This window comes from Pelecanus crispus, chromosome 2 (genome assembly GCF_030463565.1).
Source record: "Pelecanus crispus isolate bPelCri1 chromosome 2, bPelCri1.pri, whole genome shotgun sequence".
Classification (NCBI taxonomy): domain Eukaryota; kingdom Metazoa; phylum Chordata; class Aves; order Pelecaniformes; family Pelecanidae; genus Pelecanus; species Pelecanus crispus.
Genome location: NC_134644.1, coordinates 84,544,291 through 84,616,379, shown reverse-complemented (window position 1 = coordinate 84,616,379; position 72,089 = coordinate 84,544,291).

Below are 72,089 nucleotides of genomic sequence, written 5' to 3'. Positions count from 1 at the left end.
TAGGGCTTCTTATACGCTACTGTAAAGGGCATATAGTGATTGACAGATCTGCCTTGCGAAGATGTCCTAAGAATTGACTGACCCAGTAACAAGCATACAGTTGTCTGCTTCACGCTGAAGTGAGAGGAAAAATATATTTTACCTGGAGTATTATTTTAATGACTAAGTATAATTTTAGAAGGCTGGCACAAAATTCTTTTGCTTGATCGTGGTAATGAACATTACACATGATTTGGTAAGTTAAACAGCTTTTGCATTGTAGCATTCAGAGGAAGTGAATACCATAGTTAATATTAAGAACACACTCAAGCTATAAATTTCCAATCCTATTTTATGCCACTGAGCAAAGAAGGAAAAGCAAAAATAAAACAACAGAGTTGTGAATAAGTTGTTTATTTACAGCTGTATACAGAAAACATGTCCTGTCTCGCAAAATGCTTAAGGAAGTCTAAAAATTGTCAGGAAATAAAATAGTCAGTGATCTCATTTACATCCACTGCTAACACATGCATTTGCTAGTTTAGGAAAAAAGCTAAGTTTACTCAGTTTTGTCTAAAGTATTGCCTGTTTTTATGTACCCATTAAGTGCAGTATGGAAAAGGGAGCAAAGAAACAGTGACATACAGTAACTTTAATCACCAGAATGTTGTCCCTTCAGCTTGAAACTACCAAAAGTGCCTTTTCTGTTCTAAAACTCCAACTTCCATTTACAAACTTGCTTCAGTGAATGCACAGTATGGATTGAATTTTTTTTCAGTGAACACATCCATTATATCTGTGAAAGTGCGTGAGCACAGTGTTAAGAAGGGTTTGGTTTAGCTTTCACCGAGAAACTCACAATAGATATGCTTCTCAGGGTGCTCTCCTTCTCTCACCCCTGTATGACTGGTCTTCCAATTTCCACATCAGGGGACCTTTTGGACCATGACAACTGTATAAATTAACAATTATTTATTTTTAATGACATTTACATTTTTATACAGATACGTTAGTTGGGTACATTTGAAATTGTGACTGAGAGTTTTCATACTTCGTGCTGTCTTAAAAATATTAATTTAAGAACGTTGTATGCACTTTTTGGCAAATGAAGTTATGACAATATATAAGATAGTTATTGGTGCCTAGCTGGGAGCTACAAGCATTGGCACATTGCAGATTATAAGATAGAGAATAGAAATTCCTTAATTAGTAGTAGAGGACTCAAAATAGAGGGCATTCATCAAATATCTGAATTTGAAATGGCACACTTTCATAAATGCTCTGTCAAGAAACATCACCCATCCTTCCTGATCCTGAGGTTTGGGATCTTAGATACCTACCTGGTGCCCTAGATCTTGCCATTAGGAGATTAGGGAGTGTCAAGGAGGCCCTTATGGATGTGTGTTTCACCAAGATTGCTCTCCCCCTTACTACTATACTGCAAAGTCAGTGAATCAGATGGCAGGTGGAAGAAGTAGGAATCATCTTATACTGTACGTTGGGGTTTTTTGGTTTTTTTTTTTTTTTTGTGCAAAACAAACACATCAATGATATTTTAAACATTCTCCCTATTTTCTGTTTCAGGAGTAGAACTAATATACATCTTCAGTTCACGTAGTATTGTGTAACCTTGAGCAGCAATAATAAGGAAACTAATTGGAGACTGATGCTGAATATTTGATAATGTGCAGCCCTTATAACTCAAAGTATGATTTAAACAGAGTAGGATAAATACCAATTAGTAAACATCTGTCCCATTAGATTTTAAGTTAACAAAGTTAAGGTGAAGGCTTGCAATTTGGTTCCATTTAATGCATATTCCACAAACAATGCATATTAGGTCTCTACAATGCAGTAAATACCCAATGCTGTGTTTGTCCTTTATTTTTAGTTGGAAGCATAAAAATATGGAGTAGAAGGTGGTTTGATGCATAATCTTCTTTAAATAACTGCCAGGGAATTATTCATAATCATGCATATAGTAGATATGAAGTGGTATTTTTTATCTTATGTTTGTTGACTTTTGGAGTGCAGCTTAAAGCATTTGTGCTCAGACAGGCTCCCAGCTGAATATTTGATGGCTATGCTAGCTAATACAGCCAGCAATTCAAAGTGATCATCTTTGGATTACTTTATTTGGGGAACAGGAGAAGGGGGAATGTGTTTTGTTTAATTGCATGTTTTGAATTCATAGGACATAGCACATTCTTTGGTGAGGAATGTCAAACAGAAGTAGTTATTTGCTTAATTATGCTCCAAGGCCCTACATTTGTTCTCTTGGACAGCTTTAGAGAAAGCTTCTGCCTTCTGGCTTCTGGAGTTCCTGGTATTCAGAGAGAATATGAACATTGCTATGTCCTTTGCTACCTCAGAGACTGGCAGTTTTGTCTCATTGCTCTGTAAAGCTAACTCTCTATTGTGAGAGACTAACATTCACAGTGTATACAAAGATCATGGTACCGACTTTAAAACAATGCAGTTTAATTTTTATTTATTTGTTTAGTGTGGGTTTTCTTGGTTTTTTGGTTTTTACAATTTAGTTGTCAGGCCTGAGAATCTACCTTCTTTCCATGGCAATGAGACCAAGCCCCACACCTAGTACCTAATCTAGGTTTTATTTTAGAAACTCAGACCTCCAAAAATAACATACTCATAAATGCATTCGTTGCATGAGGTTGTGTTCAGTAGCAGTGAGGGATTAACTGGAGGTGCTTCACAAGCCTGACAGGACAATCACAATTCAGCTTGGAAAATGGGATGAGCTATTCTGCCTGATGACTATGTCTGATCAAAGGAAGAGACATACGCATACCTTCAGGGATGCCAAAATCCTCCTTTGAGCTATGTATCACTGTGTAGCTTGTGTTGGGTAGTGAGTCAGAAAGTCAGTGTGCCCCTTTACCAGACTTGGCCAGGGACAAATATGCCAGTTGTTTGTAGTTGTCATGGTTTAGCCCCAGCCAGCAACTAAGCACGATGCAGCCGCTCGCTCACTCCGCCTGCCCCGGTGGGATGGGGGACAGAATCGGAAGAGTAAGGGTGAGGAAACTCCTGGGCTGAGATAAGAACAGTTTAATAATTGAAATAAAATAAAGTAAAATAGTAGTAGTAATCATAACAATATAATAATAGTAATAATAATATACAAAGCAAGTGATGCACAAAGCAATTGCTCACCACCCGACGACCGATACCCAGACAGTCCCCGAGCAGCGATCGCTGCTCCCCGGCCAACCCCCCCCAGTTTATATACTGAGCATGACGTCATATGGTATGGAATAGCCCTTTGGTCAGTTTGGATCAACTATTCTGGCTGTGCCCCCTCCCAGTTTCTTGTGCACCTGGCAGAGCATGGGAAGCTGAAAAGTCCTTGACTAGCATAAGCAGTACTCAGCAACAACTAAAAACATCAGTGTGTTACCAACATTCTTCTCCTACTAAATCCAAAACACAGCACTGTGCCTGCTGCTAGGAAGAAAATTAACTCTATCCCAGTCGAAACCAGGACAGTAGTAAACCAGAAGAAACACACATGAATGTTCCTATACCACACCTCAACCTAATATGTAGGTTTGTGATTTTGCTTGATCCACCAGTAAAATAATGACTGTATTTAGCAACACTGATATATGTGCACAAAGCCTGGCTGGTGGTCTAACCCTTACACATGTGCTTCCATCTCAGGCTCAGCCCTGACTTGTTGCTGGAGGTCCCTGAATGGAGAGAGTTCCTCCTGCATGTCTGAGGGCTCCTGTTTTCACTATTTGTTGCTTTCTATATTAGATTGTTGATACAAGCCACCAATATAATTGCCTTTCTTCATATCTAAGGAAATAGGGAGACTGCCCGTATTTCTTTGACTTTCTCTGTATCTAGGATTGTCACTGGAATTTTTATCACCCTTTGGTGTCTTTTCTGAACCTTGTTATAAGGGTTTGAAGCTGACAACACTTATATAATAAAGTTCATTTGTTTGCTTCCTTGTTTTCCACTCCATACAGGATTAATTTAGTCAGAAATGGACATAGGTAGTTTAGGTTTCACTTATCTGAGCAGTGCTTTTGTGTGGGCTTCAACTTGTGACAAGAGCAATGAATGATGGTGCCAGTTACTTTCCAAGGAAGTTTATCTTTGATCTGTGAAATTTGGGCAAATGTTACTGCACCACATCAATCTTGTTCTTTACTTGCTAATGTCTTCTGCTGCTTTGCATTGTGTCTAAGAGAAGCCTGTCAAAAAGTAAGACACTTGCTTGAGTATTAGCATGAGGTACCAGTGATACCAGAACAATCACAAACTCAGTATTGTTTTCTCTGCTTCTGCCTTGCCCAGTCAGCTTGGCCCGTCCTTGGGTCCAGCTTTCAACTGAATGGTGCGAAAGGGGAGCCAAGGGGGAGAACTTGGAACAAATTAGGGAGCTTAATAAAAGCATGCAGGAAGAGTGAAGAGTTGCTATGCCTATAAAATAGCAAAAGATTTTGGCTAAGATTTGTGGCAGCAAGATAAACTTAAATTTCTGACCCCAAATTATCAGGCTTCTTGAATCCCATCTCATACACAAGAGTGAGGGATGCTGATGTGCACCCAGTTTCTGAGCAACGGATTTAGCTCTGAATAGTATATTTGGTATTGCTTGCCTAAGATAACACCCTAGATATTGAGAGAGGCTAAGATGTTTGGGACCATGGTTTGAATCCTTGCGATGAGTATAAATGACTTTCGTGTTGCTAAAGGGAGGGAAAAAGGAAGGTGTGATATTCTTTTAAGAACTGCTTACTCAGATAATCCCACATTTGGTTCACTTACCTGGACAATCACCAGGTCTGTTGTATTTCAAGAGCACCTTCAGGCTCTAACAGGTGTACTTGGGTACATCTCAGATTGGTGAGGCACCTTTGCCCTCCGCGGTATGCCTCCCCTTATGCTGGAGCAGGGGGTGGAAAGGAGCACCATTGCTGGTCTGCACTGGGTGGAGGTGAGCAGTGTCTGATCACACACTTCTGCCTGCTACTCCTGCTTTTTCAGGGGAGTAAGAGAAGCTTGTGGAGGAGAGGGGAGCCTGAATGAGTAGCTGTGAGGTGTGTGACTGCCGCTGATTATTTCCCTGTCCCTGCTCTCCTCACTACCTGTATTCGGAAACCTGAACAGGAAGTTTTTCTGGTTTAAGAAATAGGAGAAAGTTTGTTTCATACGCTCTTCTGCTATCCTCAGTTGGGCTTCTGTCATGTATGTAAAGCCAGCATAAACTTGAAAGCTGATAGTATGAAATGATTAGTGTAATTGAGTACAACTTCTAACATATTCTAAATATATCCCATCACAGTCATCTCTTTCCTACGCTGCTTTGTTATTAACACAGATATCCCATGTTATCTAGATTGCATGTATCAAAAGATGCAGAGTTCAAACTATGCTTTTAAACTGCTACTGGCCAAGCCGGTTTTACATTCTCTGTCACTGCAGTTTCTTTTATACTCGACAGAGGTAAGCTACGTGCTTTACCGACAATAGCATAGTGAAATGCATGTAACCTTTTTCTCAACCATTAGTCAACATTTAGCCAACAACTCACTGATATAGGTAAATATAGCCAAGTTGTTACATGAAGCTTTTCATGACAAATGTATTCCTAGTTCATTGTATCAATAAAAACTATAGTATTCATAACTTAGCTTATTAAAAATCTACGCCATACAGCTTTGCATGAATGAAATTTTAACCGCTACATTTCAGAGTATCAGAACTACTTACACAAAAAGATAAGGATATGAGTTGACAAATGTGTCCATGAATGTTTAGCAATTTGTGTTGACTGTCTGAATCTTACTGTTTAATGACTTAAGGACTTATTCTGGTGGGATATGCACATCATGTGTGCATAATTTGAACACAGATATGGTAGAATACCACTGTATAGGTTACATAAACCCCAAATACTGTCTCAACAGTTTATTTTTATTATCTGAAAACTCCATTAGAACCTGAGGGTGCAAGTTCAGTGGGGCAAAGGGAGCTTTTAGTGTCTATATGGAACTTTTCCAATGGCTAAAGTTGTACTTGTTTATCAGCATACTATTTAGAAATATTGCAAAATGTCATATAAGCCTGATATTCCTCAGTCTTTCATTCTTTTATTTGGAAACATCACGCAAATTAGTCAACCTCCTGTGCCAAAGTGTCTAGTGACATTTTTCAGAGGCTATTTTGGACACAGATATTTCCCTCATTTCAAAGAAGCTAACCTCATCAGCAGAAAGTCAGTGAAGATTTATCTGTACTGTCTGGATTCCCAAATGTGTTGGAAGTCTTTGACTCTGCTCATGCCAATGGCACCTACTGGAGATAATGAAAGAATCTATGGGAATAGATTGAGCATGAGGATGATGCATACACCACTGCCACAATATTATGACAAATTCCTGATTTATGCACGCTTGTTCAAATGATAATGCTTACAGTATTATTTTTTTCCTGGAACTCAATTATGTCTTGAAATCTGATGACAAATTAAGGTTGTTAAGAAGGTGACAGAAATGTCAGAAAGGTCAGGCCATGGAAAAATAAAAATAAAACATAGAGCCTTTCTTTACAAATGTCAATGATCTAAACAAAGCACAAATGAAATTTGTTTAGGAATGGTGACTCAAGCCTTATCTTTGGTATCTCAGATCCTGGCACTGCTCTGTGGACATCTACTCCTCATTGCATGTTCTCAAAATGACAACTTGAAATATCTTCATGGAGATGAAAAACCCCATCAGGCATAGATTGAAACAAAGCATCTCGGTGATGCTGGTTTACCACAGCTGTATGCAGCTTAGTGGACAAGTGATATTAAAGTTTTTGGTTTGTTTTTTTTTTTAAGCATTATTCTGTTGGGAATCTGCTTTCACACCATCACATTTTGCCCTGGCTATGTTAGCTCCTTTTTAATAGCTAAAGTCTGCTGGCAGGGTACAGCCCTAAGCAGATGTAACAGATCAAAGAATATGTCTCAAAAGCATCATTTTTCTGTGTCAATAGATTCACACACATGCACATATCTTCTGCAGCTCTGAAAGACCAGAATCCTGGACTTGGCACTGTAGAAACAAATTAGTGGGTTTCGCTGGCTGCAGAATGCCTCCCGTTGTAGAATTGGAGCAAGTTAAGGGTGAATGAGACTAGCATATATAGGCTCTCACATCCAAAACCAAGCAGAAAGAGCTAATGAGAAGGGCATAAACTAGTCTCTGTCCCCCGGTCTTTTACCCTGATGGTAGATGAGAGCCTGCAAAGTATCAAAATTTTTGTATACAGGCACCCAGTGCAGGCAACCTATTTTTCACGTTCTTTTTTAGGTTACTTAATCATCACAATCAGCTTCAGAATTAAAAAGAAAAAGAAAGTAATGGCTGAAAACTAAATAACCATTCCTGTAGTTTTTAAGCACATCATTTGAATTATCAGCTCTAGACATTTAAACTGAGACACATTAAACTGGTTAATGTGCAGAATGATAACTAAACATCTGACCACCTGGTTGATTAGCATTTAGAAAGAAATTGTACAGTTGAGAAATAGAAACCAATTATAGACCTTAAGACAGACTACGAAAGTCACATATCTTGTAAATATGAATCTGAGGAACTTAATAAAAATACATTTTTGCCAGCTGTTTCCAGATTTGCTAAATCAAAGTAAATGGCTTTTAAAAGCCATCTAGCAGATGGAAGTAAAATGTTCACATTTCCTAAAGTGTTAATGAAATTTAGTTATAGCAAAATTGGAAGAAACAAAGCATAGATACACAGATTTTAATGGTTATGTGAAACCAACAGCTGTCACAGCGAGGTACTGAAATATAAAAAATAAAAAGAGAAAGCAGATTACCTCTCCCCTTTTCTTAACAAAAAAGTGGCAAAAGAAAAAAAGAAAAATGTTGATTTTTCTTTTTCAGATCTGTATTAATGAGTGCCATTTTTTATTAGGCAGTGGTTATAATACAGTGCAACTAACTCAACTATAGTACAACTAAGGCTGGTAATGATTCAAATGATAGACATAAATCCACTCAAACTGATACTTAGGGCATTGATAAAGAAGGCCAACAGCCTGAAATGTTTCAAGTGTTCATTTCAAAAGTTTTAGCATAAAGAACTTTATTTCCCTACAGGGATCTTCATGCACTTAGAAGTTTTATGTACTTACCTGTAAGATTCAGACAATGAGGCAAAGAGACAACAGAACTTCTGTAGCAGAATTTAAAGTAGTAGTTGAGCTGCTTATTAAGGGGCTAAAGACTTTATTCCACTCATTATCCATAGAGATAAACACCCTAACAATAAAATTATTTTATTGTGCTAGGCAGAGGAAAAGTGGAGTAGTAAAAGACTTCTGTATTGGCATGAAGGCACACTAAACACTCTCCACTTCATGTTACCTATTAGAAAAAAAGAATAGCTGTAACATTAAATTAAAATGAAATGAAGCCCATACATCCTACAGGATAATAAGAGCTGTTTAAAATAGTATCAAACATTTTTTAATAAACTAAAAAGTAGAGACTTTTGATAATTTTATCATTTCATCTTGTTCACTTTGTTTGATCACCAGTTGTGCAACACATGGCAACAAATTTCTTATCTCTCTTTTCTGATCCCCTACTTTATGGATCGTTTGCCTTCCCTTCTGACTTTCTACTTCAAAACCTTTGATCTTCAGATTATGCTAGTCCTTTTGACTTCTTGTGTGCATATTTCTTGTGCTGTCACCAAATCTACCCAGCAAAGAGCAATTACTGTCTCCCAAGAACACTCATCATTATCTTACCTATATTTGTAGGGAAAAGTCCAAGGATGAAATATAAATAGACAGATAGAAAAAGACTGTTTTAAAGCATTGGTGAAAAATCAGAAATTATAGGTCTCTAATTACAATACACAGACATCTAGAAAGTCTCCTTTGCACTTTCCTCTCATTGCATCTCATTTTAAATAATGACTGTAAATTCTCTGAGTTGGGATATTGCTCCCATATAATTTGTAAGGTACCTTACATGTTTTTGAATCATGAGAAAAACTTGATAATTGCTCCAAAAAATTGGCATAGCTTGCTTTTTTTTTTTTTTGGACAAAACTACTTTTTACCATATAAAAATATTTCACAGAAAAATATTAATTATAACTAAAATTACAATTTGAATCTTCAAAATGCATTGTTTGGCTTGTTTCAACATTGCTGGAATTTTCCATTTTAATGAAAAATATTTTAGTTTTACACTATTTTTTAAATTTATTTTCAATTCTATAGTCTCCTAGCATAAATAAAATTGAATGGAACTGAATTATCTCTAAATTGTTGTTTTACACATATTGATATAATTCTAATGCAAATTTCTAAAGTTTCAGATTTTTCTTTGGAATCATAATGGAAGCAGCTTTTGAAATAGTGGAATTTCCTTTTGAATAGGAACTCTGGTTTCTGATATCTTTTGTTAATATGTTAACCTCTGTTAGGCAGTTCAAGGAAAGTTTAACATTATTTGAGAAGTACGCATTTGCTAATTTTCAACAAAATGTGTTACTTGATGGCAGAAAAACTTGATTCTGAGGAAACTGCCTTTACGATAGTTTCTTAGATAAGAAAAGGCATATCAGTATTATCACAAGCATGCTGGACAGTGTATTCATTTGAAATGTAGGTTCAATTTCTAGAAACTTGAACTTGGTCATCTGTCACTTCAAAGATGAGCTGTAAACACCAGTGTGTAAGCTGCTGGTATATATTTCTCTCTTCTGCTGAAAAAAACTTTGTAAGATGGTAGTTATATCACAAACAGACAAGCAGAGTAGCTTTTGAAATCACAGACGCTTCTGCCAGATGGATATTAAAAGACTTTTTGCTCAGCTCGACTTCTAAAGTAAGTGCCTGTGATCTGTTATTACCACTACAAATAAACATGTATCATTAAGGGGCTCCTTAAACTTCTATCATTCTTTTTGTGTTAGTTTTGAATTTTAAGATGTCATGAGGTTTCTTATTTAACTTTTTAAATTTTTATTTTAATTCATTAATACTAAGAAAAATTAGCAACAGCTTAGTATATAGACATAACATAGTGCTTCATTCATCTGAATATTATATGTTTTTCCCCATAAGTTTATGGAGGTTGGAGAATTCCCCTGACAGGGTTGCCAACTACAATATCCTTGCACTAAAAGAGGTCCTGAAGCATTAACAAAAAGTGTCATTTTTCTTGTGTTTATATCGGTAGCCACAGTTCTGAAAGGCTCAACTATTTTAGCAAAATTTGCAATCCATACTCAGCCTAATATCCACACAGGTTTTGAAAAAGGAGCTATTTTATGGCAGGAGTTGGAACAACTTTAGTGGAATCACTGATTCATTGTTACCCAGGGAGAGTTTACCTTTATTATCAATTCAGATTTGAATGAAACATTCTATACTTGTATTTCTATTGACCTTTTTAATTCTGCCTTACTGTCAAAGTGTCCACAACGGTAAGATAATAAAGGGTGTAATACCTTGTTCAGACTTCCTGTTCTTCTACAATTATATCTGGAATACTTTCCTTTCAGCATACTTGCAGAAATTGTTGGATTTCCTTCAGCCTTAAGATAGAGTTATGTAAGAATCTTGGTGCCAACAACACTTTAACACCCCCATCCTCCCCTCCACCTCCCCACCACTTTCTTAAATAACATTTTTTAAAAACACAGAATGTCTGCCTCACATTCAGGTTTTCCCTTCAGCTGTGCTAGAATTAAATTAGAACAAATGTTAATCTAGTTCTGGTGCAAATTAATGGTAAAGTTAAGGAGCTCCCAAGTCTTGCACTACACATTGGTACTGTGAAGGTATAATGTAAATATTAGCTTTCAGGAACATTTCTTTGATGATAAAGGCTTCAGATTATTTTATCCATTCCAATCTATATCCAGGAAAGTTAGTGAAATCAGTTCATTCTGATGCATTTAGTGCCATATAATGACAGGTATGTACTGTGAACATAATGTATGTGACTCTGGGGCAAGATTACTGCATTTATGACCCTCACGAACCAATTTCATGTCGAGTGTCTGTCAGTCAGCCAGGAAAGAGCTTTCCTCCACAGAAGGCCTCAGAACTGGACACTGCCTGTGGGAAGGAGCTGAGAAGTATTTTGATTACAGCATTTTGCAGTTATTTATGTACTTCAACCAAATCAAATCCAAAAACTACTATGCAAAAATTTAGGCCTCTGTGGGTCAGGAAAGAGTGAAACAAATGCACTTAGAAGTGTGCATAAGGTACTACTTAATAAAATCTGTAATATATTTCCATATCAGGAGATGATAAGTAAAGTGTATATGGACATGTGGTGGGTAGAATGGGAAGTATTGTACCTAACGCTGTAGCAGTATATCCAGCCTCAGTTTGAATGGAGCTGGGAGTAAGTAGTTGTATAGCTACTATGGTATCATTTTACCAGTGCCTGTGTTTCTCTCAAAAAAAACAAAATCACAAAGTTCTGACAGGCTGTTCATTCTGGCCAGACACAAACTACGTTTTTTTTCTGCTTCCAGTCTTTTAGTTCAGTTGCAAAAACATAACTTCCATTATTCGCCTGGTCCTGATGGCCACCCATATTAAAAGCATTTTTAGAAGAGGAGCCAGAAAGCTGTACTTACTGTGTCTTTCAAGCTGAATGCTCTTAAAAATGGAATCAATGGAGGCTTGTAGAAAAAAAAGTGTAAAAAGCATATTATGTCTTCTATAAGAGTATATAAGTATGTACTTTGGTAAGCCCAGGGTCCTCTATAATTGACTCTCTTTTGTTTCCTAGTAGCCACTGTTTTCATGTTTAGCAGGTATGTTTGCCAGTATGCTTATATGAATGGTATCATATAGAAATGGTAGCAACAGGTGTTGTTTTGTGCAGGCAGGCAAAAGTTTTTGACTTTAAGAGCAGTACCACCTCTGTTGATGCATAAAGTAGTACCTTAAAAATCCTGTGCTCAGGTATATACATGTACATGCATTTGTGTAATTCTTCTAGAAATGTCTACAAAATATTTCCAAGGCCATTACAGGGAGCAGACACACTTCAGCTGATGGCACTGAAGGCATCTCAGGTAGAGCCTCTTGGCAGGAGATCAAGATAGACTAAAGCTAGCTGCCAAGCTCATCAAAGGAAATAAAAAGAATAAAATCAGTTAAAAAAAAATAAAGAGAAAGCAGGTCCACTCTCTGGGTATATGAAGTCATGAAGCAGGTTGTAATGAATACAGTACCAAAGCTGAGGTTAAGGACAATAACATGAGTGAGGAACTAAATATTTCCAAGATAAAACTAGTATTTCTCAATCCAGCATGTCTTTTGAAATTAAAGAAAATGCTGGAATAATGTTCATATGACTTTCTAGGAAGAAATATGGTCCTTCCGTTCCAGAGAAAATCCAATTTATGCTATGGCTTTCTTTCCTAGTCTTCAGAAGTGTGTCATTAGAAGGTCTACAGTTGATCAGGAATCATTTGGTTATTACAAAATAACCTTTGACTGTCTGTTGATGTAGATGCTGTCTTTGAAAAACAGGAAATGTCTTTGTTCCTTCTGATGCGTTCCACTTGAATAAGTTGACTTCCCTTTTGTCCAATTTTTAGAAGATTCTGTGGCTCACCTGATGTTCAACATCATCATCTTAATCAGTGTGCGTGGATATTCTTCAGCCATGTTGAAAATTTACTGCATATATCTAAAGAAAAGTAATAAAAATATGGTAGCTACCTATACTATCAATTGCAATTAAGTTCCAGAAAGCTTATGTGTTACCTGTATCAGTCTTCATTCTTGCAAGACCTATTATAAAAAAGATCCTGATGACTATCTTACTTATTTTCCAGATTTTTTTTTAATGTGATAATGAAATTATTGTAAAACTGCTTTCAATTGAGTTTTTAATAGGCTTAACCTGTAGATTAAACTAGTGCTTAACTGGCAAGTAAGAGTTCCTTGTATCTTTTGCCTTTTTTTTCTGAAAGACCTATGAAGATGTCATTTCTATGATGAGTATTTTATATTAATTCCAGTCCTGCTGCAGGTTGGATGTCTGTACAGAATAGATTAACTTGGATTTAACTTGTTTTGTGCAAAAGAAGTCCAAGAAGAGCCAGCATAACTAACTTGTTTTTTACTTTTGTGTTTTTATATTTGGATGGTACTGTGAGTTACCTTGTATTCACAAAAAATGAAAGGTAAAAGGTGGAAAATCCAACCGAACTTTGGAAAGAAAAGAGAATAATGCATAGATTTTACTGCATTTATTGGAATTCTTTGGTGCTTATAGTTTATTCTGTTCACACTGTTCCCATCTGCAGCACCAGCTTGCTTTTCTTCCCTTAGGACTGCAGGGTGTTTTAATAATAGGCTTTCAAGACCCCCATAGCAACAAGAAGTCTGATAAAATAAAGAGAAAAAGGAGCTGAAGTGATCCCTAGAGAAGGAAAACATATTTTCCACTTTTCATTTCCATTTCAGAACAGAATGATGGGCTGAACTAATAAAAACCCATTGGCATTCCAACAAACCCAAACAGAGTTTGCCTGTTGGGTAGTAATTAGATGTTCCAAGTATTCACATACATAATTAAATAGTGTTCTGTTTCTTTAAATAAACATAATCACACAGAAGCCAAAATAGTCAAGTGATCTCCTCATTCTTATTTGGACTAGAGAATAATAAGAAAAGTTTTCCAGTAAAATTTGCTTTCCCTGCCTGTTCTCATTTCTAAGCTCAGTTGACTTACAGAAATTAATACAGTTGACATCAGTAATCCTAGGATATTAATCACTTCTGAAACACATTGTCATCATTTGGCCAGAGCTGAAAACCACGTCAGTTCCTACTAGCAGCCTCTATTCTAACTCTAACCAGCTCTTCTGAGTTTGGCTACAATCTGTTTAAGTTTTGCTTGCCATTAAGTGCATACATGTCAAATTGACAGAAATGCATTTGTGGACCTGTAAGAAATATCCTGCGTAACTCCCCGCCTCCCATTTGCCAACTGTCCCAGGATTTCCAAATGTTTTCCCTTTCCTGAGAGAGGTTTCTTTGCCAGCCAACCTTGTGTTGCTCTTTTAGGTCACCTGCACAGTGCATTGCCTTTTCCGTGACAACGTCGGATGCACAGAAGAGGCTGAGAGCCGCTGGCTGAACTGATCCTGATGGTAAGCTACACCGCAACAACCCTGGGACAGCAGTGTCACACCAAACAGGGAGGGCAATAAAAAAAATAGCTCTGTAAACATTCCTGGCACACATGAGAGCAAGTTTTCTAATTCTACAAAATTATCCAATAATTTGTTCATGCTTGTGCTATTAATATTGTCATTTCAGGAAGTAGATATAAGGTCATTTTTTGATCCAGTGAGGATATGTGGAGACATAATGTTTTGTAGGCTTGTGGCTACAAGTACTCTGAGAAGACTAGGGATGTCTCAGGCACTGTTACTGATTAGTTGTATTGGAACAACATTGTTGACTCCTGATCATACAGATTCAGTGCCATGTCATATGCCATTTACATATTTGAATACCCACCCTTCCTCCTTCTTACAGGCCTATTACCTCAGGTAGCTTTCAATGCAAGCAGAAAACAATAAAAAACAGGATAGGTGAAAGGATTTTTTTCCCCCCACATCAGTAATTCTGTATTCTGAGCATGTCAGCAATCTAATTATTGTCATTGTTTTTCTTGTACATCATAGCACAAGTGGGTTTACCAGTGGTACAGGAAGTTCTTTCTGGTGCAGCATAAGAAAAATACTGTTGGGTTTGGAAAGTGCCTGCTTAGAATATGACCACTTGGAAGTTGTGGTTTGGATACTAAAGGGGTGATAATACAGTTGCCAAGGCACACACGTTTATGGCTCTGGATATGTATGTGCAGGGCTAATTTTATTTGTCAAAGCTCCAGAAAAGGACAGTACCTTAACTGAGACATGGTATCACCGTGACCTGTAAAGAACTCCACCATAGTGGAGAGGCAGGAGAGAGAAATCATATCTCTAAGAGTTTTATGCAGAAAGATTTTCTGTTTCTACTCAGCATGTCTGCAGTGGTATGACTTCACACATGTTAATAAGATGGGGCTGGCTTAGAATTTGAAGACCCCCTCAGATGAACTCGAGGCAGCATAAGAAAATACAGTTAGTGATACAGAAGATAAAATAATTTGACATTAGTGTTCCTGAGTGAATCCAGAGCTGTACGCTACCTTTTGGTTTGTGAAGAAATCCTGTAATTAAAAACTATTCAAAAGCAGCACTGGGCCATGTTTTTAGCTGAGGAATCAGACAGACTTTTTAGAAGACTGTAATTGTTACTCAGTGTACTTTAAGAAGCTAAAAAGTATGCCTATTTCAGCAAAGGTGGTGTTTGTGAACTGCTTATTAATGATATTGTGATTTCAGAACGATTTCAAAGTTCTAATTAATCATCTAGGATTGGTCACCAAGACAATATAATACTGTGTCTTTCCTTGGCTATATCCCTTAAACAGGGAAAAGTAAAATGAAAAATTCAAGACAGTTAATCAGAAAGTGTGCTGTGTGTCTTTGTGCAGATCTGTAGTTACTATCCCCAAGGGCTTTGGTTTGTGTTCTGAAAATACTATCATGACAGCAGAATTCCTAGAAATAATTTTTTGTTAATACAAACAGAATTTGAAGATACTTTTGAAAATAAGATGTATTTCAGTTTTTTTATTTGATTTGAAGAAGTGGTTAAATACACTGTTCAAGTTTTTTATGAAATTCTCTTCTAGTGGCCTCTAGATCCACAGCATTTCTGAAAATTTACAATTAATATTAACCCAAATGAGAAGATGTGTAATAAATACCCATCTCCCTTTGCTTTCTTCAGAGGCTGTGTCTTTGTCACTACCCATTTTGATCAGGGGAGTGTCAGTAGATACTCTTTCAGGAGATCAAAAGTTGATTCAGATTTGTATTTTGGTTTTTGTCTTTCACAGTTGAAAATATAATGCAGATAACATGGAAAAGGGAGGAAGAAAGTTGGTGGCTGTCTTCAAAGGACTGCTCATCTTTTCTCTGTGTGTGTGATTAGTGGTTGTGGGAAAGAAAACTTGCACTTTTTTTTTAAAAAAAAAAAACCATGTCTGTCGGCATTGCATGACAGTCATATTAAACATTACTTGCCGGAGAAAGTATAGAGGAGAATGGTCCTACAGAAGTACCTCATTTCCCTGTTTTCCATCAACTCATAATGCTAGACATTTTTTGCCATGGATCCTTGTAGCTTCAATATTTTTATTTGTAATTATTTCTTTTTTAAAGTGTCAGGAGCAATTCCAGCCAAGAACTCTGGCTAGAACACTTCTAAGTTCATGACGAAAGTAATGATGTTATGACAAGTACTTTACTAGTAGCATAAAGGAATATCATTTGGCACATTCAACACTGAATCCTATGTGTGACTCCTTGTCTTTAAGAGAATATTCCTAGGGAAATGAACCCAAAGAGAGATGAAGAGATCTTCAGGTGACCATTTGAGAGAATCTCTGTTGCACAGATGACCTTCAAGAATCAGTGACATTAAGTTCATTATTATAATTTATTGGGGTCACATGCTTGAAAGGGGACATAAAACTGAAATTCTGAAACACTACTCTTGGTGCCTTCATGAAAGGAGAGTGTTAATATTGGACTTTGGACAAATTCCAAGTCAGGCAATTACATTTTACCTCTCTAGAAATTGTGGGAAATTTTATTAGATACATTATTCTAATTTTTAGAACTCAGCTGTTATGTTGTGCTCCTGCAGAACATAAAGGCAGTTATTTGTAGAGATTGGAAAAACAAATTATTTTGTTCAGGGAAAGAAGCAACATTTTTATGAAGAGGTGAAATTAGTTATTATGAATAATTATGTTCCACTTGAAATGTTAGTGGACAAAGTTGAAACTTCAGGATTAAGTCTTGCCAAAATTAATAAATGTGGGGTTGATGCCATGTGAAACCTGTAAGACTTTCCACTGCTCTTACTGAACAAGACCAGAGCCTAAAGACCAACAAAGCATAGGTAAAACCAACAGCCATTACAAGAGAACAATTAGCGTTATTGTGATTCTTTCCTTCATTAATAAGGGTTATATATACATATATATTGCTGTTTTCATGTATCTTCTCTTTTTGGGGTTTTATTCCAAAGCAGAAATGCTAATTATTCATGATAATTACAATCCTATTTTGCAGACCTAGGAGATGCCAAGGGAAATCAAATAATTATCTAGCCTATTGGCTGATTACCTGGAGTGTCACTGTTATGCATAAGTACTCATAGTTTGGGGTGGAGGGAGTGTTATACCTTCCTAGACATACACAAACGGAGGAATTGAACAGGAATTCCTATGTTTTTAATTTCCTTCTCTACACAGCAGTGTTCCACGTGAACACTGAAGTGGAAACTATACTTCAGGAATAAATTACCTGTTCACTCCCTTGAATAGACCAGCGGTTAGACCATGAAGCTGAAAGTTAAGACTTGGCTGCTGTTTCCCATTGTGCCATTTACTTGCTCCTTGACACTGCATGAAAGATGGACTTCTCTGTTTCAGTTTTCTCATTGTCACAATGTGGCTAATGAAATTTGCTCTTCTCTCAGATATGCTATGGAACTTAAAAATAGCGAAATGCACTCTGTACCAGCCTCAGTACAAATGCAAAGCATGATTTTAAGATGATTTGTTTATAACTGTGTACCTATGTCATTACTCTTTTATCATTACTCTGATTACTCTTTCAGGGCTTTTGAGAATATATGAAGATGCTAACAATCTACTGAGCTGTTATGACAGTGCTCGTTGCTTCATTCTAAAGAGCATCCTACTCTTACTTGGCTCTGTAATACATAGTGGGGACAAACACCTCAAGCTGGCTAAGCTGGAGCATTCAAACTGATATCCAGGAGGAGCATACAAAACCAGACAGCTGTTACTAAAATATCTGCTGTTGCAGTTGGCGCTGCTTCTGCTGTTGCTGCTCCCAATCTGTGGCCCCCGAGGTCTGAGCGACACTGATCAGGGTTTGCCTAAGCCAGGAAGATGAAGCCAATTTTTGTAATGAGAAAATTGAAGTGCTAGCGCAGAAGATTAGTACCCCCCTGCTGCTTACTGTAGGATGATGGGACCTTGGTGAAAGAACGCTTGGTACAACGACGCAGCATCAGTAAATGCAGCAGCTTCTGACTGCAATCAAAAACAATATTTTGGCATCTTGGCTAAGTGGCACCAGAATACTTTCAACATCTAATTAGATTACAGTTTAAATGAATGCACATTAAATGTGTGATGATATTGATCCAGCATCAGAAAATATAAGCAAAAGTGACCAGATGTTCCACTTTGACAGATTAATCATTTTTTTTCTCCTCTCTAATAAAATGTCCTGCTGTCTTGGTGATTTTGCTGGCTGAAATGTGACATGCTCCAATAACTGTTTATGTAAGAGCAGAGACCATGATCTACAGTTCTACTGTCCCAAGAGAGTTGTACATCCATTAGGCTAAAAGTCATATTATTTCTAGTTCTAGCTCTGTCTCCCTCTTTCCCTCCAAATATCTAATTATTCCACAGAATGTGGAACAGCTTCAATAACAAAAGTTAAATGACTTCTTGCCATCCTTTTTGCCAAACAGCACAGGCTATACTGTTGATTTGGGAACTTCCCTGAAAGGCAGGAAATGGGGACTTAAATCCCCATTCCAGGAAAGGGAAACTGTGACTTCTAGCACCCCATCTCTTGGTGGAGTATTGTAATCACTGAACTATTAAATACAGGAGGGCATCTACTCTTGCTGTATTCTGTTTCAGATATATTTTGAAAGAAACAAAAGGGTCTTCCTCACTTTTATAACAGAAGACCTAGTTGTCTAATTTTCCAGGAGGATTCAAGATGTTTCCAGTGCTAGTAGGAGGCTCTGCAGCCCTGGTAAAGTGTGCTTGAGTTAAAGAAGGGATAGGTTTCATTTCTTTCAGGTCACAACCCTGTCTGAAATGTTGCCTGTCCCCTGCTTTACCCACCCCTTTTTTCAGCATCTGGGATGCTGTGAATCCCCACTCTGAGGCCACTAATTCCTTTGTGACACTCTGACAGAACCTCTGCATTTTGCTGAAAACTCTTGAGCACGATGTGGTGCCCAGATGCCCAAAAACTTACCAGTGTGGTGCCTGAGTTTTAAGGCATAGACACATCTTTGCCAAGGCAGCTACATTAAGAGTACAACTGCTGTAATCTCTGTCGTTAGCCGATGTTTAAGCTGTGCTCTGGGAGCTCCTGTTTCTCTTTGCTGACACTAACAGCAGCCCTCAGCTACAGAACCCCTCAGCTAGAAACCCAAAATTAAGTGGGGTTGAATGTGGACCTTTGCTGCTGTACAAGCTCTCTTAGGATGTTTGTAGTGCAACTGGGATGCAGTCTCTGATGTCCCAACAGTTTTCTGGTTTCTGCTAACTGATTCTGTGTGCAAACTTTTCACAGCTCCTGAAGAGGAGTAGGACTGTGCATCAGAATGTGGCAATATGTTACAGGGTAACAGCATTGCAGTCAAGGGCTCATAAATGCCCTCGTGCTCTTGAGTGTCAGGCTTTACCTGTACCTGCAGCGTGCATCTGTGGTTTTTGGCACTGTACTATGTGTTTCATTGTGGGAGGCACATGCTATTGTAGCAAGGATTATTTAATGTGTAAATACTTTGTAGATGTCTTCTGCTCTCCCCTTTCCACCCTGTTCAAGCTCTGCTGATAACACACTGGCTTCTTACAATGTTATTCAATCTGTCAAAATCCTATTTTCCCCTGTATTTGTTGTTGCTAAATGCAGAAATAAAGAAAATCAGCTAGACAAAGATAAGTTAGTATAAAAGAAGGGCTATGCTAAATGCTGTCCAGTAATTGTCTTAAGTTCTGGTGACAGAATGTGGTCCATTTCACATTGCCAAGGATTATATACCCTTTGTGAAGTACAAGATTAAAAATAACTCTAGCAAGCATGCACTCTGACAGAGGAAGGCTTACGTGTCTGCCACATGGGAGTGCATCAGTATTTTAAAGAACATGAAAGTATAATTTGATAGAAAAGCTATCTAATTACAATAATCAATTGGTGAGCACTGATTGATTATCAGTAGAAAATTATCAAAGCCCAATTTCTACAGCCATTAACTTGCAGTTATGTCTTTTAATTGCAGTCTCAGCAGTGGTTTGTTGTGTAAACGACCTCTGGGATGACACTAAGTCAGAGGTCTAAGGTGTGTACAATACTTCCAAAATGTACAAAGCAAAGAAAGCTGACTCAGCTTCTAGCGTTTTGCACACTTGGGGATGTGACCGTCCAGTGAATGTTTGTCTTGATGATGTAACACTTTTAACTTTGTGTGGAGTAGCTGAAAAGATTGTCCCATGGTGAAGATTCATTCAACATGAAAAATAAGTCAAACAACTGCCCACACTTGATACTTCTACAAATAAATTTCAGACCCTATAAAAGCTGAATCTGGTGGTATTGAAAAAAGAAAGAAAAAATAAAAAAGCCTGAGGTAGTCAGTGAAGATAGCATTTTATTTGTTTCTTCTTACTCCACACACCTCTAATACTATATTCAGCTAATGAAGAGACGGAGGCTTTCTATCATTCTGCGGGCTTACACAATGCATGTGTTACAGTGCCCCTTTCACCTTTTCCTTCAGTAAGAGTGTTAATAGTCTGTCATTTTCCATTTCAAGTATCATAGTAATTTGTCATTTTTTATGTGTTTATTATACCCTTTGCATTTTATTTGCCTTTTTAACAGTGAAGTCCTTGACCCAGTTAAATACACAGGACCGATCTTTGTCTTGCCATTTCATAACATTTTAAAAAACATGAATGGGCTCTCTTCAATGGAACACGTGTCCCTGTTGGCAGATGCACATTTTCATGTTTTGTTTAAAATGGCTAACAAAAGTAAAGAGGCTAAATAGTTTTATTCTAAAGCAAAATGAAAAAAAAAAGCCCACATGATTTTAATTGTTGAGAATTTATTTATTTATTTGTCAATTGAGTGAAATACAATTTTCACACAGATGGTACAGTAGGGAAAACACAGTGAAACTACTCAAGAATGCAGTCATCCTCATTTCGTATAGGGAGAAAGAGCTGCAAAATTTTATGCCCAAGGCTGTTTGGCCAGAGTTCAAGAGTTCAGGTCTTGGAGGCCATGCTTTGTTCCCTGAAACACCACTGCTTCACTTTTTATTAAAGGAAAGGTTCCAAAGAAATTAGGTTTCTGGGCAAAATAGGTGCCAGAAGGCAGCAATTTACAGCTTGTTCTAAGGCCTAATTGAAGGCTTCTTCATCAGGTAGAAATACACTGTAGAATGAAAGCAGAGTTCAGAAGCATGACATTATTAGTGCAGGCTTTCTTCTGATGAGCATAACCTAAGATGATAACCTCAGAGGGTAACACTGCATCTAGCAGTTTATGGAAAGCACTTTTATTGTATTCAGCCTTTTGAAAGTATCACATATGACACAAACCTTGGACTGTGTGCAGAAGCCTCAGAAGATTTGACTTTGTGTGGAAATTTTCAGATTTGCAACATCTATTTTTTTTTCAGGCAAAGCACTCCATTGGCCCAAGTTATGTAATAGTTTTGCTTTAACACCAATATTATTGCTTTTGCACTATGAACTGACCAGATTTGCCTTCTTTAGACATTTTGAAATCTTCTTTTTTCCTTACTGTTGAAAACAGGGCATTAACATCTGCAAAGCAGAGATTAGAGTCATACATCATATTGATATTTTTTTTTTTTTTGAGTGCTGGTATTGCTTCAAAAATCTCTCCCTTGTGACACACTGCATGAAGAAACTAACAAGTCTGCAGGCAGCAAACAACCTTGAAGCACTTCCACTGCTGTTCGGAAGTAATTAATGATAATGTCTTCTACTCTCACCCTGTACTTTCCACAGATATACATTTTTGCTCTTGTGCTATGGAGACAAAAAGTACTTGTTCAACAGAGATAATCATCCAGAAGGACTTTTTCATTGACAAGTATTTACCTAAGCCTTACAGTCCTTATTGATCAAGACAGACACCTTCATCAAATAAACAGAGTAATAACACTTTTGCTATAGTCATTCCAAAGCTCATGTGTTCTGAACCATCTTGAGCAAATCTATTTTGTAGTGATTATCTAGAACTGGAATTTAGCTTGGTCTGCTGCTATCTTATTCTAAACTTTGGAAATTGTTTTGCTTCTTATATTTTAAATATTTTACCAATATAATATACTGATATTTATCTGAAGATAATTGTTTTTACTGAACATTAGAACTTTCTTGATTCTTTGAAAATTAGTTTTCTGTCTTTTAGTGCTTTATACTTTTGCTATATAATGAAAAGATTACGCAGCAACAGTTTACAGTTTAGCAAAATATACTCTTTTTAATGCTATGCTAAATGTGTGACAACAAGCAGTATTTTCAGTGAGAATTTAATATTGTCCTGGTTTCGGATGCAAAATATGTAGGTGTCATTTCAGAAAGCTAGTACAAAACCAGACTGTACATAAATCATTTGAAAAAGATTTAGTCGCTCAATCATCTAGAACATGAGTCAAAGCTAGCAATGATACAAACTAATCTAACTATAGATGTTTATGTATCCTTTAAGAAAAAAATAATTAAATGCTGACTATTCTAAACAAAAAAGTCCTAAGGCTAAACTCCAATATTTGTGGGTAAGTCACAGTAGTTTCTACATATAAACTGGAAATTAAAGAGGGCTAAAAATGTTAGCTTCACATTCCTGGGAGCGAAATTATTTGGACTAGTTCATGATTTTGCTGCTCCCCCAGAAGAATTAGTTTTGCTTATTGATTGATTCATTTTGTGAGAAAACTGTTTTTTTACTCATGTGCCATAAAAGCTGAATTTTGAATCATATTTTTATAGTATTCTGTAAAGCCGGGATGGACAAATGACAGTCTATGCTTTGCATAATTCTGGACAGCTACTACCCTGTATTATTTCCTAGAACCCATTCCCATCCAGTGGTGGCTTTGTTTTCCTTTTGGGAATGTTGTTATTTTGCAAGCATTCAAGAGGCATGACTGAACTTAATCCAGTTAGTTAGGGTGCATTTAATCCAGTTAGTCTGTATATTAACAGTAGTGAAGTCACAACAGTCTCAAATCCATTATTGTGTGTACACAATAATTTGGGAAACTCAGAACTTAATGGATGAATTTCTTAACAGAATTGTTTCACCTCTTGGTAAACCAAGTAGCTAGATGAAAGGAAGCCTAAGGGATACCTAGAAAAATCTGTGGTGCAGACGTACTCTGCATGGTGGTGACATTGTTCACAAACTTATTAGATACCTTCATCTCATTCCCTGCTGATGACTTTCAAAAATGGTGCTGGAGAACTCCTAGTCAAATATACTGTAGACATTAGAAGATTTTGTTGATCCAAAGGGAGACTGGAGGAGCTGACAGAAAAGAAATCCAGTAAGAGCTGCAGAATAACAAAGATGGATTAGGAAGTCTCTGAGACAAGGTTGGAGCACGGGAGCATGCTAGGAGGAAGTATCGCATAATGTCATCATGTTCTTGTCTTCTTGCCTAGGGACCCATTCACAGCCACACTGGGAGAGAACATACTGGGTGAGAGTGTCCTGGTCTCATCCAGTACAACTGCCACACAGTTCCTGTGTTCTTACACCAAGAATTGATATTTCCTCAGTAAAGCACACAAGAAGCTAATGACCAAATCTGCATTTGTGTATCTTTTGGGAGTGGGCACCAGAGGAGAATGTCAGTTTGGTTCTGCTTCTTAACATTCTGAACATTTTATGGTTACTTCACTATTATGATTGAGATGTATATTCCCATGGGTTGAGCCCTAAACCAGTATTAAAATAGTGGTTATATAACTCCAACTTTTCCAGAAATTGGAAGCCTTGAAGTGTCATTAAATGGAAGAATACAAGTGATATGTAATATGGATCTGATAAAATACTTGTTATGATTTTTTTTCAAAGGGCTTGTGCACAAGAACTTTGAGGAGGTTTTTCATATTTATCGGATGTTTACAATGTATGATGTAATCGGCATACTCAGCTATTGGCCAAGTCCAAAGTGAGTACAACCATGCTAAACACCATTGACTTGCTAATGAGATTTTTCACGAGTGAAAAGCAGAAAAATGCCAAACGAAAGGTCATAATGGAGAGGGGTGTTAGAGTGTGTGGTCGCAAGGAGGGCTGGAAAGGGGAAGAGCCTAGGATCATCAGCAGTGATGATTAAACCAAAAGGGTTTCTGGATCATGGGTGAAAGCAGAGACATGGCTGTGTGCTCTATGTATTTGTTTTTATCCTGTAGAGCTATTATGCACAATGTACGCTACATCTCTAAGTAACATGTGCGTGAAACCAAAATTCCTTTAGAAGAACAGGATGTTACTTTTCTAACTGTCAAAAATCTTCTGTGTGCCAAATTGACTGTTTCCACAAATTCAGATAAATTCCCAAAGGGCTTGTGAAAGATAGGAAGTAACAAATAACTAAATTGAGATGCAAGGCAGGAAGCCAAATATCAAGGCCTAATGCCTGACAGGCTGTCCTACCTTAGATCTGGGCCTAGAAGCCCAGGGACTGAGACAGTACCAAAATACAAGCTCTAGTCTTAGAAATCCGTAGGAAACTAAGGTTTGGAGCCAGGGAGGGATTCATAGTGCATCTTCAGAAAAGGAATCTGAGCTAGGGGTAGATTAGTCAATTATATCACCTTATTTGATGTAATCTTTTTTTTTTGGCTGTTTTCAGGAAAATGGGAGGTAGGTAACATTTTCTCCATAACAAAGTTCTAGTAAGAAGTTAAGCCCCTGAAATCACAACTAATAAAAATAAATTGCTAGTATTGTTTATCTGCTGTGCTAGTCTCTCCAGGAAACTGTGTATTAAATAAATAATGGTTGCAATTATAAAAAAGGAAAGTATTTTTTCTCCTGTCTTGATTCTGTCTTAAAAATTAAGTTGGATATCGCCATTTACTTGCAGATTTGTGGCTGTCCCTCCCAAAAACAAAAAGGTGAGAGATCAACACTTGTTTCCTTCTAAACAACCCAGTGAGGCAAGCAGTGGTGACATGAAGGGGATGCATTCATTCCCCACCAGCCATCTGCCTATCACCAATTGCTCTGAATGGTTTTCATAGTTCATAATACCTGCACAAACTCCCTAGGTCATCTACTATAAGAACTTCTAAAAAATCTTTTAAGAAACAACTAGCTTCCACTACTGTGGAATACAGCTTCCTGTCCTATCCAATTTGTATGTACAGTATCTCCCAAGTGAAAGTTAACTTTTTCCTCTATTTAGAGAGGAAGCACTGCATAGTACTTTGTGGATCTCTTTGAAAAGCTAAAGTGCAATGTAAGTGCAAAGAATCATTATCAAGGGAAAGTGGATTAGGTACTTAATAAGATAGGCATATGTTTTTGGTGATGATCCAGACCATGTCAATTCACAGGAGTAAATCACTTTGTATACTTTACTAATTTGGAATGAATGGCAGCTAGAGATGTCTAATAGATATTTGGAGCTGAAGGTCAAGTCATATATTATTGTAAAGGCATATTCCCTAAGATTTGTAATGAGGTTTGATGTATGAGGTATTCTGTTTTAATATACCTGTTTCTTTAATGACTACCTGCATTAATTTGCTTTATGAAAGGAAGAAATATACTCCAAGCAGTTTTGATGTGCTAATACTTAATCCTGCTAAACTGCCTTCAGCCTTGGTCTATATTAAATGTGTGACTTTTTTGCTCAGTGATGCCAAGAAATTCTTGGATGTAAAACTGGCAACCTCCCATGCAGAGAAAGGTGAAAGAGTACTTATCAATGGATGATGCTATAAAAACCATACTTTTGTTGCCAGGTCTCTAATTAAATTACGTTTTATTGCCTCTTTTTTTTTTTTTTTTTTTGGATTTATTTCTCTTCTTTAAAGCTTTATCTTGCCTCATAAGCAAGATTTAAGATCTAAATGTAGCTGTCCTTCAACTGTTCTCCACCTAAACACTCCCTACAATCCCCACCCTTTTAAAGTTTGGAAAAATAAAATGGTGCTTAAACAGAATACAGAATTTCTGTGAAATAAAATGAATGACACCATAGAGTAGGCTTTTCAAAGTAACATTGCCTAGAAGCTCAAATCCCCTCAAAAATCAGATCTCAGGACAGATACAAAGGCTATTGATGTCTAAAGTATTACTTAAATGCATGTGTCTAAGTGACACATAAGGCTAGCTCAAAATCTGCCTCACTGCTTAGTCTTCAGAGCATCCACACACATCAATACTTTAATCTTTTTAACTCCCTAGGTATTTATAATTCTTACAGAGTTTGTCCACATTGCTTGATCTGAGAAACAGAGCGTCTGACACAGCAGCTTGTGTGTGATCCCCTTGTTATGCCTCTCTCCCAGCTGTATTTTCTGTGAAGCTCAATCTGTTGCATGTTCACACGACGTTTTATACACCCCAGCAACATTCAGATTAACAGAGGACATAGTTGCCATTATTGTTTTCATTTAAAAATATGGGGCGGTATCAGTCATTCTTTTTATCAACAGCTGCTAAACAATTACAGCAGTTTTCCATCAAGCAAGAGACTTGGATTCACAAGCCTTTCTCATCTTATGAAACTTCTATTCTCTACATCGAACCTGCTGGGGCCTGCTGCATGAGCAAACTGGAATCCATATTGGGTGAAAATATGGAGACCAGCAATATTCATAGATCTGAAGAGAAAATAGTAAGAGAACATTTACCAAAAAGATCAGGGAGATGCTTCCTATTAAAATGTTAAAATATTTTAAACAGAACTGATGTACAGTAGCTGAAAATGTCTGATGGTGGTGTTTTTTTAAAGCAAATATTACCAACATTACTATGGGTGGATGGGTTTAAACACTGCATAATGTAACAAGGAAAACATTTTAAATTGTATTGAAGAACTGAGTAATATCTGAGAAGCAAAGCAAAACTCCTGAAACAAGCTTAGCGTGTTTTCTGCTGGCTTGACAGAGAGGTTCATTTTGCTTCATTTAGTTCAGCAGCTCCCTGCACACCATGAAGGCTCTACCATGATTGATGTTTTAATAATGTGAAGGTGGCACCTGGTGTAGGCCATCCAATGAGGGACTTCAATATCTGTTTGAATCTGCTATAATCACTGGCTGCCATGTGGGAGGATGGCAACGTGGGCGGTATTGTCAGCCACGTATAATGTCAAGACAAGAAGAAATTCAGAAATATACCAAATTCCTGGAAGTAAAATGACTGAGGATAAAAGTAACGATGGGATACATTCTGGCAGCTCAGGCTGACCAGTCACAGGCTAACCAAAACGGTTTGGATTCAAGTAACAGAAACATGTAACATGTAAATATGCCCATTACAAGATGATAAGTTTCATTTTTTTCTCTGTTTTCTATAAACTAGTGGACAGATTTAGGGTTTGAAATGAAGACTGAATATATCTAGTTTCTACACTATGTATGACTGTTCTAGTGATCAGAAAGAGTGGTGTTCATGAGTTATCACAGGTGCGGTGCTAAGATATTTGCTACGATATTCCCATGTTGTCTTAATTGCTGCACTGTGCCAGCATTTGGGGGTCATTAAACAAATAAGACTGCTGCAGTAAAAATCAGTACAGGAAATACTAATGTATAATTAAATTTTTAAAAATATTCCTTAGTTTAGACCATTAGAGTAATTGGTTGCAAGCCGTATTTTGTGCAATGCAAGTAAGAGCTGCATGTGGACTAACTAATACTTTTTGGGATAGTCAGACTCATTTTAGAGTGTTGACCGTTGTAGTAAAGAAGTAAAATGTCTCTAAAAATTAAAGCCGTTTCATCTTTTGATGTAAACTACACAGAGACTCAGTGAGCATGACCCTTTACAATAAAATACTGTAATGCAGCAAAGAATAGCCAAACACCGTGACACCTGGCTTATTAGCTTTAAAAAATAAATTAATCTGTTGCAAAATTAGGAACATATTATGGGACATATGAGGGATTGCAAAAACCCAGAAGTTCCACATACAAATCTAAAACCATTCAGGCTGGTGTGTTCCGAGCCTCACTAAATCAGGGAAAATGAGTTTTATGAACAATCCACCAGATGGGAAAATGTTCAAATACCACAAAATGTTGATCAGATTTATTTGAAAAGCAAGCTGTAACCATATGCATATGAGAGGAAGTAAAATGGATTTTCAGATATGCAGTGACTGCTGTCAAGCTTGCAGCTGTATGAATTTAATGCTATATTGCTGTTTCTACAGTAGACTTCCTTGATTTCACTTACCTATTTGCCAGCTAGTATGATTAATATTGATTCAGTTTTACAAGCAATTAAATTGGAAAACATAAACAATCTTTCTACTGGCTTTTCACCAGACAGTACCACATATCTGAATTTCTGACAGGAGGGGTCTCTGAGACATATTAATATTGCAGCATCCAGAATCTTTGTGCACAAACAGACCACACAGATATAATGGCATCTTTACAACTCTGGGATTTCTCATTTATAAATCTTCTCAGGTTACAGTAACTTACATGTATTCTACTGCACTAACTTCATCTGCTGGAGTCAGAAGAGGGTATATAAATAGTTACAGCTGCTTCATAATAGGTGTAACTGTCTATTTTAACTTTCTAAATGTTTTATTTGTTGAATTAGAAATGAAATCTGAAATTAATCTGAAATAGAGATGAAAGTGATTTGAATGTGTGGTTCACTCCTATTGAAACCAGTTATGTCTAAGTGATTCCTTAAATTTTTGTTTCATAGATATTTTTATCTTGATATCAAGTCATCAGATGCAATGTAATTTTTATTTTTAATATTTTGTAATTTTTTTAATTGTAAATTTTCAGAAGCCACTGTTGATTTTAGGTGATTAAACAGTCCTTTTCATAATGTATTTTTAAATGGCAGAAGTTCAGGCTATTCAAAAAACCAAGCGATTTACAAATATGTTCAGTTGGGATCAAAATTGCCAGCCACTGAGGAAAAGCTAGATATCAAAAAACATTCGTGCTCATGTAGGAAGTGCCATCTGAGTGCACTCACAGCTTTGTCTTCTCTCTTTGACTGATAGAAGATAGTTTGTATCAGGTCCAGTGAGTACAGAGTACAAAATCGTTCTCCTGAACTATTAGACTACTAGATTTCTGTGTTTATTAGATCCTCATCAAGTTGCTGCTCTTTTGGTGACACCTGTTGCCAATGTTGTGCTTTTTTCATTTTCAGTTAGCAGGAAGTTTATTACATTTTTCAAAGTTTCCTACATCCCTGACTGTTGAATCAAGGTTGTGTTGTTGCACTACACTGGACTGGGTTTTTAAACACCAGCAAGTTGTATCTGGTGGCTTGTTAAAAGCACCATTCCTTGTAGGAAGTGTCTTCTACATTGGATCTGCATCGGTTATGTGCTGATTTGTGGGTGAGATTTCAATGTTGATCCCATGCAGGATCTTGACTCCTTCAGCAGCAACCTCAGTCTTCAGGTAAGGCTATGTTGTAGCTGTTAGCAGTTCCTTTGTGTTACGCGAGGCAGACAGTAACTGAACATATTTCACATTGAGTTCTGATCCATCACCCATCAACCGACATTCAAGATATACTGCAACAACTAAATTCCTCCTCCAGCCTACTAGTAAGGAATTGGGTTTGATTAGTGAAAGAAAGAAGAAACTTAAAAAAGACCAAGTAGACATGTATGGGTTATTTTTTTTACTTCTTTCTCACCTCCTTCCTATTTCTATTTCTATTTCTATTTCTATTTCTATTTCTATTTCTATTTCTATTTCTATTTCTATTTCTATTTCTATTTCTATTTCTATTTCTATTTCTATTTCTATTATTTCTATTTCTTTTCCTAATTCTATTTCTTTTTCTATTTCCATTTCCATTTCTTCTATTGTTCTCTTTAGATTTAAGTTAATTGGAAAATTACTGTTGTTAAATACTGTTCAGTGTCTAACTGAGGATGACATTTCAATTGGTTGGAATATTTTGGAACTGTCAAAATAAACTTTAAACACCACCAGGCTAGATGGAAGAGATAATAGTGTTTTATCCATTGGGTTTTGAACTGAAATTTTCAAATGGTGACTGAATGTTGGCATTATTACTTTTTATGATGAAAAATGCGTAGAAAACCAGAAGAACAAATCAAAGAAAAGAGTGTCAGCTATGTCATTGGTATCTCTATGATGTACAAAAAGAATTTCAAGTATAAACATGCCCTTGAAATCTAAACCCAGATTTCTCTGTCTTTCTCGACCCATGCTGGCAGCCTTGCCAAACAGCTGTACACCAAGAATTGACCAGTTCTACACATTTTCATTGCTTCACAGCACTCTCTGTGCAGCCCCTGCTGCAATTGCCACTTTGTTGATGAGAATAACCTGACTGGCCATTTGCTTTTAGGGAGGATTGACTCCATGGCACAAAAACAACTCTGCTGTAAAACTAGAAGAGGTTCAAGGTGATTAACTTTCTTGTAGGCTCCCAGCTGGTTTCAGATGTATGCTGCTTATCACAGAGTACCTCAGGTTCTTGAGAAAGCTTTGCTTTATTTAGTGTCAGTGTCTCACTGACTGTTCATAACTAAGAGGCTGCACTGCTCGGCTCAGACTCTGCTAAGAGAGTCAGCTTCTTAAAAGTACATTTAATTTTACAAGAAACATGCAAACCCTGGGTGCAATAACCTTACACTTCAGGTTTTCAGAGCAGCAATACCTGATTTACTCTGTCATGACTGGTTCTTACAATTTTATCTCAAGGATTAGCATATTTTCATGGGTTTTTTTATGAATTTCAAAACTCCTAAATAATATTTATAGGAGGGAGTATTTTTTAGAATTAACCTTAAATTAGAATATGTTGATTAGAGAGAAAAACTTGAAAGGTCTACCCTGAACTTTCAAAATCTGAGGGGGAAAAATGCCTTTCCCTCTCCACATTTTTTATATCTTTTATTTAAGAAGTATTTTAAAGATAATGGGAATATCATCTCTATTCTTTTGTTTAAAAAAGAGGTTTTTTTACCTCAGAAGGTATAAATAAGAATACATCTTTGTCTGTGGAGTTCATTGAATGTTTCAATAACTTGAGATGTGCATTAATTTATCCTACAAAACCAACCATGCTGTTAGTGTACACCCATGGACACAAGGCAGAGGGATGATAGCAAAAGCTTTAAAGGCGACTTATCCCACACTGGGAAGATCAGCAGGGGGAAGGAGGGTTTGTTTAAGATTAGAGTGGGCAGGAAGAATTTAAATGGATCTCCGATATGTTTTCTTTCCCCACCAGATTTAAGCCAGATTTGCATACTGACTGTTACCTACTTGGTTTCTAGAGTCCCCACAAGATTTTCGTTAGCATTGCAGAGGTTACAAATACTAAGATAACTGTAAAGATATGAGCCTCTGACTGTGGTATCAGTGTCTCCTATGCAGCTTCTTCAGTTTGATTCTACTTTACATTAGGCACTTGGGGCATAGCACAGAAAGCAAATTTGTTACAGCGTATGTGAAGCAGAAGAAGGGATAAGCGTGAGAACCCAGCAGTCCAGATTACGCTCTGGCTGCTTTTTCTGTCACTGTTAAATAAAGAACAGGGACATACTGTCATTCTCCAAGTAGAAATGAATACAGCCTGTGACATGGACTTGTTGGTATTGAAGTGTATGTGAAACCTTGATGGGATTTTTTTGGAAGGACACAGGCATATCATGCTCTGGTCATACTGCCAGAAGCCAGAGATACTGAGGCACTTTTTTTTTTTTCCTTTTTCCTGTAAGGTCAATCCCCCTGAGATTACTCTTCCATCTGGTCGTACGTCTGCCTCATTCCCTGGCTCTGCACTAAGTCAGATGTTGGCAATTCTAACATGACAAAAACCCTCTTAAGTCATGAAAGCCCCAAACTTGCCTTCTGGTACACATAAAAAAGCAGAGATTAGCGATAGCACCAGCTTCCGTTTTCCAAAGAGGAAAGTGGGTTGACAACAAAGCTCATTCATGTCTGTCTTTAAAGGTTTGGATATTCTTTGCCTTATTAAGTAATCACCACTTCAAGCCCCTGAAATCCCGAGCTGAAAGACCAATTAGATATTACCCTGACTATGCTGTTTGCTCTAATTTAGATTTATGACTATGTCAGTTTAAGGAATGAATCTCTCATATCAGACACAGAAGTATTCGTTTCATTTTTCCTATGGAATACAACGTCTCATTCACTGGCAAAATTCCCAGACCTTCAATATGGTGGGGATAAATTATGTACATTTACATGGCACTTTTGTGAATTCTTAATTAAGGAATGGTAACTGTGATCTGAAAAGAAGCATTTTATGCAGTAAGAAAAAGAATAAATCCATTAGCCCCTATAAATTGCAACATTTAGCAGGAATGATAGATTTATGTTTGCTTTTAATTTTCTTCCATTGTGTTAAAAAGCCCTTTAACCTTTGAGTATTGATTAGGAGCAAAGAGTGAATAAATTCTGCTTGCTTTAGGGGTAAACTTTTCATTTTGACAATATTAATGCAGCATATCTAAGCTTGTTAAAAACAAACAAACAAACAAAAAAACCAAGAAAAGCAATATAATACAGCATTTCTTTAGAGTAGCAGAGTGGCATAGTCCTGGTCAGTGCAAAGGTTAAATGTTTTGTGGCCTTCTACAATTCCAGTTATACTACACAGAGAATTAATTTACCAAACCCTTCTTGTCATTCTCATGAACGTTATTTCTGATGTTTCAGAGAGAGAAGAAAAATATTTCACCCTACTCTGCTAGTACTACAGAGGACCACTTAATTCTCTTCAAAATCCTGTTGTATCTACCATCATCAAAAGAAAAAAGTGCTTCTTAGTTGCAGCTCAGTGAAGCCATCTGGTCTTAAGCATGGAAAAAATTAAATACCTACTAGGCAGTTGTAATTTTAATGCATCTTAGCTGGTGCATATCTTGACAGAAATTTTGGCAGTAGACGTGTGTGCATTCATGTGCATATATGCACTTATAATACAAAGGAGATATACAAGAAAATAAAGACCAAGAAGAATAGAAGTTGTTCGTTTTCAGGATACTGCTAACAAGATGAAACTACCCAGTCACTATATGCTGAAAACCAGAATAAAACCAGTTTTACCTTTTAAAGGGCCTTGTCACTTTCATCTGGTAGCCCCTTTTCATGGTCAGCCCAAGCTGCCACATGACTGAATCTGAGAGCTTGAGCACATCAAGCAAAATCTGGGCTGAGAGCTCCCACGCAGGTGCATGAACACATGAGATGTCTGCAATGTGTTAGGTGTGAGCTAAAAATACATAAGTGGAAAATTGTTACATGGTGTACCAAGCTGTATGTCATTACTAGTTACTACCATTTCATTGTGAGGCTGCTGCATGTCACTCTTGGGAGAGAGTCACAAGGGAAGATATGAATGAGGTTATAAAATTTCTGGTGGGGATCAATCCCTCAATCTCCAAAGCCAGAGCCAAACCTGGATTCAGTAACCCTCAGCCAAGACATGAGCATCAAGCCTTAGATTACTTTGGAAGACTCTTCCCAGCCCCCTCCCACTGTAGCTCCAGGCTCTCCATCTCAGCCCTAGCCATAAAGCTGGGCTGAGCCACAGGCCACAGACCCTGCTCTCTCCAGAGATTACATATTCCTCAAAGGAGAAGCTTACTATCAGTCTTGGCTGGCCTGGGAACATGCTTCTTAGGCCCCCTATGACAACAGCTATGAAAATTTTATTTCCCTCAGCCTTAACTCAAACACTTGGTGGACTCACAGGCAAGGCACCCCAGCCCTCCACCACTAAAAATCCTCACTGCAGAGAGTTTTTATATCCCTTGACGGTCTGTTTCCAGCTCTACACGAGCTTTTGCCATGGGCTTTCTTTGTCTCTCAAATTTAATCCTAGTCAAATCCATGGACAGAGGGCTATTTAGGTGTTAAATTTTGAGAAACAGATAAAATGGCCATTACCTTATAGAGGACTCTATAGCTATCTATTATATTTCCCTTTCTGTCCTCAACCTAAGTTACAACATACATTTTTTCTGCAAGACTGAGATTATTCAGTGAAAAACCCACTGCAGGCTACTCTGCAGGCCACAAATACACCATAAATCTACAGTTTGTTTAAGTCTTTGAAAAAATATATATGCATGGAAACTTGCTACTCCTTGTAAAAATTTTCTATGACTATGAAGCTGTTGCACTGCACCCTATTGCTAACGTAGGTCATTGTACATCGTTATTAAAATGGAAAAAAAAGAAAGATTTTTCAAAATGTAAATGGTGGAGATGAAGCCCACTGTCCCCAAGGTGCAAGCAAGCTTTGTTTCTTGATTTCAGAGTACAAACATGCTGGACTGCTGCTTAGCAGGAAAAAGTGAGAAGTCTGGTAAGATGTGTAGAGAAAATATTTACAGCAGTGCATGTAAAAAATGGCGTTGCCTTTTAAAGTTCCCTTTATACTTTAGAGTTCTAATTATTATCCTAAAATTAATGGAGTGAAGGTGAGTGACCAGCAAAGTATATGGGGAGAAATATGTGTAATTCCATACTATTCATGCAAATTACAAGCAAATTAAAGAACACCAAAAAACTATTAAGTTGTTGTAAGGGCAGACAAATGAAGAAATGCTAAGACAAAATACATTAAAAGCTTTGCAAAATGCTAATTTACACTGAAATATCATAACTATTTATGTATTACGAGGGTGTAAATGTCAAATGAAAGCATGGATTTGTTTTAAGAATCACAAAAAAGAGCATAATTAAATGCTAGAACAGAAGTGATGTAAGTGAAGAGCTAAGTGAAGTAAAATTAGGCTAAACATTCAAAGAAAATCTATAAAGCATAGTGCTCTTAAAGAGGTAGTGAAACTTGTTCCTTAAGTTTGAAATTAGAGGAAAGATTGGAAATTAAATTGTAGTAAAATCTGTCCTGTTGCAGGGGGCTGGGCTAGACTGAGATTACTGTCCTTTGAGAGTTTTTGAACTAAAAACTCTTTTAGGAAATCTAAACCAAAATGAAAACCAGGAATAAAAGAGGAATGGTAAAAAGAATGAAAAGACCAAGGCAATGTTCATCTGCAAACTCATGCGTGTTCAACAAGGTGGCATGTAGCAGAAAATGCACAGAAAACAAAATAAGCTGTCCTGTCAGCCTTCAGCTGATGATGCACACTATATTAACACAGAAGCTTAATTTATTGAGGGATTGTGTGGTGTGCAAGGTAAATGTATGCTGGACTCTCTGTTAGCTCTGCACTGCGATGTTTTAGCTTGCACTGGGCTTGGTCATGGGGGAAGGTTCATGCAATGTGACATCCACTGCCAGAGCTGCTTTCACTTGGAAAACATAAAGTCTATCCCCTCCCCTTCCTACCGATCCGTTGAATCCACGTCACAAAGATACATACCTTCACAAAGCTGGTACGCTTGCATAAACACATGACCAATGGCTCACTTTTTGGGCATACAAGCAACTTCTCACTGTTGTGTCCTTTTCTTCCCCTCCTCAAGGAATTTCTTTTAAAAGTATTATAAAAAAATATAAAAATAAAAATATTATAAAAATCCTGCTTCTTTTGTTTTGATTTTCAGGTAAAGGGGACAAGAGTGAACACTATTTAGCAACTATCTAGACCCAACTTTGCAAAGGTAGACAAGCTAAGTAGTCACATCACTGAAAACACTGCAACAATATACCAGAAGACATCAGGGTGGTATTTATGAACTTAGTGATTCATGCAATTAGTACTAGGATGGTTTAGCCCCAGCCAGCAACTAAGCACCACACAGCCGCTCGCTCACTCCCCCTACCCTGATGGGATGGGGGAGAGAATCGGAGGAGCAAGAGTGAGAAACACTCCTGGGTTGAGATAACAAGAGTTTAATAGTTGAAATAAACTACAATAGTAATGATAATACTAACAATATAATAATGATAATAATATACAAAGCAAGTGATGCACAATGCAATTGCTCACCACCCACCAACCGATACCCAGACAGTTCCCGAGCAGCGATCGCTGCTCCCCGGCCAACCCCCCCCAGTTTATATACTGAGCATGACGTCATATGGTATGGAATAGCCCTTTGGTCAGTTTGGGTCAGCTGTCCTGGCTGTGCCCTCTCCCAGCTTCTTGTGCACCTGGCAGAGCATGGGAAGCTGAAAAGTCCTTGAGTAGCATAAGCAGTACTCAGCAACAACTAAAAACATCAGCGTGTTATCAACATTCTTCTCCTACTAAATCCAAAACACAGCACTATGCCTACTGCTAGGAAGAAAGCTAACTATTCCAGCCGAAACCAGGACATAGGAAAAAAATAAGAAAATTATGGCTGTTTCAATATTTGCCTTTTTGGTACTTAAAAGTATGTTAAATGTTTGAAAGGAGGGTGAGGAACTGGATAAAATATTTTCTTTTGGAAATGTTGGCTTACATCTGCCAAACTTTCAGAGGCATTAGTTTTTCTTTGTTTTAGGTCACAGAGCTCAGCTGTGGCTGCTGCTTCTGCAAACAGAAGTGGGGCAGAGCAGAGAAGTGCAAATAAATGCCACAAGCTACATTGTGTTGGAGGTCCTGAGCATAACTTACGCTCATGGATGATGAGTTAGGTCTCACAACTTATAAATCACTGTTCTCTCTGCATGCACCACCAGTCCAGTGACTCAGATGTTTTGAGCGATGCTGTAGGTAAGAACTGTCCCAGTCTTGATGAGTTGCCCGTGTCTGTTGGGGTTCTTTCAAGCTGTGAACTGCATTACGGATCCTGTGGAACCAGTCTGTAAGATAACAATGGTCAGAAACCAAGATATGTGATAGACAGTGGAAAATAGGCTAACCCTTTAAAAACCTAAAATACACATGCACAGAGAATTTACCACAGTAATTTGGGTATCCAGCTGTGTGGAAACAACTGGGCTAAGTGATCTGCTGATTCTCTTGCATCTTAAGATCACTCCTCACTGATGTGAACTCCAATTTTAAAAGTGACCAAACATTGAGAAACAAAGTCGTACTGACTTTGAATTAAAATTAGAAAATAATTTAGGCACTCTTGAAAAATTTACAAAAGTTATTTAATGGTCAGATTTAACATCAGATATTCTGTATTGTTTTTCTTCATGCTTTATTTTCTTGATACTTTAATGTTTGTGAGTTTTAGCGTACCTTGTAATTTTTTTCGCATTGTAAAATGTCAACAGCATATTTATTAAAGGTGTAAATCTAACCATGCCATATTTTAAGAGATCTGGCTTTTGATGAAATACAAAAAAAAAAATTACTAGAAGGATGTAACTCAGTTTTTCTGAATTAAATTTTCCTCTTTGTTTTCCAAGAAATAAAGTTCATCTAAATCCTTTTCTACAGCTGTTACTGCATATCTTACTATAACATTAAACTTATCACCCAGGCTGGTATGGAATAATCAGCACAAAATTGCAGTCTTGGTGTTAGATGATCCCATTGATTGTGAAACCTGTTGTCGATGGAGTATTTAAAGATTATTTGCATCCTGTGGTACTTACAGTTTTACATCCAGTACTTTATCAAATTACATGAAAACATATTTTTCTGTTTTATTCATGTTGCGCTTTGTAGAAGGACCAAGTTCTCTTCCCTTTGAACCCTGCAAAATTTTGTCACTGACCTCAAGGAGGCCTGACTAACCACATGCATGGAAAAATCTTACATAACTGAAGAGAAGTAAACATAACTGAAGCCATATAAATTACTTTTAAAATTTATAGAATCAGAAAGTTAATGAGATCTTTGTTATAAATATTTTGAGCATACTATCAATAAAATGTTCTAATTAATTCCTACACAAAAGTTGTCAACACTCCTTCTACAATCCTCTTAAGTTCCTTTTTTTTTTTTAAGCAAGAAAAATTAAAATGCTGAAGTTCATCATCAATCTATTTGGTGCATGATTTTAATTATCATTTAATTACTTAGCACTCATTCTCCCGTATTTCTTTGCAGTAGACAATTTGCCAGCTAGAAATGTGAAATCTCAGATGATGGCATACTACATGTGTCTTCAAAGGTATCTGGTAAAACTTGGCACATTTTAGTGTTTGTAATTTTCCAGGACTCAGAACTTTGTATCCCTGCAGTAGTCATTAGGAATGGGAAGGCTCATTTCATTGATTGCTCTGTGAGAAGGTTGTTCAGGTTCAGATGGAGCAGAAAGGTTAGTGGAATATCGGTTAAATGCTTCAGTGGTCTGTGACAAATCTCCAGTCCTGCTCTTATCACAGCTGATGAATTTAATTTTTAAAAGGTGTTAAAACTGAGTACATCCTCGTACTTTCCAAGGCTATAGAAGCAATTGAATATACACAAAATGGTAATTTAGATAATAGCAATCTCTGTGCTTTTATATGGAAATTACCATCATGTAGAATCAGTCAGTGAAGAATCTCAGATTGTCCCACCAAAAAGTTTATGGTCAAGATATTTTTCTTTGGTTTTAATGGATGAACCTCTGCCAATAAACATTTCTGTGTATATTCTGGGCTGCAGTAGCCAAGTCAGATACTGTAAGTGGGTATCATAAAATGAGAAATTAATATATGGAAATAAGGCACCAGCTGTGAAACTATGGACAGGAATGCTTGGTCATTTTTATTTCAAATACTTGCACAATACTTTTAAATTATCTTTCCCCTCATATTAGCATGATTATTTTCACTGGATTTCAGGAAACAGCTCTTCATTTGCTAATATCAGTTTTACTGGTTTTACCTCTATGCAGCTCTTTTGCTTTACAACATCTGGTTCTAACGAGAAAAACTTTTAGAATGCTTCTTTTGGTTTTGTCAGAAATTAGAAACTGAAATTGAGCCTGTAAGTGGTCAGAAGTAACTAGATTAAAACATCTGAATGTGATATTTGGAAAAAAGCATTTCTGTAGCTTTCCTTATTTTATGTGAGGGAATGTAACTAGTCGTAGGCCCCTATGAGTTAAAAACAAAACAAAACAAAACAAAAACAAACAAAAGACAAACCACACCAGGAAAGGCCAAATTTGTTTTATTTTATTTTAACTAATATCAAAATCATATTATAGACTATAGCTGCTGACTGCCTGATGTCATTGCCTGTTCTACTGCCTTCAGTCAGACTTGGGACAAGTCATATCTCCAAACTGAAAACTGGGCAAGAAATAGGCTTTCTGATTCATTAGCATTTAACATATATTAGGGAAGGGATAATTTAAAAATTGTTTCAGGTTGTAGACAAGCAAAATGCATCAAACATTTACATTGTCTGTCTTTTAAAGTTGAAACAGCTTGATGAAATATGAAATAGTTTGGTTGCTGCATTTTAATTAAAAGATAACATCAATACAGTGAACCACTGACTAAACAAACAAAAAAAGATTAATTCTAGTATATTGAATCGAGCTGTTTTGGTTTTGAGGTTCATTTTTATTTGACTGAGGTACCAAAATGAACAAATCATGGATGTAAACAAATTTATAAAATCGGTAATTGTTTGAAAACAATATACATCATGGGTTTGCCTGCATTTAATAAATACTTTCACCCAGATCTAGTTCTGACCGTAACTTCCATCCCCAAGGGACTGAATTTTCAAAATCCTTTAAATATCCAACTGGAATATGTGTTATAAAGTGGATTTGCATTTAGTGGTGAGGAGGGAGTTTAAGTACAACGTAAATCACAAAAGTATTTCACTATTCCCATTGCACCTCTGAAAGGAAATCAACAGAATGTTGTAATCTTTGTGAAGTGTTATGTGTTTGTTTAAATGCCAGTGGTAAGTAGATGATTACAGGAGGATTCTATCAGTTTTAAGGTCATCTCAAAGCGCTATGTACAATTACAAAAGATAGAAAAATCTATAGAGCTTCTGTATGATTAATCAAGACCAATTGAAGAGCATTTAACTAACATCCTACCAACAAAGTGCAAATTTCTAGCTATGCAAAGATTTGAGCCCACATCTGAAATCAATGTGACCAAACATGAAGGGAGGTTTGCAGCTGACACTTAATGTCTGTAAGCTCCATTAATGTTGATGAAACTATGACAAAATGATAGAAACTAGTGATCTGCCTGGCCTGTTTAAAGATATGCACATCTCATCTGACCAGGAATTAAAATTGTAATTGAAGATTTGCTATCCAAAGTATTCTTGCCTTGTTGAGCCTCTGTTGTGGTTTAGCCAGCAACTAAGCACCACACGGCCGTTCGCTCCCTCCCCCTACCCCAATGGGATGGGGGAGAGAATTGGAAGAGTAAGAGTGAGAAACACTCCTGGGTTGAGATAAGAACAGTTTAATAATTGAAATAAAGTAAAATAGTAGTAGTAATAATTACAATATAGTAACAATAGTAATAATGATATACAAAGCAAGTGATGCACAATGCAATTGCTCACCACCCACCAACCGATACCCAGACAGTTCCCAAGCAGCAATCGCTGCTCCCCGGCCAACCCCCCCCAGTTTATATACTGAGCATGACGTCATATGGTATGGAATAGCCCTTGGGTCAGTTTGGATCAACTCTTCTGGCTGTGCCCCCTCCCAGTTTCTTGTGCACCTGGCAGAGCATGGGAAGCTGAAAAGTCCTTGACTAGCATAAGCAGTACTTAGCAACAACTAAAACATCAGTGTGTTATCAGCATTCTTCTCCTACTAAATCCAAAACACAGCACTATGCCTGCTACTAGGAAGAAAATTAACTCTATCCCAGCCGAAACCAGGACAGCCTCTCACTGCTTTTGATGATACCAATCCTTATGGATTATGTACTAAGAGGTGTGACTAAAACTTAACACCAGTCTTTGCTTGTGTACCCCAGTATATTAGAATATAATGTAAACAAAACTCTGTTGACCGATATAAGAAAGGACAAGTATCTGCCTGGATGTAATGCTTAATTCTATATAGTATCAGTCATGGCTAAGATGTTAAAAATTCTTTCATTTTTAATAATATTGACAACACTGTATTTTTTTAACCCCCAGAAAACTTTAATTTTGAAGGAACATTTTTAGTGTTGCCATAGAAGAGAATATATGACAGGAATGTTCTTTACTGCATTTTATACAACATTGAGTTCTATAAGGTGTGATGAGCTATCATGAAGCCTTTGGACTGGATTCTGGCATTGCATTATTGATGGCAAATCAATAAAAACCCAAAAGATTCAGTTGCCTAAGCAATTGACATTTTACAAAAGTTCAAGCATATATTTGTTACAACTGCCATTAGTCTTCCATGATATTAAAAAAGTTAGAGACTGAGACCAAACTAGAACAAAATAAAACTTTGTATCACACTTCATAAACAGACATAAATCAAATTTTTAAAGAGCAGAGTGGGAAGTGTTCTGTGATTATGTAGCATCCAAAATGTAAGATCTGGAGAGTTAATGTGAACATGGAACAAACAGGAAAAAATACTGGATGCAAATCAACTCAAAAAAAAAAAAAAAATCCTCAGTAATGCAAGAAAACATGCCTTTGCCTTTGATGATGTGGCTCTTACACCAGGTAAGATGAAGAGGGAGATGATGCCATCAACTGGCTGCAATTCCATAATGTGCTAAAAAGTACTTTGAGTGAGATGGATGGCACTTTATAGCAAAAAAACTTTACTGAAGAATGCAAATTTAATTTAATCAAAGCACATCCTAAGCAGCTTAACTTAATGTAAAACAGATATTCCTGAATGAGAGGGATAACATCAGAGCAGCCTGGTTTGTTGGACACTTGCCTGAGAGGAGGGGAATCTGGATTCCTCTTCCTGATTCAAGGTTTATTTAGGAAAGCAGTGATTAGATGTCAAAGCACTCTAGTTCTTTCCTTTTATTGAAAGTTCCAGGAAATTATTAATTTGATTCAAAAGTTTGACTTAAGTCAGCGGTAATTGTTTAGTTGTTTGGTTTTTCAGTTTCTGTCAAACATTTTGCAAATAATCTTAACAATAAACCTTATTTCTTTGCAAACTTCTTCAGTTCCTTTTTTGGTATAAACTAATGATGATTAAAGGACAAAGTTGGCCTGTCATTTTTCAGTAATGTCTCTGAATAAACTATAATTTTGCATTTATGCGTGCCTTTAAAACTGTAGATTTCCTAGCTGAAGGAGTATTTTCTATACTTAAAAAATTAGTTTAGAAAACCAGCAGAAAATGCTTGGGACAAATATTCAAATGCAAACCAAATACATACAGACCGAGACACGGAAGGAAATACAGTACTTAACACTATAAACTCAATCTGTCATGATGGTGGTTGATTGGTTGTGGTGCTTTTTTCACTAGGAAAATCTTCCCTGAACAAAAGCAAATGAATTTATAATTATTCAAATTCATGCAGGTTTTCAGGAAGTTGAGTATGAACAGTCAAAATATTTAGTAAGAATTTTAATATAGAGGGAAGGTGAAACACATAATTTGAGCTGATTTTCTGTTCACAAATAATGTCTGATATATAATCAGGAGATAATGTTTTGAAAAGGAAATTAAGCTAATTCTTTTAAAATGAAACAAAAAATCCCCAAACATTTTCTTACTTATTCTTAAGGAACAGACAAAATATGTGGGGTTAATCTAATATATATCACAGAAGTAATGTAGGCTTACCAATTAGCTATAATTTTATTCTTAAATCTCTGCTTAGAATTCCACAATACCATCAAGCACTGAATCATGAAGGGGTAAAAAAATGTGAATTTCATAGTCCTGTTTTCCTAAACTATGCAGACAACTTTTTGCATACTTGAACACAAGTGAAAACATGTGTCTGTTCTTCTTTGTGGCAGCAAAGTAACTTGGGCTATAAAAAGGATTGGTAACATTCTATTTTTCTGTCTTTCCTGTAAATTTCATAGGTTTCTCCACAAGTATTCAGCAAAGCAGAGATTGGATCAAAATAATTTTTGTCTGCTGAGAGCAATTAATATAAATTTGATAGATAATTAATGTATGTATTCATTTGAATTATTTTTCTTTAAATTATAACACTAAAGCTGGAAAGAAGATTTTAAAAAGCCATAAGAACCCAACTTAAAGTACATGACAATTTTCTATAGCGGGGATAAGAAATAATTTTTCTATTCAACAATATCAAGTTGTTAAAGGTGTAATTTTTCTTTTTTTTAAATTGGGTCCGGATATGTCTATTCAGTCATGTCTTCCTCATATATTAAGACAAATTACACTTGCCACAGCCTCCTCCCCCCCACCCTTGTTTCCAGATTTCTAAGATCACAGAAGTAATAATATACACTCTGAATGGTGAAATTCCCTTTTGTGTAGAAAATACACAGCTTTTGCAACACTTATATCCCCATCAGTAATATTTTAAAAGATATTTACATTGACCAATGAAGCAGACTGGCATCCAAAGTGATTTCTGAAAGTTTCTGTATTGGTTAGGTCTATTGAATATCCTACCTGATATCTAACTTGCATCAGTAGTTACCTAAATATCTCTGAAAGTCTGTCCCAATTCCTTTACAGACCTGTGTTCTCAGCATGGAAATTAAATGAAAGCTAATGTATTTCTCTGGTAATGGCTGTTCCCACAGAAGTTATTTTAATTTAAATGAATAAAATGGAAAGTATATTAATTATTAATAAACCAACAGTTAGTATCCTTCCTAATTTTGAAGTTCAGACGTCAGCACAGTGTATGTTCAAATTGAGTTGACTTTAACAAAGTTCCTGCTCTCTTAAAGCTTTTCTGCATACATGTCTGTGGCACTTACTTTATCAGGGAATAGATTGCTATCCACTGCAACTACTGCAGCCATTTCAACAAGTATTTTCCTGGCTAAAGCTTTTGACATACATAACGTACGTCATGCAAAGATGCTTAGGGCTCTGGACTACAGGCAGGGGTTGCAAAGTCATCCTAGGAAAAAACAATGTAGAAAGTAATTCTCTATCTTGCTAGGGAAGATAAAAGATTTGCAGTTTTAACTTGTATTTACCACTAAATCAGCTTCTGTAATGCTTGTTCCAACGATTCAATGTATCATTTGAACAGAGCTCCCAGTAACACGCCAAATATACCCAGCCCTTCAGTAGGACTTTCTTCTGAAATCTACTGTTCATCCAGCCAGCGCTGTAACAAATTGCCAGCAGTGAGAACAGCATGTGTTACTAGAAGGTTAGCTAGTCTTCGACTTCAGCCTCTGCACTACGGATGATATTGGCAAAGTGTGTTAAGGTCAAATGCCTTTCTTAAAACCATATTTGAAAATGTTTGCGATGATACAGCTCTTTAAGGCATGGCTGTACATCTGTGCACTTAGAGGTAGGCAGCGTGTTAGCAAGACAGGAGCTGAAGTGGCAAGATAAGTGCTACAGCATAAAATAGCTGTTAAAATAAGAACGGAAAGTCTTTTCTGTTCACTGTGTTTAGTATAAATCTGGTGTGACTTATGCTTTGAACGGGTTTGACTAAATGTCTCAACATTTAAGTGTGGGGGTTTTTTTTGTTTTTTTTTTTTTAATTTATGAGGAAATGGAGGGTACTATTATTGTTAATCACCCTTCCTGGTTTTAATGGAGGCAGATTAATTTGTTAATAGGACCATTATGGCATGTTTCTGTAGCTGGCATTGCAGAAAGGTAGTCTCATAAAGGTCTGGGACAATATGCAAAGGCAGAAATATCCAAGTCAGTGGTCATCACAAGCGCCTGAATGTTTTCACGTACAGAAATGGTTGGGTACTTGTGGCTGGTGGTGTTTTCTTTTTCTTACATATGTCTCTCTTATCCAGGAAATACTTACTGACCACCCTTTGCTACATCTCTGTTTTCTTTTGTTAAATTTAATGTCTGTGTCTGCCAATAGGTAAATTAAGTTCTTACTCTTCTTTTTTTCCTTGGAGAAAACTTCAGGATTTGACCCATCCTTCCTGATCCAACATTAACTAAAATCAAAGTAAAAGCTCCTCATATTTTAAAAAGAAACTGATCAAGTCCATACTGTTCAAAAGCCATGTTTCATTCATATGTAAAAAAGGAAAAAAAGACAACAGTAACATATGAAATAGTATGTACTATGTCACTTGAGGGTTTTTATTACTGTCAAAATTCTGAATTTATTACAATTTCTTCAAAGATAATTTTAGTGTGCATTGTACATCCTACAAAAGAAATATTGAATGGTGTGTTTTCACCCACTAGATCACGAGCAAGTACCTCAAAATAGCTTGCTTCTGTCAGAGACTGTAAAAGTCAAGTTCTCATTTGTGAAATATTGTATACCACTATACCACAGAGGAATTAAATGCTTCAACATCTGTGGGAAAGATATGAGTTACTGGACAACGTCCTTCTAAGCACATGTGAGAGAATAAAAACTACGTTGCTCTCTTCTTCATGTGTAGATCCTTTGAACCCTAAATATGCATACGTGTGCAACGGTTGACAATGCAATGCAGTTATTCTGTCAGAGTCAAATTCAGCCCTCTTGGAGGGCCTGAATGTAGCTGATCCTTTGTATAAACTTTTAGTGGTTTACAGGCATAATGTGCAAAAGCAAATATTTGCTGCTTCCAGTACACTGTTGATAGCAGTGATGCCAGAGGAAAACCTCCTCATTTGGAAGGATGTATCTATAGATACTGGTGTATCTATTTTGTTCTTTATAATCAGGAAAGAGTTTGGTCTGCCCATATTCCAAGCTGACTGATAAGGTACATGGTCGTGACTGACAAAGAAGCTGCTGAGTGCTACTGAGTTGCCACCAGTCCTGTGTATTCACCGTTTAGGGTGACTGGACTTTCGTGTGTGTTGATCTGGCCTACATCAATGTACTGGTTTTGGCTGGGATAGAGTAAATTTTCTTCATAGTAGCTAGTATGGGGTTATGTCTCAGTTTTCTGCTGAAAACAGTCTTCATGGTACACAGATGTTTTTGTTACTGCTGAGCAGTGCTTACACAGAGTCAATGCCTTTGCTGTTGCTCACACTGCCCCACCAGCGAGTGGGCTGGGGGTGCAGAAGAAGTTGGGAGGCAACACTGCCAGGACAGCTGACCCCAACTGACCAAAGGGATATTCCATACCGTATGATGTGCTCAGCATATAAAGCTGGGGGAAGAGGAGGGAAGGTGGGGATGTTCAGCGTGATGGTGTTTGTCTTCCCAAGTAACCATCATGCATGACGGAGCCCTGCTCTCCTGGAGATGGCTGGACACCTGCCTGCTGATGGGAAGTAGTGAATGAATTCCTTGTTTGGCTTTGCTTGCATGTGCACCTTTTGCTTTACCTATTAAACTGTCTTTATCTCAACCCATGAGTTTTCCCCCTTTTCCTCTTCTGATTCTCTGCCCCATCCCACCAGGGGGGAGTGAGCAAGCAGCTGTGTGGTGCTTAGTTGGCAGCTGGGGTTAAACCACGACAATCAGCTCAGAAGTCATTGCAGAATTCAGTTGATAGAAGGAAGTTGTAAGAAAACTTAACTTCTAGAGGTCCACATTCAATCTGCCATTACTATTTTGTATGTATGTGATACTTAGTATTATAAAATATTTGTAAAGTCCCATAGAAGTAGAAAGCATTAAGGTTAGACTGGCATATGTGGAGAAACAGTGTAACAACATCGATTCTTATATCTATGCACATGCCAATAGGTAGCAGGACAGTGGCCTTTGCAAAGTGTGATAAAATGCACTGAACAATTACATACTTTTGTTATAACATGACCAGAATAGAACTGCCGCCAGAATCTTGTACTAAATGTGTTCTGTACCCCATTCTCCAAAATGCTGCTTTTGAAAACTGTACTACTTCTTTAGATAATGATGATTTAGTTATTGGTCTTTGACCTTTGCTCTTATTGTAACTGTATGAAAATCAGAAGTACTTCATTTATTTTATAGCAGTACAGAATAGACAGGAGACATCACAACTTTCTGACATGTAATTGTGAATTTGTAAGGAATACATTCATTAGGAAAGCACCATTTTCTTATTTTCTTCTGTGAACCTTGTGGTATCACAGCCGCCATACAATTTTTTTGTGAGGTTTTCCTGTCTTTTCAGTGCTTTGCAGGTTCAGATTCTGTAAAGCACTCCACCATCCTTTCACCATTTTCCAGAAGTTTATGATTTTACTTGGAAGTCTCCTTTTCAAGTAGCAATTTGTCCCTGCCTACTCTGCATTATAAAAGCTGACATTATCAGAGCCTAAGGTTGTATGATTGCAGGCAGCAGCTGTTTTATACTGAAGTCTGAAAGCAGAGATGCCTTTAGATCTCATATTGCCTCATATGTGACCAGGGATAAGGTATTTTATAGCAGGGATTTGCATTAATAAAAATTAAAGCTTTAGGATTTCACTTCAAAGGGAAATGTCAATGAAAGCATATCCTCTCTTAGTTGCATAGGTAGCAGAAAATTAATATCACTAACGTAAAAGTTTATACAGCTAGAGGCTGCGGTCTCTGTCTCTCAGTAGAGAAAAAAATAATTCTTAGACCACACCAGAAGACTGCAGCACTTAAAATACAAAGATAAAGAAATGAGGAGTATCTTTTTTTTTTCAGGAACAGTAAGTACACAGAGCACACTCATTTTCAAATTGGAATATCTATTATTAAACAGGTTAATTTTTAATGTATGAATTTTAGACAGGCATTGACATAGAAATAAATATATTAGTCATGATGTGCTAGCTTTTGCAAGCTTTACTGCTGCTAAGTATTATTTTATGCTACAAATACAGTCATTGATTTCAGCAAAACAACTCTGCAGTGAAGTTGCTGCTTGAGGAACAGAAAAATCTGTGTGAAGTACATCTTATTAAATACAATTACACAGTAAAATGGATTATTTCATTGATACTAGTCCATAGGAACATCCAATTTGCAAATAGTTAGTGAAGAGATTTTTGAACGCAGAAAGTCTTTTTTAGTTGAAAGGAGGAAAAATGGATTGTCATTTTTTTTGGAACAAAGCACAAGGAGACGATGTGTGTATTTGTTTTCTTACTGTCTGAAATAATTAAGGGATTTTAATTCTTTTATTGTGAGAAATATAAGCAAATATAAATATCATTAACCTACTTAATGAGAAGTTCAATAACATAAATTCTCAGCCAGGCATTGCTCAAACATTTAAATCGTTCATCAGTCTTCCCAAATCTTGAAAATTATTACTAAAAAACCTGATGATTTAAGAGTATCATCTGGAGATCTTGTATGAGAGCTGGAGCATTTCAGCTTTACTCTTACCTTAACCAGGAATGCTAGCAACTTAGCCTTGAATACAATCTCAGATTATTAGCTATTAACATGTCAAGTTTTAGTACTCAATGAATACGACAGGTGCATTTGTACACTTGTGAGTGAAGTTAATAGTTAATATTGTCAGCACAACAGAACAATATTGTTTAATTGTTTCTTTTGTTTTGTTGAAGTTGAGAAAAAAATACATGGTCTGGGAATCCAAAAAGTAACTTTTTCTAAAGTAGTATAAAACTATTGCTCACTCTCTCTAGATTCCTCTCATATCTAGTTTCATTAACTGTCCGTATCAAGCAGGCAGAATAAATTTATCAATTTCTCTTGAGCTTCCATAAATCTCATAAAAAGATTTCCTGAATCTGGGAACCATTAATAGTTGATCAGTCTCCCTAGCAAAGAAAGAGTAGCTTTTTTACAACAGACCTTCTGACAACAGGAGTCTTAAGAGACTACTGAAACCACTTTTCATGATAAACGCAGACCTTTCTACATGATTCCTGTAGTTTAATGAAAAGTAATTTTGGAGGTGTTTTTTCTGAGTTTTTAGTGAATTAACAATCATTGTAAAGAAGGCAAGTAGCCATATGCCTATTCAGTAGGATGTCATAGAGCTGCTGGTGTGCTTTTTCACTATTGGCTGGGTTCTGTGTCTGGGTGGATTTGACTGTGATTAAGCATTGCATGAAGAATATATATTATTAAATGAGATGGAAACTGCAAGTTGATGGGCTAACCCACTGACCTGTAGAAAGCACCATTTTCCAAAAGACTTTATACTTGAGGCTTTCTAGCCTTTTAAGTAGTTTTAAAGAATCACTCCTACAGTTATATTTAAATGAACCTGAAGATGCTGTTGCCTGAATGCATCACAAGATCTAATGGTGAGGCCCAAAAAAAGAATAGAGAAGCCTAAAGAGGATTTTTAGAAGAATTCAGTTGCTTGTGCCCAAAATTTGTATTAAAAGGCCTTGCCCAACCATTAAGAAAGATCTACATTTCATTTCATTTTTATTACCAAAGTTTCCCAGGCTTCTATGGTGTTTAGACTCCTGTTACCTTCCAGAATTATTCTTGTATTGAGTAGCTGAAGTATTGCCTCATGCCTAAAGTATGTCAGTGTTGAAATACTCCTGCAAACAAATGCAGAGAGATAACAATGATACAGTTGTGATTTCCCTTACCCTCTTTTATGTAGTGATTTAATCACTCACTCAGCTATCAGGAAAATCTGGCTGAGTTCCCTTTCTCCCCTGAGAGGATTTGGTCTAGTAATTACAGAATATGGGCAATATACATACTGGAGTGAGGACAGTGACTGACACCCAAGACTCACCACTTCTAGGAAAGTTTCCTAACCAGCATGACAGAGATTCAGAGCCCTTTTTGGCACTAGGATTTGTTTGTTTATTTATTTATTTATTTATAATTTGGCACGACTTCAGCAGGAGAGATCCCGACTTCCGAGTAGATCACTAAGATTTTTTACTTATTACAAAATGATAACATTTCTCTGATTTATACATTACACCTATTTTATGGTGAATAAAAATCTCATACTGTTTTCATTTGAGAGAATGTGGGGGGGGATTTGACTCTTTTGCTTCTGCATGTATATCATTCAGTGCTGACTCTAGGTGTAACAGCTCTAGATATAACTATGTTGGCATAACACCTGCTTCTCAATAAACCCACCCTTAGTGTGGTTCAGCTGTAAGCCCTGATCAACAGAGACCGAAGCTTAGGCTTTCCACGTACCTCTCTTTTAATGGTATCAAGTTGAAGGAATAAAATCACAGACACTGGAGAGGTTGAATGTGCTGGTTACACAAGTAAAATACAGTAAATGTCATGTATCCAATTGTGGATGTGGAATGAGTTTATTGATCTGACAGCCTGCATTCCACTTAATTCCAAATTTATAGGGCAATGCTTTTTAGAGTTCTACATAGAGAGGATTTGATGCTACATGTTTGAACTACTGTACTGTTGTTACTGATGGAGAAATTGTGATTGGGAAAAATCTGAGCTGCAATTTTCTCAATTACACACGCAGGAATTATTAACATATTTCAGGTCCATACACAAAGTCTGAAGTAGAGCTCGTTAAAAAAAAAAAGTCAGTGAAGGCTTCACTTTTGCTACCCCATTAAAGAAAAATGTGATTTACCAAAACTGAACTTTCCAATTCCACTTAGTTTCTTCAGACTCCCTTTTCCATTGCCTTGAATGCTTTTGATGCTCTAAATTCATGTTTGACAAAAACTTTTCTATCTCAAATTTTTTAAAAATTCTGTTCTGCAAACCTTTTCATTTTGTTTGTGATTCAGAAAGAAATATAATTTAAAGATTAGGGATTCTTTCAGAATTTGCCATTCCATTCAACTTTGCTTTCAATGCATATATCATCTGAAGTAATGCACCAAAGAACTAGCATATATTGACAAAATCTCACTGAACAGCATTATCAGCCAGAACATTTTACGTTTGTCTTTTGAGATCATTCCTGATGTCTACAAATGTATCACTTATGTCTTAATTATGCATCAAACAGTTTGGATGCCAATTTTCAGATTACAGGTAAACTGCAAATATCTTTGACAATTAAGCATGTGCGAATGGATACATGATAATGTTTCTGTTCCTCGGCTACATGACATTATTTTTAACTAACAAGTAATAATAGAATGCTAATATGAATTCATGAGGCTTTAAAAACTACTGATATTTTCATGAATACTAGCAGCTGTTGAAATATTCCTAATTACAAATATCACTTATCAAGAGTAGCATATTGAAGTCAAGTGGTTTGTATGCAAGCACGTTTGCAAAACTGTTATGTTCTATTTTTTTTTTTTTCTTCACTCTTGAGTTAGGCTTACTTTTCTTAATGTGCATAATACTGGTCTTGAAATAATTTAAGCTGAAATTATTATGCAGTAATCTAATAAAATATATCGTTATTCAAGAGATTCAGAAGAGCAAAGAAGCTGTAGAATTAAACTTTTGCCTTACTGAATTAGATACATTGTCACAGCAGGTATGTCATGTATTATGTGGGAGATACTGGATCAAATAAATTACTTACTACATCAAATAAATCATCCGGTAAAACATACTATATTAATATTAAATCAAATATGTTTAAGAATTCTGCAGCCTACAGGTAGTTAGAAAGATATACTTTTCTAAGTCTTTATGTAAATTCAATTCACTAAACATGCAAGGTGTGCACCATCTGGCAAAAGGCAGAAATATTCCTCTGACAGCTTTCTTTTTCTTTTTCTTTCTTATATTAGACTGCTTTATCAACTCTGATACTGAAATAGCAGAATGGTGGTATACTCAGTACTAGTAAGTTTTCTTACACTTTTTAATTGTGGATGAAGAGGCTTTGTTAATGAGGAGTGTTATGAGACAAACATTTATATGATGACTATGATGTGGATCATTGCCATGCCTGTTTATTATAACTCTTAATGAAAGGCATCTCCCTATTACATATGCATGGAAGCCTGCTTTTTACTGTCACTGACAATTTTCTTACTTTAAGCTGCATAATATCTGCTTAGAATTTATGCTGTTACACAGGCATAATGTCCAAATTTTAGCAGTCCCAGTCTTTTGCTCTGGCATGTTTTAAAAATTGTTTTTGTTTGCTTGTTCATTTAAAAAACTGAATGCTGGTACAGAACCATTTGGTTAAAGGGAAGTGACATGTACATAGCAAAACAGAAACAGTATTCAAATATGTAACATTTTTAGATGCTTATCACATTTATAGATTTTTGTCTTGCTAAAAAGTTACATAAAAGTATCAGATAAATTTTAAATAAACTTAGTGACTTTTTTCAGTGAACAACCTTTGATAGGAATGAAAATGTTATAATTCACGCTGCAGAGAATTCTGTGAAATTGTATTTTTTTCTACAATCATAGGAAGTCTTGAAGCTACAGTGGGGTAACTTACTCATGGCATTTCTCAGTGGGCTGAATCCTTTCCTTCTCCTACATGAATCGGAGGCAAAACAGAACCTCTGTATTGATATTGAAGTCAGTGAGACCCCTCTGGTGCAAGAAGAGCCCAGAAAAGACTCACTGTTGAGCTGCCAGAGGTAAGCAGGAAAATGAGCAGCCCCACTCACATGTGACTTTTCTGCGTTATGTCAAGGAGGATCATTTAACTGGGAGCTGTACAGTCACGTCAAGTTGGGAGGAAGGAGGAGAGCCCCTTTAAAAGGGCAGTTCAGCACAAAGTATGGGAGCAAGCACTATAGTAGTTGCTGCTGTTGGCAGAGTAGTACCAGTAAGTAGTACCAGGAGCCAGAAGTAAGTAGGGCCTCCAACAGCACTGCCAGCATCTTTATCTATAGGACTGCTGCTGCCCAGTTTATGAAGGAAGATTTAGCTTCTGGATGACATCTTCAGGATATTTAATATCAACATACGATAGTACAGGTAACTAAAGTTTTCAAGGTCAGCTGTACATTAACCAGGATGCCTTTATCAGCTACCTTCAACATCTGGCACTGCTTTGTCTTTCAGATGATAGCCTTCAGCTGTTTCCCTTTGGAATATGATGTACCTACCCTTGTACAGCATTAGCAAGTATCTACTACACAACACACTGACCTATAAAGCAGTAGTATTTGTTTTGTCCCTTTCCAAGCTGTCTCTCACAAAGCATCCAAGCAACATAATGAAAACCAAAATAGAAACCATTTCATGTCAGCCAAAAGAACTAACTAGCCTAACATACAGCAGGCAGTACTTGCACAGCAAAGGTAAAGCAGTGTCTTGACAGATATTATGGCAAGTCAACCTCACAAAAACAGGATCAATGTTCTGCTCATATGAATGGCAAGTTAAATGAAGAATAGCAAAAGCAAAATACATATTATACAATAACCTTGAACAGTTTTTTTTTCTTGTGGGCAATTTTGTTTGCTTGTTTGCTTGGAGTTGGTTGGTTCATTTTAGATTAAAAAATTTTTACAAGTTTTGAGAGACACTGTGAAAAACAGAAGAGGTATCATTTTATTACCTCCTCTGTAAAATGTAAAAACATACTTCTCCAAGAGAAACTGTTCTGATGAATTACTCTTATGAAGATATATTGCTAATAGCATGTAAGGATATTTCTTCTGTGTCTTAAATAAATTCAAGTGGCAGCAAGTTGATTTTTCATTCCCTTCTTCAGCCACTGACATAGAGACAAATCAGTATCACTTGAATTTATTTTCCTTTGGAGAAGGGGGGCAGGGAGAGAAAGGCTTGATCTCTTAAGACCAATGAATTCAAAGATAATATTGTCTTGCTGAAGTAGCAGAACACCATGAAGAGCAAAGACTAATCTGAGAATAGGATTTGACAAAAACTTCATGTAAATCAAATCATAAGTATGGTTGATATAAACACACCATCTGTGTTAGCTCACTGTTAAGCAGCTATTGGCAGGAAACATTGGAATATTTATAAACTGTGAGACAAGAGATTTGTAGCAGGTCAGGACTTCACTAATTTCAAATGTAATCAATGCCAGGCATAATTAATATATTTCTCATATTCTTTTAAGGGCACCTCCCTAAAATTATTTTCCAATGTTTTCATATTTTAAAATAATGGTGAATATGGCTAATGGCTAACATTCATGGCATGATATGAAAATAAAATCTTATGCTTTTGCATAGAAAATGGGAAATTAATATAATCAAAGAGCATCTGTACCTGAACCTCCCTGTGCTAGACCACTGACAAAATCAGTAAGTACTTCCTGTCCAAAATTTGAAACACTTCTTTTCAGTTTTTCTCTTCAAGTGCAGTTTCATAAGCAGTGGCATACAATGTAGTATTCATGTAGTGATTCATGTAATCCTGAAAATTATTTTATTTGTTGAGTGCAAAATAATTACTCATCATTTCCTTTGTGGTACAGACATCATGGTGATGGTCACAAGGTAAAGCCTGGACTAAAGTAGATGCAAGAAATAGGTACTAGGTAGTAAGCAGATATTTAGCCTCACACAATCCCCAGTTTGACACAAAGTTTGTGATGCAGTTCTGCTTTTCAGGGCCAGATACACACTCTCTTTTTTCCCATTTCCTGTAAAAAAGGGGGTTCAACACACTTCACAATATTTCAAAATTGTTGACTGATGAATAGGATAAGGAATATTAGCCAAATAGGAAAAAAAAAAAGAGTGTCACGACCTGAACTGGGCTGGCCAGAGAGGATCGTGGAGGTTCTGCGATTCCCTTGGGCTAAATTAAGGTGAAACGACACCAAACAATCAATTAAACAATTATTGACAGTAAACACAAACCTGTACTTGGAAAGGACCACGATATATAGGGTTAAGGGGGACCCTCCCATTGAGTCACAAGGTTCAGAACAGACCCCCTTGCTTTCTAAACTCCTTTCCAGGGAGGAGTGTAGGTGCGGCTGGGTCTAATCTTAGTCTAGGACTTGGTCAACGGTTTATGGGAATAAGGAGGCAACCCAAACCAGGAAAGCACCACGACAGGCAACGTGGGTTCTAATCCAAATACTCAGGAAAGGAAAGCAAAAGGAAGAAAGAGGAGAGAGAGAGATATCACCACCCTTGTATCCTGCAATGCTGACAATAAACGCGGCAACCCTCCGGCACTGGGCGCACTGCTCCTGGAGCGCAGCGGAGGCCAATGTGGGGCAGGGGCGGCAGCAGTGCGGGGTCCTCCGGTGCTGGGGGTGCACACGTGGCTCCTCGAAGTTGTGTCTTTGATAGGCCAGTCCCTGCCTCTAGTCTCGCCCCCCTTGGGGCTTGTTCCAGAATGTTCTCCATCTGCGCAGGCACCACTGTGGCAGGGGGGAAGGGGGGTGGTTGTGAGGGGTCTTTCTGGTGGTCGTGAGCCCCTTCCTCAAATGAACCCTGCGTGACCTGCGGCCATCAGAGGGCAGAACTGCGAGGCCTCCAACAGCCTCCCGGCTCCAAGCCAACTCCACACCAATGGGCTTCCCACCCGTGGTGCTATGCAGACCCCAATTCATTGCTATGAAGACCCTGACTTGTCTCTCTGCAGACCTTAACTTGCCTCACCACAATGTCTGAGGCATTAACTCATTCAGTCCCTGACACAAAGGAACTCCTGAATTATGGTCTAGAGTCCAGCCTATAGAAACTCATTTTGTAGCTGGATGGATGTACCTTCTCTCTAAATTAAGCAAAAGAGAAATTTGTCCCTTAGCCTTTGATACTCCAGATGGATGTACTCCCTGCAGTGCTAAAAGTAGGAGGTAAATAACATTGCCACAACCATAGTTTATACATTTGATTCTAATCAAGACACCCCAAATAATTAATTTGAGCTCAAATTTTTCAAGTGCCCCAAAATAATAATTCTCATTTTTATTCTGTGGGGTTTTTTTTGTTTGCTTGCTTGCTTTTTTAAATTTAACTTTAACTAGCTGAGTTGCAACAACAGCTCTTGGGTGGCTAAATGTTTGTGAGGTGAATACCATTCTAACTAACATATTTGCCAAAGGTAAATTTGAGAACTACTTCATTAGGTTTTTAAAAGCCTGACTACTTCAGAAACTCCCAGTTCTGAAAAGCTGCTCATATGAAGAAAGGATTTCCATTTTAAGAATTTGACATTTGAAACAAAACAAAACAATTTGATATGACAAAGACAGACGTGGATCAGGTCTTCACGGGTTATGCTGTAGCTACTTCATTTTCAGTGGCATTATAGCAATCTGTATCTGCAAGGTAATTAGTCTATCATTTTTCCAACAAATACTCTCTTTCAGTCATGGATAATAGGTGGTGTAATTACCCTATGATATTAATATAAAAGATGTTGAAAACTTTCTGTATCTTTGCATCATGAACACTCTTTTACTAATGATCTAAAATAAAAATTCGTATATTTGTCAGACCATGTTAGGCACTCCAGTGTACTGGATTTATTATGTGTGTAAATTAATTTACAGACATTTTCATTTGTTTCACTGATAACAGGTTTTGTAAATATTGGTCTGGAAGATTTAGCATGACACGATGGCTTTATCTGTTATCTTCATATTATATTCAAAGTACTAAATGAAATATCTTTGATGATGAAATATACTCTAGGATTGTGGCACACTTTTTTTTTTTACTTTAATCAATCCCAGCAGACATATCTTACTATACTAGACCAAACAAATTGCACTTTTGATTTAGTTTGAATCTAGTGAGGCTGAACAAACTACATTTTTTTCCCCTCACTGTATGGCTGATAATGAGCAAATGGATAACCAGATGGCATAATTTTTGTAAAATTTCCAAGACAAATACTATAGCATATAAAAAGGCACATTCATAAAGTGTCCTATCTTCTGGCATGTATCTCAATTCATTCAAGTAAAAATTGGCACAGAAACGATTGTTTTTCCACATAACTGTTGACTCTTAAAACGTATAAATGGCATATCTCAGAATGAGAAACGGCACCTTTTAACTACAAATGCAACTAGTTTTGTCACATTTTTTTCTCTCTTCTTCCTAATTAGTTTATAGCAGAAGGTTCTTGAGAAGACATAACAAAAATTAAACACTTCAAGATGTATAAGTTTACAAATGGACTTTTTTAACTTCAGTCAAAATAAATTAATTCTAAAACAAACACTTATTTCAGAAGGAAATTAAGGCTTCCACAGTAAGCCAGTAAAAAGCATCTGAATGCTTTAAATCCTTCATAAGGGAATCCTTCATAAGGGAAGGCAGTAGTCAGCCTTCAGCAAAGCCTTGTCTACACAGGTGAATCTCTGGTTTTGGTTATACATATCTTATATACTTCTTGTAGTATAGGAAGCTTTTTTCTTGGTGTTGGCAAAGGGGGTTTTTTTGTGCAGATACCCATGGTTTTTTGTTGTTGCTAAAAAAGATTAATTTATTGGGAACTTTGTCATTTGCATGGGAGATCAGATCTCCTGAACAGGATAGCCTGTCACTGTCCAGATGATGACAGGAGTCTCCCTTGCAAGAGTCCTTAGAACAACATCTTCAGCTGGATCTAGTGAGACACCCTGAACTGCCATTCTAGTAATTTTTTGATAATTCAGCTCACCCACGGTCTTACATGACCACTTCAACATATATATGATTTGTTTGCTATTGATTATCTATGTACAAAAGACTCACTGCCATGTGGTAATTTCTGCACCTGTAAGTACAATTTCTTTGGACTGTTTACAAGTACTTTACCTATGTACAATTTGGTAAACTCTGTGCGAAGAGGGTGGTCTCTGGGATGGGCAGATTCTCCACCCAGGCTGGTAGTTGAAGCATATGCTGAAACACACAGGTTATTATGCCCAACAGTTGGTTTAGACAGAGCACGAGATGCCTGTAGACTGTCTGAAATTTCCACCTGGAGAGCTCCTCTAAAACTTTGTCAAATGCTTTTCTGCAGCATTCTGGCTGAAGGCAGCTGGAAATTCAGTCAAGTCACCCAAGGTATTAATGACTAAGTATGCTGCGCATGTACACAGGCACAACATATGTTGTTTCATACAATGACCAATCATACCAACTCAGGGTACCCAGAAGTCCAGGCCAGGCCAGGTCTAAGGACTGTGGGTGTATGTGTGTATGCATATGTTACTGTGCAATTTAAATGAGGTAACAGAGAATATTTTATAACCACTTTTCAGACATTTGCAATTTTTGCTCAGTTTGTATTGGCGTTGTGAAATGGAGGGGGAGAGGTGAAGTGAAAGTACTCCTTTTCCTTGAATTCTCCATTCTTGACCTTTGATCCTCAGCTGATGGCCTCTTCCATATCTAGGCTCCCAGATCAGCTGAGCTCCTGGATTCCAATGGTGGTACAAATATCAAGACCTATAGTTAGAAGAGAGATATCTCTTTACTTTCTCTGCTTCAGCAGGGGCCGAGCAGCTGGCTGACACCACAACCAAGGAACAGCAGGAGGAAAAGGAACTTTTTTATAAGCCAGAGGATTCAATAAGCAGCTGAAAGTCCTGTCTCACTGTGACCCACACTGCAAGATCATATCTTCAGGAGAAGCAGTGAGGTAAACACACTGAACCTGTAACGTAATCTCTGGCAAGAAAATCTTGTATGTATGCTGGACTACTAGATAGCAAAGCTAAAGTAGCTGATTACGAGTATGTTTCAATAGGGTGCAGACAGACTCCTGCTTTGCTGTCCACAATCAAAGGCAGCTGGACACAAGTCAGTGCTACCGTATGAGCTAGCATTTCCTGCTCCTTATCTGGGAGCTGTGCCTGCAGACACAATTCTGTTTCTACACTGGAGCTTGACTGATCCAGGCAGGAACCTGGGGGAAGTTGTGTCAATCTGCACTTGTCCCTGTACACGAGCACTGAGTACACTTATCAGGTGGGATTTAGTTCCTCAATAACACACTTGGATGTAGGAAACTAAGCACCCAAGACAATCACTGGAGATGTAGTCAATAGCACCAGGGGAGTTTGGGGAGATATTCAGCTCATCTCAAAGTAGTCACCTGTCTGGCCAGCTGCCTTGTTTTCTAGTCTCCATTGCCTGCATTGGTTTTATCTCCATTGACTTAAGACATCTGCCTCAAAATAGACATGTACTTTTAGGTGGGTAGAGCTAGAACAAAATAACACTCATGTTCCTTCCTTTTCCTGCAATTTTCTTCAACATTTTTGAAGATAAAGTCATCAGTTTAAGTGTTCAACAATCAATAGTCTTCTCTTGTATTTGTCCCTAATCATAATAGAGAGGTTTTGAAGCTGTATCTACAGAAAATTTCTCCATTGATTTAGGTGGTTTTCTTCTCAAAATCCCCTAAAAGAAATTGAGATATTTGACTCAATACAGAAGAGGACAATGCTGTATCGCTCTCTTTACAAACTTTTTTTTTTCAAGTAGAGAAAACCTGTGTTATAAAAATATCTTAACTTCTACTTCAGTTGCTGTGGCAATGTGATGCCTTTTCTTTTTCCCAGCAGAGGGTGGGGGAAAAGAAAATGTTAAGAATTCCTCATGGTCATTTTTCATTTAAACTACAAGCTGTCCATTAAAGAAAAAATCTTTTTTCCTTATAGAAAGGTCACCACAATCCAGGAGCTATGAACTATAAAATTCCAGGTGTATGTAAAGGCTAAAAATATATTTTAAGCTTTGCTTGAACTGTTGCTAATTATTCTTTAGTTTTTGAATCAGTACTGAACAGGTCTGACACTCCAAGTCTCTGTGAAAACTACTTTATGATCCAGCATTCTGCAAAATGACAGAGTGTCTTGGTCACATCTGTAGAAACAGAAAATCCAGCAGGATGGCCAAGGTTTCTTGGAAGTAATGCTCCAAACAGAAAGACAGTCGCAGTGTGTGAAAACATACAAAACTTTCTCAGCATAACAAATCTGATTGGAGCAAGATTTAAGATAATTTAAGTTAAACTAGCCTAAGTCTCTACTTACCTCTATAATGTATACTTGTACATTTTTTGGTAGATTTTCTCTGACCTGCATCATTGTTAATGAGCAATAAAGGGGCAGTTCCCTGCACCAAAGCTGGCTGATTCAGAATGTAATTACCGGACCTACTGGTAGTATACTGGGAAAACAGAGGATACAACAATATTCCCTTTTTTTTTTTTGCCAATGCCTACAGAAACCTGTTTTCAAATCTGTCAAATTTCAGCACAATTCACACATCTGTGTTTCTCTCATACTGCCCAACTTCAGGGTTTGCAGGTAATGCTTTGCCACTTCAGTTACAAGCCCTCTCCCACTCCAGACATAGCAGATTAGACCTACTGAGAAATTTACTCTAATGCATGGAGGAGGAGCAGTGTGTAGCATCTAGGCGAGAATGTAGTCTCCAGAGAGAACCTGGGCTCATGCCATGTCATGATTCACATTCCCTACCATGTGCCCTGACCTGTGGGAACCTCCGTATCATGCAGTCTGACCTCTGAATCCCTCTTGTCACAAGATCCAATGTGCAGCATCTCTTGCACTTGACCAGAATGTAAAACAACTGACTGATTTGTTATACTGTTTTCTTCAACTTAGCTTGAACTCAAATTTTCTGTACTGTCTTCCAATATAAAAGGTACAAAAAATTTTCTGCAGCCGTGGTAACATTTTGTCATTTCACTGCACTTCGTTGATCTCTCAGATCCTGAAAGATTTTTCTACCAGAAGGTAAAACTGCAATGTAATCTTTGAATGTGACTTCCACTATCTGCTCCTGGTATTGCCAGAACCCAAATTCCTTATCTGGTAAAACCAGAAGCATTTTAAAAGACTAGCAATTACAGTATTGTAAATATTTTGATTTCATATCTGATGTTCACACTCTTTCCTTGGTAGTCTAATTTACTTTCTGGCTCAATAAAGTGAGGTCATCAAAAGATGGTTTTCCTCATAAACCTATAGGATGCAATCTACCATTTTTTAACTTTCTGTTTGAAGAACCATGTAAACTTAAGTTCTCCAGCTTCTTGTGGCAGCACACTCTTTCCTGTCTCCGAATCCATTTTGGCTCCTCCTTGAACCTTCTCCGTTTTTAAGATAGCTTTTAGTTCTGAATATCAAATTCATCTACACTTGTCTTTCGGTGAGAAATAGATGTAATGATAATATGTTACTTCTAGTCGATTGCCACCACGTGTCTGCAAAGATTCATGTCAGCATGGATAACCATGACAGCATCCTCAATGATCCATTCGTTATGACAAAGCTCCCACTGTGGATGTTCATTAGATTGATTCTCCTGAATCCCACAATATCAGACTTCTGGGAGGAATCTGCATATGCCTCAGGACTGTTTCTGGCCTCTGTGGCCAAAGATATATCCTACAAAGAGAACATGTCTCTGTTACCCTGTCAAGAAAAGTCAGACCTTGTGGCCTAAGCAGTCTAGTGGCCCTGCCTTAGTTTTATCCCTGCCTTGCTTTTCTTACACTAGGAAGCTGGTCACGCTGGGGACATACAACAAAGAAAGCAAACAGCCATGCTCTTTTAAAGTCCCTGTACACCCAAAATGTCACTTTGGCTTAGCTCAGATATATATAGTAATAAATGCCATGTACAGTTTCTTGCTTCACTGCTCTTCCTGCTCAGCAGGATCCTCTTGGCTCAGGTGGATTTCCTCAGGAGCCCAGGGCCCTGGGTCTCCATACAGGGGTGCTTTGCTGGGAGGTCTCCCTCTCACGCCTCTGCGAACAGCTTCCTCCTATTGTTCTGCACCAGTGCCCCCTTAGCCTTTAGCAAAAAGCCCTCTATTTACCTTAAAACTTCTGTTGGGTTTTATCTTGTGATTCATCACTTGGAGGAGTGGAACCAGTCACCAGGCGAATTGTTGCCTACCTCCCAAAAACACCCCCAGAAGGAGTTTTCTTCCTTGAGCCGTACAGAAAATGTCATTTCACAAACATTTTTTCTGGCACTAAAATCTGGCTTAAGATATCCCTACAGTCCTGGGTCATTCATCTTTGCTCGAATCACTTTTTCTTAATCAATCCTGTTGCGGTTCACCCCTTACAATAATTGAACTAGTTGCTGGACAGCAAGACTGCACTTTTTTTTTATTTAAAACAGTGCAGTAAGGTGGGGGATTTCAAAATTTATTTCAACTTGTTATAGCTAGAGAAAATCAGGTGGAACTATACAGTTATTTGATGTCTTGTCTTGGCTAGAAAATGTTAGGCAGTTATCACTGCTTTTTGATTGTCCACTGTGCCAACACAAATATGTGAGTATAACACATGCACTAGTATCCATTGCTTGTCTATTCCACGATGAAAGAGACCTTTTTGGAACAAAAGGAACAATTAATTAAGCTATATTAAACAAATAAACAAGTCACAAAATTTAACAAAAGTAATGTAGAAATCTCCCACTGTCCAGTTGATGTTTCCTGACTGCTTGAACCTATCTGACTGAGGCATGTTACATTTTTTTGTCTCCTAAATGTATTCTGTAGCATAAATGTTAAAATAATTTTGAATGTTAAAATAATTTTGAACAAGCAAAGGTTTCAGAGGATTTATGCCAGTCTGTTTGCATGATGAGGAGTTAAAATTTAATTTCTAATAATGACTTTGCTATCAGTATGGCATGACTGAATTTATTTTCCCCATTTCTGAGGAGAGCATTTCAGGTCTGTCCTCCATCTGCCATTCACCATGTGTAACTAATTTCATGTCAAACACAAGAATTACACAACTGGAATAACAGTAGTTTGCAATAGTGGGACTAGCAAAGTTTTGGACGGTCATACATTCAGTTTTGATTTTTAATTTGCTTGTTAATTGAAAACATTGTATATTCTTTGCACAGCTGTGCTATTGTTACCTTTTACTTCCAAATTTTATGATATTTCTCTGCTAAGACCTGAAGTATTTTCACAAAAAGGAAAACCAACGAGGTTGGTTGAGTTGAGGAAAATGACATTATCTCCCTTGTTGTTTACACAGACCTAAATGGGCTGTAGTTAAATATTCTAGCACTGAGCAATCATTTGCATGTGATTTGGTTTGCATTCAGAATATAAAGGTGTTTTAGGTGTCCTGTATTTGAATAAATTGTATTAGATTGTTTCAGTTCTGCTTGTTCCTAAACAATAAAAGTTTTACCTACTTTATCTGCTCATAATGATCCCTTTGGCTATGTACACCCATGCAGGGAATGATCATATCTGGAGTGTGAAGATTTCTCCTGGACAGGAAAGAGTTCTGCCTTCTCAATGTAACAACATAGTGCAGAGATCAGATCAGACCTTTAAATATTCATCAACAATTTTCACTCAATGGAACTCTGTTTTATGTCTGTTTAAGTAAATTTATAGTATCAGTACTGTTATCAGGTGCAGAGGATCAGTTCTTGATACAAGTTCAGCTCTTACATACAAATCTATACCTACTGTAGTACTTACTTTTCTTGGTACACTGAACAGTTATTTTTCAATGTGTTTATTTTTAAGAACGTATTTCTTAGAAAACCTTCATAATTCCCAGGTGCTAGGCAGATCTTAACTAGTCCAGCATATACTAAAATACCCATTAGTATATATTGGCTGAGATTTTTAAAACTGCTAGTTAAATCAAATAAAGCAAGCCAATCTGAATTTTTTCCCATATAGTAGTAATATTATTTTCAGGGATATTTTAAAAAGTAATTATCAAGTGTGTTAAACCTAAGCAATACTTATACCACAGCTTGAAATGAAATGCACAGATTTATTAACAGTGTTTACATATTTATGCTCATGACATTTACTTTGAATATTAAATACTAATCTGACTTTGACCTTGGTTCCTAGGAGATAAATATGTGAGTCAGTAATCTCATTTCTTTAGGCTCCTTCTCTTCATTTCAGTGTAAATTTTATATTACAAACAGTCGCATTTGGGTAGATGTTAAAAGAACTATGACAATCAATTTGTAGCTACTGGTAGCAAAAATGTTAGATCCTTATACAACAAACTGCTGAGTATTTTACCTAAGTTGAGGATGTTATTCAATTGCAAGTGCTATATGCAGGAGTAAGTATAGAATCATAGAATGCTTTGGGTTGGAAGGGACCTTGAGAGATCATCGAGCCCAACCCCCCTGCAGTAAGCAGGGATTGAACCTGTGAACTTGGCATTATTAGCACCTTGAGAGATCATCGAGCCCAACCCCCCTGCAGTAAGCAGAGATTGAACCTGTGAACTTGGCATTATTAGCACCATGCTTTAACCAACTGAGCTAACCCAGCTGGTCAGTTAACTTCTGACTGGAAGGACAAGGATATAGCTTCTGCCATAAGCAAGCTGTGCATTTGTGACAAGGTTTTTTTTCATGTCATCCCTCGAGAATCTTATTCTGGTGCATCAGAGTCCAATACCAGGCTGAGACAGTAGTTACACCTACATTCTTGCTACAGAACAAACAAACAAAACATTTTAAAATCACTTATAGACTAGCCAAACACAGTTTCTTATACCATGAAGAGTATTTCTTGGTTTTGTGATACCATGGGGCAATTTTAAGGCTGGAAGGTTCCTGGTAAGTGTTCTGTCCCATACTTATTCCTTCTCTCTCCCTCTCTCACGTAACCTAATAATTTAATAGTTTTATGGGGGGGTAAGTTTCTGACTACATTCTATGGAGTAGAGCTTTTGTTTTCTAAAGATGTTTTATAAAGCCATATGTAAACCTGCAGTGTAGCTTTGCAAATCATTACGCTGTAACCAAACAGTGCTCCTTTTACAACACAGTATGTGGTGCCCTGGTTAAATTCCAATGCTGGCAGCTGAGGCCAGGTCTACATCTCTTTTGCTGACTATTTGACTGTTATTCAGGGATGTGAGAAGGAGGACTCCTGCAATAAAATCTATTACAAATACTGTTAGGAGTAGAGGAACCTGTCATAGTCAATGCTGCACAAAGTGAAGTGCTACTCCATAAAATGCTACGTGCTGGATCTCTAGTACAAAGTAGCGTAGGTCTGACAGAAGAGACTGTGGTTACAAGACATATACTGGCTCAGCAGCTGGATATTAAATTTTTTAAAATGTTGCCTACACTACTCCTAAAATTAACATCGTAAATTATATTACCAATGTATTCTGAGCACATGGTTTTCTGGGAGTTGTCTAGATATTTGCAGCAGTGTAACTTTCCCCAGACAGTTTACTATACAGCTCCACAGATGTGTAACAGCCAAAACAGAGACAGAATTGAGAGAGTTAAGGTTGGATGAGTTACAGCTGCTTACATGCCTTGTAGTAGTAGTATCACCAGTTGTCCAGCTGCAGCTTGACTGTGGTACCTGTATGACACGAGTACCTTCCATGCATCACCTCTCTAGCAAACCCAAGCTACAATGGTAAAATCATGGTTGTGGAAATAGAACTATAAGTTTTTGCTTGTAAAAATCAAATAATCACCTGTCTTGCAGTCTCCTGGAGGAGTCTGTGGCACTTCTCTGTTTTTAATTCTGCAGTCCATTTTTTATCAGTCCCTACTCAGTAAAGCACTTGTTCATACCCTGTTCCTTTTGAACAAAGCTGAAAAAAGGTCTGCTTTTAGCTTGTAGAGGCAAAGCCATTTCAGCTTTAATCTAGCTAGCATAGGTGTCAGGAGCAGCCAAGATGTGGCTCACAGACTCCTGCATAAAATGTTTAAAACTGTTGGTCTGTACTCAGAGACGTGGGCAAAACCAACGTTTTTGTTAGTACTATTACTTGAGCAGATCGTGTCCTTGTTATAGCTTTCATAGGGTAATTTTTAAATTTAAATCAGCAGGACTTCAGCAGATGCTGATTGTCAAGCATATACTTAACTGTTTTGCTGGTCTAGGGTGTGGAGTCAGGACAGAGAGCTGAACTGTATCAGAATAAGCTCCATAGCTTGGAACAACTGCTGAGGAAAGCAGCTGCTACAGGCACCATTTGTCATTATGTTCCGGCATTAGCATATTACAACAAGGCTTCAACTTAAAAATAATTACCCCCCCCCCCCCCCAAACCCCACTGACAGATTAAAAATATTAAGGGACTATCCTATAGGGTTTATAAATGCCAAATTCCATTCAACTTGAACTATCATTACATCTCTGCAGTAGTGTAGGGCTGGCAGTCTCGCTCAGGCAGGATTGAAAAATTGGGATTTTTTCCAATCAGGTCAGAGCACTGAAAAAGTGGAAGCCAAATATACTCTATTTATAGCATTTGGAGAGTTGCAGAATGCTTTCTCTGGTAGTCTTTTTGTTATTGTTGTTGGGTGATTTTTTTTGGGGGGGTGTTATGTTTCTTTTTCATTTTTTTTTTTTAATGGAGATTATAATAAATACACATTCCTTTTGGTCATGGGCAATAAGTCACTATTTTTGCAAATGCATTATGGAACCCAGCTTTCCTGAAAGACTCCATCAAACAGAACTACTCTGTTTTAGACTCAAAACATCTCACCCCATGATTGTCTCTTCTTCACTAGCTACAGAAAATGTCTCCTATGTGTTTGCTCTGTCTCTTTCTAAGAAATAATGCATAAGGGGAGCCCCTACAACAGAGGGGAAATTTGGAAGGATGAACGAGGAAAGAAAGGCTGCAAGACAAGCTGCAATAAGAGATGTCCAATTCCATGCCATTATCATGTTTCTTCTTCAACCCAGCACAATGACCTACAGTACTTTGATTAGTTAGTATTCATCACAGTAACTTATTTTATTCCAGTGTTAAACTAAACTTACCTCAAATCAGTTAAGTGAAATCTGACCAAATGAATTCTTAGGTATTTTCTAGAGAAAGAAATGGCTGTATTTTGTTGGTAATACATGTAATTTTACCTATTTTATTAATAAGCAACTCAAGAAAAGACAAAAAATGAAGCTGAATCCAGGTGTTCTGAATAGAATTTAGGCAGGCTGTGATCAGAAATCAGTTTTAACAACTAATTTCTTTAATACATTATATTTTCATAGTGAAACTATTTCCTGATAACCTGGAGCCTGAGTGTGGTGGGTTGACCTTGGCTGGCTGCCAGATGCCCACCCAACTGCACTCTCACTCCCTTTCCTGAACAGGACAGGACTGAAAATAAAAAGCAAAAGGTTATGGGTCAAGATAAAGACAGATACATTACTTACCAATTACCATCATGGGCAAAACAGACCCAGCCTGGGGAAACTTATTTTAATTTATTGCCAAGTATTAAAAAAGAGACAAAAACTGAAACACCCTCCACGCACCCCTTTTGCCAGGTTCACCTTCACTGCCTCCATTCCCGACTCCTCTACCTCCCGAGCGGCACAGGGGTATAAGGGCATGGGGGGCTGCGGCCAGCCCCCAGCAGCCCCCTCTGCCGCTCCTCCCGCCTCGGGCTCTTCCCCGCTCCAGCCTGGGGCCTTCCCCCGGGCTGCAGGGAAACCCCTGCCCCAGCGGGGTCCCTCCCGGGGCCGCAGGGGCACCTCTGCCGGGGCGCCCGGGCCCCCCCTGCCCTCCTCCCGCTCTCCCCTCGGGGCTCGCAGGGCTGTTTCTCCCAGGGTTTCCCTCAGCCCCGGCTGCCGGGCAGCTGCACTTTTGCCCTTCCTCCCCCAGGCTTTCCCCGAGGCGCCCGCCCGGGGCTGAGGGGCTCGGCCCTGCCCTGCGCTGGGGCCCTGGGAGCCGCCTGGAACCGCCTGGAACCGGCTGGAACCGGCTGGGGCCGGCGCGGGGCAGCCCCAGCTGCTCCTCGCAGGGGCCGCCCAGCAGCGCCCACCCCCCACCCCCGCTGCTGCTGGCACCTGGGCACCTGCACCTAATACAGGAGAAATATTAGTGTATACATAAACATTTTTTATAGGTTTTCTTTAAATGTAGCAACACCTAAACGCTGCCCAAATTAAAGTACAAACACAAAATACAAAATACGCACAGAACGTATTCATCCGGCTAGCTACATTCAAATCCACATCTGTTAATACAGAAATAATAATCATCTTTACAAGACAGGTTTTATGTTGTTTTCCTGCTCTCCAAACATGCTGAATTAGGTTGCCGAGATCTCATCTTCCTCAGCTATGCTGCGTCTTGTCACATGAGGGATCATAAACAAGGTAATGTTACTGAAAATGCCATCAATGTGATAAAGTATACCAAACCAAGTATTTCAAATTACATATCTGCAAATAAGTGTAGGTCCCTTCCCACAAAGGTCTAATACTTACTGGCTCACTGACTTCTGGGAAGCTGATAGTTTGGACTTCCCTCAGATATTTGCTGTTTTCTTTTGATAGGTTGCTTCTGAATGACTCCTCACATACCCATGGTTTTAAGAGTCCACAGAGATGTTATTAAGTCTTTCTATTCGGTATAGTAGTCTGTGGAGTTTTGTTACCTCTTATTCAGAGTTTGTTGATTGCTGGGGTGGAAAAGACAAAAGTTTTGACTGCTGATGAATAGGCTTCCTTAGCAGCCTATATACACAACAGGTAGAAATCACACTGGAACTTCTGCTATCACCGTTACAGCAATGATCATTGTCACAAGAATAAAATAAACTCTCTACCGTGCATACCACAAAACTTGATCATGATGTACTTGTATAGAAAGGAGTAATCCCTTGCAACTACCTCCGACAGGTAGTTATCTTTGTGCCAAAGCTTTTTAAAACCTGGCATATCCCAGGTTTCATTATGATGAAAATCATGTTGACTCTTCATGAATTGTAGTAGTAAAACTCTACTTTTCTGAGAAGAACCCAGGACTACGTATCTACTTCATTTGAAGGGCAGTTAGGCTGATTTTCAATAATGCAGTAAAAATGTGGTAGCTTGCAGGCTGCTACAGAATGTTTTGTCTAAAAAAAAAAAAGATCTTTGATGTTAAAACTTAAAAATACTTACAAATACTTTAAAAGATACTTGATTATAGTCATTTTGAGGAAATATTTATTGCAAGTGATTAAAAGCAGAAATTATGGAATTACATTAATTACACAAAAATGGCCATTTTATGTATTTAGTCCACCATTTTTTTAAGTCTTACTATATACTTAAAATGCTACAAATTATATGATTGTCAGATGTCAATAAAATAGGTGATTAAAACTACTTTGCCTGTGTGCATCAATTATAGCCTCTCCATCCTACAACCAAAGATTTACCTAGTTAAATCATAATATCTACACACAAACAATGTCTTAGAAAAAAATTGCTATCTGTCACTCCAGCCTGCAGTTGATTCACCTGAGACATTGATTTGCAGTTTTAGTGAGCTGGATAGGGATGAGAAAGGTTATATTACTTCACTAGAGCCTTTTGTCTTTGCCCATATAACTAAACTTATTGTTCATACTGCTCCTTCTGAGTGTATCTTTTTTACCACATGCTTTCTACAGTCCTAGCAAATAAAACTTTGTCCATGCACATTCACTCAGAATGCTGCTGCAAAGATATTTTCTTGAGCTGTTAATTTGGGCATGTTAAAACTTCCTCTGGAACCATTCACTGGTTTCTCTTCTACAGTCAATAAAGCTTCAGTTTTATTCTTCCTAGCTTAGTGTCATCTTTTTGCTCATCTCTCAGTCCCCTTTCATTCATAGGGAAGAATCCTTTTTCCAGTATGCCTACCTTTTCAACCAAGCAAATTCCTGCCTTTTACCATGCATGCCAGGCTCTAGTTTTGAATAGGCCTCCCCATCTATATATTTTTTCAATTATTCTCTTTCAAATTCTTTCCCAAAACTTTTTTATCATCATACAAACAAACAAAAACTTTGTAAGGTTTCAGGATGCTCTATGCACTGCGATCAACATGTATTATGGTGAAGAATTATCCTCTATTGTATCTTTATATATTCCCATCTATCTATATTCATATTGACTTCTCTTAGATTAGTCTTTCAGCTTTGAACTTTTTATATGCACTGACTAGCACAATATCCACAACTGGAGTTCACATACATTATGTTAATATGATATAATAATGTTAAATAACGATTTGTTGCTCATTCTTGTGGGCACCAATGCCGAGGAAGACCTTGATTGGATCAAAGGCTTGGGGAGGGGTGTGCTACAATGAAAGACATTGGGGTCCAGGTTGTGTTCTTCTTGATCTTGGTGGGGAAGGCTCGAGTAGGAAGGGATGCATTCTGCACATCAGTATGTGTCTGGTATTAGAGTCTGTGATTTGATTTTATGACCACATGATCCTCTTCAAGGAATAAGAACTACTGGATAGTGTTGGGTTCCTTCTGACAAAGTGGGATGAGAACATCTTCAAAAACAAGCTTGCTTACCAGCTGAGGAAGGTTTGGAACTAGGGGATGGAGACTAAGGGTAGAGGCAAATCTGAGAACAGGAGATGGGGACATTCTCACAGTTCCTTTCAGAAAGTCATGAATGGAGCCCCATCTCAAATATCAGTGCACAAAACATACATCATGGGAAGTAAAGAGAAAATAGGTGTTGGTGCACAGCTGTGATGTCATAAAAATCAGAGAGATGTTGCAGCAGAGCTCATGTGGTCTCAAATGCTGTACTGGGTCTGATTAGGACTGATTAATTTTCTTCATAACATCCTGTCTGGTGCTATGTTTTGGATTTGTGACTAAAGCGGTGTTGATAACACACCAATGTTTTAGCTGTTGCTGAACAGCATTTGCACAGCGACAAGGCCTTTTATTTTTCCCACTCTGTCCCACCAGTGAGTCAGCTGGGGATGCACAAGAATTTGGGAGGGGACACAGCCAGGACAAGTGACCTGAACTGACCAAAAGGATATTCCATACCATATGATGTCATGCTCAGCAATAAAAGCTCAGGGAATGGAGAAGGAAGGTGGGACATTCAGGGTTATGTTGTTGGTCTCCCCAGCTAGGAATTGACTGGACATCTGCCTGCCAATGAGAAGTAGTGAATGACTTCCTTGTTTTCCTTTGCATGCATGTGTAGCTTTGCCTCATTTGTTAATCTGCTTTTATCTCAACACACAAGTTTTTCTTGCTTTTGCCCTTCTGATTCTCTCCCCCTTCCTACTGGGGGTGAGTGAGTGAGCGATTGGGTAGGGACTTACCTGCTGGCCAGGGTCAACCCAACACAAATGCAGAGAGCCCTGCTGTGGAATGTGCAACAGGTAGGTTGGGAGCTTATGTATCATGATCAGAGGGGAGGCCAAAAGGGGGTAATTGTAGTGGGTATTTGCTACAGACTGCCAGTCAAGAAAAACAGGGGAACAATGCCTCCTTTAAACAGCCTCACAATAACAGGTCCTGGATCTCATGGAGAACTTTAACTACCTGACATTTGCTGAAAGGACAACTTGGAGAGGCTTAGATTTCTGGAGTCTGTCAGGGTAAATTTTTGATGCAGGTGTTGGGTGGTCAAACTAGAGGAGGTGCTTTGCTGCATCTGCTGTTCAAGCATAAGGAAAATGGTCATGGAGTTGAAGATCAATGACAGCCTTAGTTGCTGTGACCATGAGATGGTGCAATTTTAAATTCTGAGGGAAACAGGAAATGTAAATAGCAGGCTAAAGATCCTTCAGGGGAGCAGACTTGGGATTGCCCAGGGAACTGTCCAGCAGCTTCCCCTGAGAGACTCTCTCCTCTCAGGGGATCCCATTCTTAAGGGCATAATGGCCCATGACATCTTGTTGATCTTCAAGGACAACCTCCTCAATGCATAAGGGTGATCTACCTTTACCTGCAGGAAACTGTAGAAACAGAGTGGAAGGAGCTTGGACTTATGTCAAGGCTAAGCGAGTAAAGGGCACACTAAAGGTACCTTTATCTGAAATGTGTGAAGGCCCAGCCAACTAGTAGCTTGAATAATGTTACACCGGCATACAGTAATGCTCAGGAGAAGAAAAAAGATGCAGACAGTGATAAATTTAGTCACCAAATAGGAAGACCTGAAGGAGGAGAAATATAATTTTGCCAGTTACTATGGGAAATGAATGAATTCACCTATATTAGAAGTGAGCATGGTATATTGTAAACAAATGATTAATTGAATTTAAATATATTTTCAAAAATGAGTATTTTGAAAAAGTGATGAATTAAGATAACCTGGGAAAGGTACTAAGAACCTGTGAGCTAAACTGGAGAATGATATATAGCATGCAGGGAAAAAAGGTTGCAGAAGCACTTCAAAAGATTAACAGTATAAAGTATCTGACCCACATGAAATGCCAGACACATTTAAATCATGGGAATTAAAGGAAACAAACAGTTTGCAAGGCTACTTA